The 61,267-nt window shown below is 46.4% G+C and overlaps 3 protein-coding genes and 1 long non-coding RNA gene across 4 annotated transcripts; all 4 read left to right on the top strand.

Annotated features, from left to right (window-relative positions):
• The first annotated feature begins 18,837 nt into the window (after positions 1 to 18,837).
• Positions 18,838 to 19,321, top strand: LOC129695171 (histone H2B-like). The gene has a single exon (XM_055631944.1). It carries the CDS (start codon positions 18,906 to 18,908, stop codon positions 19,308 to 19,310), a length of 405 nt encoding a protein of 134 aa, XP_055487919.1. The 5' UTR covers positions 18,838 to 18,905; the 3' UTR covers positions 19,311 to 19,321.
• A 951-nt stretch (positions 19,322 to 20,272) lies between these two features.
• On the top strand, positions 20,273 to 20,728 carry LOC129695172 (histone H2AX-like). Its single transcript, XM_055631945.1, has one exon. It carries the CDS (start codon positions 20,329 to 20,331, stop codon positions 20,707 to 20,709), a length of 381 nt encoding a protein of 126 aa, XP_055487920.1. The 5' UTR covers positions 20,273 to 20,328; the 3' UTR covers positions 20,710 to 20,728.
• A 10,648-nt stretch (positions 20,729 to 31,376) lies between these two features.
• On the top strand, positions 31,377 to 32,187 carry LOC129695169 (histone H4). The gene has a single exon (XM_055631943.1). It carries the CDS (start codon positions 31,434 to 31,436, stop codon positions 31,743 to 31,745), a length of 312 nt encoding a protein of 103 aa, XP_055487918.1. The 5' UTR covers positions 31,377 to 31,433; the 3' UTR covers positions 31,746 to 32,187.
• Positions 32,188 to 51,857: 19,670 nt separating this feature from the next.
• LOC129695170 (uncharacterized) lies at positions 51,858 to 54,342 on the top strand. Its single transcript, XR_008723121.1, has 2 exons — positions 51,858 to 52,215; positions 53,341 to 54,342. It is a non-coding gene; the product is annotated as an uncharacterized LOC129695170 (long non-coding RNA).
• Positions 54,343 to 61,267: the final 6,925 nt, after the last annotated feature.

Consider the following 61,267-nt stretch of genomic DNA (forward strand, 5'->3'; position numbering starts at 1 on the left):
ATCGGGGTCTTCTCTTCCTCCTTGCCGGGCAGTGAACAGTGAGTGTGTGTTAGTGCCTCACTCTACCGGCTCCCTCCCTCCCTCCCTCACTTTTACCATTCTCATCCTTGTGCAGCAACCCCTCCTTCACCCTCTCCCCTCACTCTGCCTGTAATCTCCTCCATTTCTAGTGACCCCCTGAAATCTCTGCTCGTTGATGTTGATGTTTCTGTTGTTCACAATGTCGGTGGTGTTGCATATGTATTGTGTTCAGATTTAGTCACCAAGGTGAATGAAAATGCCAGTAAAATGGAAAGAGTGCAGAGGAGATTTACATGGATGTTGTCTGAACCTGAAGTTATGGGGTGAGATTGGACAGGAACTTTATTCCTTAGATCGTGGAAATCTGAGAATTGGTCTTCGAGGTTTATAAAATTCTGAGGGACGTAGAGAGGGTGATCCCACATAGTCCTTTTGCCAGGGTATGGGAATCAGGAACTGGAGGGCATGGATTTGAGGTGAGACAGGAAAGATTTAATAGACACCCAAGGGCCATTGTTTTCACATGGAGGGTGATGGTATATGGAACGAGTTAACTGAGGAAATAGATCAGGCAGGCACGATCACAATATTTAAAGACATTTTAGGAGATTTAAGACATTAGGACATTTCCTATTTTAAGGAAGGACATTCTTGCTATTGAGGGAGTGCCACGTAGGTTCACAAGATTAATTCCTGGGATGGCGGGACTGTCATCTGATGAAAGAACTGAGCAACTGGGCTTGTATTCACTGGAATTTAGAAGGATTAGAGGGGATGTTATAGAAGCATATAAAATTATTAAGGGATTGGACAAGTTAGATGCAGGAAACATGTTCTCGATGTTGGAGGATTCCAGAACCAGGGGAACAGTTTAAGAATAAGGGGTAGGCCATTTTGAACTGAGATGAGGAAAAATCTTTTCGCACGGATAGTTGTGAATTTCTGGAATGTTGTGCCTCGGAAGGCAGTGGAGATCGATACACTGGATGCATTCAAAAGAGAGTTAGATGGAGCTCTTAGGGCTAGCAGAAAGAATCAAGGGGTATGGGGAGAAGGCAGGAACTGACTGTGGATGATCAGCCATGATCACATTGAATGGCAGTGCTGGCTCGAAGGGCCAAATGGCCTACTCCTCCATCTATTGTCTATGTATCTATATGTATTTGGATGTGTACATGGATGGGAATGGTTTAGAGGGATATCGGTCAAATAAGTGGAAATGGGATTTGCTTGGATGATATTCTTAATTAGCATGGTGAGTTGGGCCAAACGGCCTGTTTTCTAGTTGGATCAAGTCAAGTCATCACTTTTATTTCTATAGCACATTTAAAAAACAACTCTCGTTGACAAAAGTGCTTTACATTGGTGGGGTTACTAACGTTATACAACATTGGTTCATAGATTAAGTACATACATCAATACATACATAATACGCACTCCCTAAGAGGACATCAAGAAAGGCTTGAGAGTAAAGATGAGTTTTAAGTCTCGACTTAAAAAAGTCGATGGAGGGGGCAGTTCTGATGGGAAGAGGGATGCTGTTCCACAGTCTAGGAGCTGCAAAGGCGCGGTCACCCTGAGCTTATGCCTAGACCGCGGGATGTTCAGTAACCCCAAGTCGGCCGATCTGCGGGACCTGGGGGTGGTGTGGTGTGTAAGCAGTCTTTTGATGTAGGTGGGGGCAAGCCCGTTAAGGGCTTTCTAAACATAAAGAAGGATCTTGAAATTTATTCGGAACCGCACAGGGAGCCAGTGGAGAGAGGCCAGAATCGGGGTGATATGGTCCCTTTTTCGGATGCCCGTCAGGAGTCTCGCTGTGGCGTTTTGGACCAGTTGCAGGCAGGACAGGGAAGATTGGCTGATGCCATTGTAAAAGGGAGTTGCAGTATGTTGATCATTCTATACTATACTATCCTATACTCAACTCCTCTTGTTATGAAGGCCAACTAGGAAAATGGACAAGGGAGAGCAAGTGGACCTGCAGAGAGCATTTGATAAGGTCCCACATAGGAGATTAGAGGGCAAGAGGGGGTTGGGGGTAGAGTGCTGACATTGATAGAGCCGTGGTTGGAAGACAGGATGCAGAATAGTGATTAACGGGTCACTTTCAGAATGGAAGGCAGTGACTAGTGGGGTACCGCAAGGCTCGGTGCTGGGACCTCAGCTATTTACAATATACATAAATGATTTGGATGAAGGGATTCAAGGTAACATTAGCAAATTTGCGGATGACACAAAGCTGGGTGGCAGTGTGAACTGTGAGGAGGATGCTATGAGACTTAAGGGTGACTTGGACAGGTTGGGGAGTGGGCAGATGCATGGCAAATGAAGTTTAATGCGGATAAATGTGAGGCTATCCACTTTGGTAGCAAAAACAGGAAGGCAGATTACTATCTAAATGTCGTCAAGTTGGGAAAAGGGGAAGTACAACAGGATCTCAGGGTCCTTGTACATCAGTCTATGAAAGTAAGCATGCAGGTGCAGCAGGCAGTGAAGAAAGCGAATGGCATTTTGGCCTTTATAACAAGAGGAATCGAATATAGGAGCAAAGAGGTCCTTCTGCAGTTGTACAGAGCCCTAGTGAGACCACACCTGGAGTATTGTGTGCCGATTTGGTCCCCTAATTTGAGGAAGGACATTCTTGCTATTGAGGGAGTGCAGCGTAGGTTTACAAGGTTAATTCCCAGGATCGCGGGACTGCCATATGCTGAGAGAATGGAGCAGCTGGGCTTGTACACCCTGGAGTTTAGAAGGATGAGAGGGCATCTCATTGAAACATATAAGATTGTTAAGGGTTTGGACACGCTAGAGGCAGGAAACATGTTCCCGATGTTGGGGGAGTCCAGAACCAGGGGCCACAGTTTTAGAATAAGGAGTAGGCCATTTAGAACCGAGACGAGGAAACACTTTTTCTCACAAAGAGTTGTGAGTCTGTGGAATTCTCTGCCTCAGAGGGCGGTGGAGGCGGGTTCTCTGGATGCTTTCAAAAGAGAGCTAGATAGGGCTCTTAAAAATAGCGGAGTCAGGGGATATGGGGAGAAGGCAGGAACGGGGTACTGATTGGTGATGATCAGCCATGATCACATTGAATGGCGTTGCTGGCTCGAAGGGCCGAATGGGCTACTCGTGCACCTATTGTCTATTGTCTATAACATGCCATTAGCTTTCTTCATTGCCTGCTGTACCTGCATGCTTACTTTTAGTGAGTGATGAACAAGGACTTCCCCTTTTCCCGACGACACCATTCAGATAATAATCTCCCTTCCTGTTTTTGCAATCAAAATGGATAACCTCACATTTATGCACATTAAACTGCTTCTGCCATGCATCCGCCCACTCACCCAACCTGTCCAAGTCACCCTGCATCCTCATAGCATCCTCCTCACAGTTCACACTGCCACCCAGCTTTGTGTCATCTGCAAATTTGCTGATGTTACTTTGAATCCCTTCATCTAAATCATCGATGCATATTGTAAATAGCTGCAGACCCAGCATTTCCCCAGGTCAAATGTCTGGAATCAACGTTCAGAGTAAGGAGCAGGCATTTTTGACTGGTGCAAAATCTCCTCACTAGGAGTGCACTGATTTACCCCACAGAGATTGGTGAGGACTTGCATAGGAAGTGTCAGGGGCAATAACAACTTTAAAAAATACACTTGGACAGGTACATTGGTCAGGACAATTCAGAGTGATATGGACCAAATGCAGTAATAGAGCTGCTCCATGCCTTGGTGCCAAATCCGGCTCATATTCTAGCTTTGATTCCAGCAGAAGCTAAGATATTTTCTATTGTGGACCTGCAACATGCCTTCTTCTCATTACCTCTGGACAAGAACAGCCAGTATCTATTTGCCTTTACTCACAGGGGACAATGATATATGTGGACAAGACTACCGCAGGGATTTATTAATTCGCCTACCTTGTTTTCTCGATGTCTTCAAGAACAGTTAAGCACTTTGAGTTTTAAAAGGAAACCCACTTTAGTACAGTATGTGGACAATTTGCTGGTGGCTGATGTAGATCAGCAGAGCATCGTGAGGACACTGCTCAATTATTGAATCATCTGGCACATTTAGGATATGTGGTCTCTCAGTTCAAACTATTGATGGCTCAACAAAAGTAACGTTTCTCAGAGTAATAATTTAGGCTACGGAGAGAAGCTTAGAAAAGAGCAAACTGGAACCAATTTGCGAATTTCCTATTCCAAAAGAGGCGAAGCAAATGTTACAGTGGCTCGGTATGGTGAACTACTGCCGACCCTGGATCCCTAATAATTGTGCTGAAGGGCCTGTTTCTTTTATGATTCTTTGACTCTTTCAATCTTTACGACTGTCCACCTTGGGAGTGTGGAGCCTCTGTCACTGATGTCACTGGATGCCCAGCTCAATAGATCTTCTTCTTATCGAGTCCACACACAAGATTAGAAGTTGTTCAGGGGGAGGGGTCACTCGGGAGGGGACGGCGATGTTCCAGTGGAGGTTCGGCAGAGATTGCAGCGCCGGAGGTCCGGGATCGATCCTGGCTGCGGATGCCGAGAATGTTTTCCTCTTGTGACCTATGACCTGGGCATGTGCAGTCAGAATACCGAAATCACTTATAGTTGAAGGGAATCAAGGCTGGATGTGAGAAGTGAGAAGGATCTGAAGAGGATTCGCTGAAAGAGTGGGCAGGAACACCTTCATCAGCCGAGGCACTGTACAAGGATTGGGGCGCCATGTTACAGTTGTACTAATGGTCCGTTAGGCTACACTTGGAGTATTGTGTGCAGTGATGGTCATCACACCACAGAGAACATGTGATTAAGCTGGAGAGGGTGAAGAAAAGATTCACTAGGATGTTGCCTGCTTGGGATGGTTTGAGTTATCAGGAGAGATTGGACAGGCTGTATTCTATATCCTCTGGAGTAAAGGAGGCTGACATGACATGATAGAAGCATGTAAAATTATGAGGCATAAACAAACTAGATGGCCAGGATCTGCCTCCTATGGTAGGTCTAAACGTGCATCAGTTTAAAGTGAGAGAGAGGAGGATTAAATGAAACATTTTTCACATAAAGTTTAATTGGCATCTGGAATGAGCTGCCAGGGCGGAGCCAGAACTGTAACAACATTTCAGATGCATTTACAAAACGATACGATATAAATTTATTCATCCCAGGAAGGAAATTGATCTGCCACTAGTCATAGAATTATAAAATACTTGAAACATGAAATTAAAATTACGAGTGGAAATGATTGGGGATGTGCAGGTTGTCTACACAGTGGTACAGTGGTAGACCTACTGCTTTACAGCGCCAGAGACCTGGGTTCGATCCTAACTACGGGTACTTATCTGTACGCTGTTTGTTCGTTCTCCCCATTTCCTCCCACGCTCAAAAGATGTCCAACGTTGTAGGTTAATTGGTTTGATAAGAAGGTACAAAAAAATCCTTTGTGTGTTGGATCTCTGTTCCGTGTGGAATTGCTGGCCCGAATGGCCTGTTTCCGCGCTGTACCTCTAAACTAAACTAAATTGATGTACATGTTTGTCATGTCCATCAATGATCTGGATGATGGTGTGGTAAATTGGATTAGTAAGTATGCAGATGATACTAAGATAGGTGGTGTTGTGGTTAATGAAGTAGATTTTCAAAGTCTACAGAGAGATTTAGGCCATTTGGAAGAGTGGGCTGAAAGATGGCAGATGGAGTTTAATGCTGATAAGTAGTGGATGTTGTGTATATGGACTTCAGTAAGGCCTTTGACAAGGTTCCTCATGGAAGGTTGGTTAAGAAGGTTCAATGGTTGGGTATTAATGGTGGAGTAGCAAGATGGATTCAACAGTGGCTGAATGGGAGATGCCAGAGAGTAATGGTGGATGGTTGTTTGTCAGGTTGGAGGCCAGGTCCACTGTTGTTTGTCATGTACATCAATGATCTGGATGATGGTGTGGTAAATTGGATCAGTAAGTATGCAGATGATACTAAGATAGGTGGGGTTGCGGGTAATGAAGTAGAGTTTCAAAGTCTACAGAGAGATTTATGCCAGTTGGAAGAGTGGGCTGAAAGATGGCAGATGGAGTTTAATGCTGATAAGTGTGAGGTGCTACATCTTGGCAAGACAAATCAAAATAGGACGTACATGGTTAATGGTAGGGAATTGAAGAATGTAGGTAAACAGAGGGATCTGGGAATAACTGTGCACAGTTCCCTGAAAGTGGAATCTCATGTAGATATGGTGGTAAAGAAAGCTTTTGGTGTGCTGGCCTTTATAAATCAGAGCATTGAGTATAGAAGTTGGGATGTAATGTTAAAATTGTACAAGGCATTGGTGAGGCCAATTCTGGAGTTTGGTGTACAATTTTGGTCGCCTAATTATAGGAAGGATGTCAACAAAATAGAGAGAGTACAGAGGAGATTTACTAGAATGTTGCCTGGGTTTTGCACATAAGTTACAGAGAAAGGTTGAACAAGTTAGGGCTTTATTCTTTGGAGCGCAGAAGGTTAAGGGGGGACTTGATAGAGGTTTTTTAAATGATGAGAGTGATAGACAGTTGACGTGGAAAAGCTTTTCCCACTGAGAGTAGGGAAGATTCAAACAAGGGGACATGACTTGAGAATTAAGGGACTGAAGTTTAGGGGTCACATGAGGGGGAACTTCTTTACTCAGAGAGTGGTGGCTGTGTGGAATGAGCTTCCAGTGAAGGTGGTGGAGGCAGGTTCGTTTTTATCATTTAAAAATAAATTGGATAGTTATATGGACGGGAAGGGAATGGAAGGTTATGGTCTGAGCGCAGGTATATGGGACTAGGGGAGAATATGTGTTCGGCACGGACTAGAAGGGTCGAGATGGCCTGTTTCCGTGCTGTAATTGTTATATGGTTATAAGTGTGAGGTGCTACATCTTGGCCGGACAAATCAAAATTGGACGTACATGGTAAATGGTAGCGAATTGAGGAATGCAGATGAACAGAGGGATCTATGAATAACTGTGCATAGTTCCCTGAAGGTGGAATCTCATGTAGATAGGTGGTAAAGAAAGCTTTTGGTGTGCTGGCTTTTATAAATCAGAGCATTGAGTATAATCCTCCGCCATTTCCGCCACCTCCAACGTGACCCCACCACTCGCCACATCCTCCCATCTCCCCCTATGTCTGCCTTCCGCAAAGACCGCTCCCTCCGCAACTCCCTTGTCAATTCTTCCCTTCCCTCCCGTACCACCCCCTCCCCAGGCACTTTCCGTTGCAACCGCAAGAAATGTAACACCTGTCCCTTCACCTCCCCCCTAGACTCCATTCAAGGACCCAAGCAGTCGTTCCAGGTGCGACAAAGGTTCACCTGTATCCCCTCCAACCTCATCTACTGCATCCGCTGCTCTAGATGTCAGCTGATTTACATCGGGGAGACTAAGCGGAGGTTGGGCGATCATTTCGCCGAACACCTCCGCTCAGTCCGCAATAACCTACCTGAACTCCCGGTGGCTCAGCACCTTCCCATTCCCAATCCGACCTCTCTGTCCTGGGTCTCCTCCATTGCCAGAGTGAGCAACACCGGAAATTGGAGGAACAGCACCTCATGGGTTGCTTGCGTCCGGATGGCATGAACGTTTGAATTCTCCCAATTTTGCTAGCCCTTGCTGTCTCCTCCCCTTCCTTAACCCTCGAGCTGTCTCCTCCCATCCCCCCCGCCCTCAGGCTCCTCCTCCTCCCTTTTTCCTTCCTTCTCCCCCCCATCCCCCATCAGTCTGAAGAAGGGTTTCGGCCCGAAACGTCGCCTATTTCCTTCGCTCCATAGATGCTGCTGCACCCGCTGAGTTTCTCCAGCATTTTTGTGTACCATTGAGTATAGAAGTTGACGTGACTGGACGTGAATAAGTACATGGGATTGGGATATTACAGCTGCTGCAGAAATATAGTTAATGGAGGGTCAGGTTGGTAGCTTAATGTTCCAGGGTACCAGTGCGACAGGCGAGATGGAGCAGGAGAAAGAGAGGAGAGGTAGTTGAGTTTTTGATGAGGGGGAACATCACGCAGTTATCTAAAATGAAAGTATTGAGGATTAATGAATGGAGCATTGAAATATAGGGGTGATCTTGTTGGGAATTAGAGGAGCAAAGATACAGAATGATTGGAGAAAGTTGCAAGAATAACAAGGCTGTGAAGGGGATTTTCCGTTTCTGGATATAGACCAGGACAGCCATGGTACAAAGGGCTCAGATGGGGTCTGCAAAGCTTAACCTATTCTTGTTAAAACTATAGATGGGGAGGCACTTTAGTTCTATTTGTGTTGATACAGTTATGGTAAAATGCTGAACTGCTCCTCAAGCTAAAGTTATAAACTGCAACTAGACAAATGTTAACAGTATATGACAGAATCTTACACAAATGACAGGAGTATGTTGTTTGAGTATAAAGGAACGTCCAGCAAGTGAGATAGTGAGCGGTCAAGTTCTGAATATTCCTGTTGGTGTGAAGGGCAGGGCCAGCAGGAGGAGGGAGCTCTGGGTCACAGGGTATGGAGGCTCTGGTCAGAAAAAAGGAAGGTGTGTTCAGGTACAGCCAGCTGCTATCAAGTGATCCCTGGATATGTACAGGAGATGCAGAAGTATGCATGGGAAGGAATAAGGAGGTTAAAAATGGGGGAATGAGATGTCTTTGGCATAGAAGTTTAAGGAGAAAAATGGAAAAAGTAACTGGAGAGAATGTGGCTCCGTCAAAGACCAAAGTCTATGTGTGGAGCTGCAGGAGGTTTGCAAGGACCTTGGAGAGTATTTCTCCTCTGTTTTGAATATATATAAAAATACATAGATGCATAGAAAATAGGTGCAGGAATAGGCCATTCGGCCCTTCGAGCCTGCACCGCCAATCAATATGATCATGGCAGATCATCCAACTCAGTATCCTGTACCTGCCTTCAATCCATACCCCCTGATCCCTTTAGCCACAAGGGCCACATCTAACTCCCTCTTAAATATAGCCAATGAACTGGCCTCAACTACCCTCTGTGGCAGAGAGTTCCAGAGACTGACCACTCTCTGTGTGAAAAATGTTTTTCTCATCTCGGTCTTAAAGGATTTCCCCCTTATCCTTAAGCTGTGACCCCTTGTCCTGGACTTCCCCAACATCGGGAACAATCTTCCTGCATCTAGCCTGTCCAACCCCTTAGGAACTTTGTAAGTTTCTATAAGACCCCCCCTCAATCTCCTAAATTCTAGCGAGCAAAGCCGAGTCTATCCAGTCTTTCTTCATATGAAAGTCCTGCCATCCCAGGAATCAGTCTGGTGAACCTACTCTGCACTCCCTCTATGGTAATAATGTCCTTCCTCAGATTTGGAGACCAAAATTATATTCAATACTCCAGGTGTGGTCTCACCAAGACCCTGTACAACTGCAGTAGAATCTCCCTGCTCCTATACTCAAATCCTTTTGCTATAAAAGCTAACATACCATTTGCTTTCTTCACTGCCTGCAGCACCTGCATGCCTACTTTAAATGACTGGTGTACCATGACACCCAGGTCTCGTTGCATCTCCCCTTTTCCTAATCAGCCACCATTTAGATAATAGTCTGCTTTCCTGTGTTTTCCACCAAAGTGGATAACCTCACATTTATCCACATTATACTGCATCTGCCAAACATTTGCCCACTCACCCAGCCTATGCAAGTCACCTTGTAGTCTCCTAGCATCCTCCTCACAGCTAACACAGCCCCCCAGCTTAGTGTCATCCGCAATCATGGAGATGTTGCCTTCAATTCCCTCATCCAGATCATTAATATATTTTGTAAATAGCTGGGATCCCAGCACTGAGCCTTGCGGTACCCCACTAGTCACTGCCTGCCATTCTGAAAAAGACCCGTTTACTCTTACTCTTTGCTTCCTGTTTAATAATAATAATAATAAATTTTATTTGCGGGCGCCTTTCAAAGTCTCATGGACACCTTACAGAAAATTAACAAGAGAGAAAAAACATATAGTTGGAGTAAAATAAATAATAAGGACATCACCATTACACAAATTAAAGACAGAATTTGATCCAAAGACAAAAAATCAAAAACACAATGTGAAGAGAGAGCAGCAGCAGCAGCTAAAGCACGCCAGCGTCCACTCTCCCTTCCGACATCCATCTTGGACACAGACTAACATATTCACATTACACACAAAAAATCATCCCCCCACAATGGTTACCACTGTGGGGGAAGGCACAATGTCCAGTCCCCATCCCCAGTTCTCCCAAAGTCAGGCCTATTGCCTCTACGGAGGCCCGATGTCCCTGGCCGTTCTGGCCGGGTGCTGTTGCCCCGGCGTCGGGAGAGTCCTTTCAGCGGCTAGGCCACCTGGAACGGCCGCTTCCTAACTGGGGACCGCGGCTTCCGAAGCCGACAAGGCCGCACCGGTTTGGAGCTCCCAGGCTCCCGATGTTAAAGTCGGCGCCGCCCACTCCACTCCGCAGACCCGTAGCCTGGAGGTGTTGATCTCGGCGGTCACAGCTCACCGGAGCTCCAGCGCGTCGATCCAGCACTGCGACCCAGGCAACGCATTGCCCGCTCCACTCCGCGATAGCGCTCCAGCGCTGTGCCGTCACCGAAGCCGAGGTGCTTGGCGGTCCCCGCCAGGAAACGGCGCTCCACGCCCGCTGGTAGGCCGCGAGGACGGGTCGACGGGGCAGCCCGGAGAAAAAGCTGCCTCACCGACCAGGTAGGGACCTAGAAATATTATTACCTCCTACCCCCACATTAAAAAGACTATCTCACCCACAAACAGGGCACAGGACTAACTAAAACTGCCAGCCAGTTCTCTATCCACATCAATACTGTACTCCCAATATCGTGTGCTTTAAGTTTGTATACTAATCTCTTATGTGGGACCTTGTCGAAAACCTTCTGAAAGTCCAGATAGACCACATCCACTGGTTCTCCCCTATCCACTCTTACATCCTCGAAAAATTCTATAAGATTCGTCAGACATGATTTACCTTTCGTAAATCCATGCTGACTTTGTCCAATGATGTCACCACTTTCCAAATGTGCTGCTATCCCATCTTTAATAACTGACTCTAGCAGTTTCCCCACTACCGATGTTAGACTAACTGTGCTGTAATTCCCCGTTTTCTCTCTTCATCCCTTCTTAAAAATGGGGTTACGTTAGCTACCCTCCAGTCCTCAGGAACTACTCCAGAATCTAAAGAGTTTTGAAAAATTATCACTAATGCGTCCACTATTTCTGGAGCTACTTCCTTAAGTACTCTGGGATGCAGCCTATCTGGCCCTAGGGATTTATCGGCCTTTAATCCATTCAATTTACCCAACTCAACTTCCCGACTAACCTGGATTTTACTCAGTTCCTCCATCTCCTTTGATCCGCGATCCCCTGCTATTTCCGGAAGATTATTTATGTCTTCCTTAGTGAAGATGGAACAAAAGTAGTTATTCAATTGGTCCGCCATATCTTTGTTCTCCATGATCAATTCACCTGTTTCTGACTGCAAGGGACCTACATTTGTTTTAACTAATCTCTTTTCCTTCACATATCTATAAAAACTTTTGCAGTCAGTTTTTATGTTCCCTGCCAGTTTTCTTTCATAATCTATTTCTCCTCTCCTAATTAAGCCCATGAAGGTGACGGAACTTGAAGAATTAACGGGTAAGTCTTCAATATGGTAGAGCAGGTGCTGGATGTATGAAGCAGATCATTCTTTAAGGACTTTCAGAAAGAACTGCAGATGGTGGAAAAATCGGTAGACAAAAATGCTGGAGAAACAGCAGGTGAGGCAGCATCTATGGATCAAAGGAATAGGCGCCATTTCGGATCGGGACCCTTCTTCAGACTGATGATCAGCCATATTCAAGGATACTGTGCAAAGCTGGGGAAGAAATGACATGAACCCTAGCTGAGATTTATTGATCATGATTCCACACGGGTGAGGTACTGGGACACTGGATGTTGGTGTCAAGTTGGGAAAAAGAAGTACAACGGGATCTAGAGGTCCTTGTTCATTAGTCAATGAAAGTAAGCATGCAAGTAGAGCAGGCAGTGATGAAAGTGAATGGCATGTTGGCCTTCATAACAAGAGGAGTTGAGTATACGAGCTAAGAGGTCCTTCTGCAGTTGTATAGGGCCCTAGTAAGCTTTATGCGTGGGCCAGATATATTGTCAGTGCAGAGGGGCTTGGTGCAAGGACAAGTGTGCATCCAGAGTCAAGGTCTGGAATAGTACTAGGTGTGCAGTCAAAGCTGGGACAATGGGAGTGTTCAGCACTGGGAACCTAAGCAGGTAAGCAGATATGATCAGGGTAGAATAAGGGGCCAGGTGCAAGGCTGAACTCAGGGTCAGGAATGAGAGAAGGTATGCAACTGGAGTCAGGGTCAGGAGTAGTACCAGGTGTGCAGTGAGACCCAGGATGGTCAACTTGGGCCAAGTGCTTGATTATAATCTGATTTCCATACATGAATACACTAAGATCATTCATGTGCTGCACCTGTTGATCACAGCCTGGCTCTACTGTGGAATGTAATTAGGAATGTAATTTAGCCTAACCTTATTCATAGCTAATCCAACTTAAAGCATAAATATTGCATTCAAGTGTAGGTTAAAAGACTGGCTACAGTATGCACCAGATTGCACAATTTCAAGCTGAAAAATGCAAAAGCTCCATAACAATGGACGGGGGACACCCCCTCCCACAGTCTAACCCCATTTCCCCCCTGCCCCCACCTCCTCGGTGGCTACGCTCCCTCGGGCTTGGTCTCACAATTTCTCACTCCCAACTCTCACCCAATGTTTACAGCCCTGCTATGCATCAGAGTATAGAAGTGAGATTGACAAATTGACCAGATGGTACCAGCACAATCACCTGGCTCCAAATACCAGTAAAATCAAGGAACTGGTTGTGGACTTTGGAAGAGGAAGGATGAGGACCCACAATCCTATTTATATCAATGGGACGATCGTGGAGAGAGTAAAAAACTTCAAATTCCTGGGCATGCATATTTCCGAAGATCTTTCCTGGACCCAGCACACTAATGCAATTATAAAGAAGCACATCAGTGCCTCTACTCCATAGTCCTACTCTACTCTCTAATTTTAGATAGCCCTTGCAGTCTCCCTCCTTCCCCTCCCCCTTCCCAGCACAAAGTCTACTGTCTCCGCCCATTCCTTTCTTTGTCCCTACCTCGCCGCTCACCGACATTGGGCTGAAGAAGGGTCTCGACCCGAAACATCACCTATTCCTTCCCTCCATAGATGCTGCCTCACCTGCTGAGTTTCTCCAGCATTTTTTGATTTTTTGTCTACCTTCGATTTTTCCAGCATCTGCAGTTCTTTCTTAAACATTGGCGCCTCCACTTGCTGAGAAGTTTACGGAGATTTGGTGTCAAAGGGGATTGTTATGTCAAAGACCAGTGGAAATGGATTGGGAGCAACGGCTAGAGGGGGAAACGATCTGGTGTGTGGGACGCATTAAACAGTGAGGGAGTACGAGGTCGGAGTCAGCAGGTCCCTGTGAGATAAATAAGCAAATGTGCTGACCTTGGTCTAGTTCTGACTATCTCCATCCCTCCCTCACCCTAATTCTCCGACTAGTTGCACTGTTGTTCTGATCATTTTACTGATTTTATGCCTCCATGTCACCTTAGCTAACAATGCGCTGGGCCCGGGATATTAACACTGGTGGAACATCTCTAGAATTTCATGGAGCTTTATAGCACAGAAACTGGCTGCCTGGTTCACCTTGGCCATGGTGACCATGTCTGCATTCTGGGTCAGTTCCACTTGCCCACATTTGACCCTAGCTTCTAATCCCTTCCTATCCCAATGTTGGTCAAAATATTTCACCACACCATCCATCTTACGATGTTCTACAAACCATGCACCTGTAATCCGAGATCTCTGTTCTGCAACAACATTCTCCAATGTTCTACCATTTACTGTGCAAGTCCTACCCTGGATTTGCATATCAGTGTGCAACACCTCACATTTGTCAGAGTTAAATTATATTTGCAATTCCTTGCCCCACCAAACCCTGATCTAGATCAACAATGTTGGTGTCATCTGCAGATTTACTCACAATGTTACCTGTATTGTCATCCAAAACATTAATGTAGGTAACAACATTGAATTCTGCACCGACACCTGCAGCACAGCACTGATTACAAAATACAACCCTTCGGTTATCTTGTGGACCAGGGGTTCTCAACCTTTTTCGTCCCGTTTACCCCTTCAACTTTAATTGCACATAACAATGTTATTTCAGTTATTTATTAACAACTAATGGTGAACAACAATTGTATACCAGAACCAAACACAGTTAGTCAATGAGAAAAAATATGTACAAATGTAAATTTACCCCAGGTTGGGAACCCTTGCTGTGGACTCTTTCCAACAAGCCATATGTGATGAGGGTCCCACCCTCTCCCAACTAATGTACCCCCGTGGTGTAAATTTACCCCACCGTCTTCTGGGAACATTGCTCTTCTCGCCTCTTCTTTCCCCCAACAAGCCAATTGTGATGAGGGTCCCACCCTCTTTCCTTCCCGATTCAGGGTGCCCATTTAAAGACAGCTAAAAGCCGCAGTAACCAGCGCGTCAGGCAGCTTCTCTGGAGGGATAACATTTTGGGTCAAGACCCTTATCTCGCCGTCCTTGCGCTGGGTTTGACCGCACCGCCCTTTTTCCCCCCCAAAGTAAGAAAAAATCCCCAGAATTATTTATTTAAATCGGAGCACAATCAACGTTTCCACTTTGTTGGAAATCGCCCAAAATTCTGGCTCCGGCCGCTGGGGGAGAAACAAATGCGCCCAACCGCGCCTGCGCAGTTGGGGAAGCGACACACAATGGCGCCGTCTATCCGCGCGTGCGCAGTGGGCCCGGGCGGGATCAGACTGCCATTTGGATTTCACCCATTGAGCGTCTACTCCAGGTAAGTAATGGAATTGGGGGGGGTGCGGTGTCTGCCCGCCCGGTCCAACGTCTCCATCCGCGGCACCGGAGCCTCGCTATCGGCCAGCCTGGCGACTAGGAGACTGACCTCCCGTTGCCGGGCGGGAGCGGCTGTGACCTCAACACCAGACGCCGCTGCGGCGGGGCCCAAACCTTCTTCCGCCCGCGCCACCCCAGCTCATCCCACTCATCCCCGCCCAACAGTTGTAAAGTACTGTTAATTATGTTGCAGAGTGTTTGTGCTGTTATCTTGTGAAGTGTGAAGCCTTGTTCAAATTGTTTATAGTACCTGGAGAAATGTTTCTATTCATTTTGTAAACTGTCTTCCTGCTAGATCTTTCTGTCGAAACAATGTAATGGTGAATTTTGTGATTGGGTTCGGGAACTGTCAATAGCTATAATCTAATCAAGATTCAAGAGAGTTTATTGTCATGTGTCCCAGATAGGACAATTAAATTCTTGCTCGAACATCTTTCGAGCATGAAGGAGAGTTACATAGACCTGCTAGCATGTGTCGACAATGCTGCGAGTTTGAGTCGAGTGCAAACTCTTCTAAACTCGCAAATTAGGTCCCCGCAGTGGGACAGGCCCTTTAGTTGATCCAGTGCTGGACTCGGTGTTTTATTGACCACCAATCGAGGCCCATCTGGCCCGCCACCCGCTCAAGTACGCAGCCCGCACACCTCCCGCAGCTGGACTCCCTCTCTCTCTCTCCCTCCCACCCACCCCCCCCCCCCCCCCCCCCCCCCCCCCCTCCCCACCCTCCCCCCCCACCCCTGTCTCCCCCCCCCCCCTCTCTCCCCCCACCCCTCTCTCCCCCACCCCTGTCTCTCGGTCTCCTCCCCCCCCCTGTCTCTCTCCCCCCCACCCCCCCCTCTCTCTCTCCCCCCCCTCCTCTCCCCCCCCTCCTCTCTCTTCCCCTCCGCTCTCTCCCCACTCCTCTCTCTCCCCCCCCTCTCTCTCCTCTCCTCTCTTCTCCCTCTCTCCCCCCCTCCTCCTCCCTCTCTCTCCCCCTCCTGTCTCTCTCCCCCCTCCTCTCTCTCTCTCCCCCTCCTGTCTCTCCCCCCTCCCTCTCTCTCCCCCCCTCCTCTCTCTCTCTCCCCCCCTCCTCTCTTCCCCCCTCCTCTCTCTCCCCCCCCCTCCTCTCTCCCCCTCTCTCTCCTCTCCCTCTCTCCCCCCCCTCCCTCTCTCTCTCCCTCTCTCTCTACCCCCTCCCTCTCTCTCTCCCCCCTCTCCCTCTCTCTCTCTCCCCCTCCACCTCTCTCTCTCTCCCCCCCCCCCCCTCCTCTCTCCTCTCTCCTCTCTCTCCACTCTCTCCCCCTCTCCTCTCCTCCTCTCCCCCCCCCCCCTCCTCCCCTCCCTCCCCCTCCTCTCTCTCCTCTCTCTCTCTCTCTCTCCCCTCCCTCTCTCTCTTTCTCTCCTCCCCACCTCTCTCTCTACTCTCCTGTCTCTCTCCCCCCCCCCCGCTCTCTCTCTCTCTATCCCCCCCTCTCTCTCCCCCCCACCCTCTCTCTCTCTCTCTCTCTCTCTCTCTCTCTCTCTCTCTCTCTCTCTCTCTCTCACCCCCTCTCTCTCTCCCTCCTCTCTCTCCTTCTCTCCCCTCCCTGTTTTCACCCCTCCCTGTTCCTGCCCCTCCCTCCTCCTTCTCTCTCTGCCCTCACTATCTACCCCCCTCCCTCCCTCTCTAGACGCGCCTGTCAGTTGGGGGCTATGCGTCAGTAGACGGTGCGGTTATGGGGTAATAGGAGCAAATTAATATCATTAATATATTGACAAGGGGGGTAGTTAGCGCGTGTGCGGGGGTAGTTAGTGTGGGAGAGTGGTTAATGTGTATGACCCCCCCCCCCCCCCCCACAACTACACATTGGGGGACAGACCCAACGGGTCTGCACTTGGTCTAGTTCTCCTTAATTCTACCACAACCAAAGAAGAAGCTGCTAAAGCTATTGCCAACCTCTCAGATGCTCAGAAGCTGTACCTCATACAGAATCACTTTAAACTGGGTCCAACATACAAATATTGTGCCTTCTATAAGAATGGGTGCTGGCGAAGATTTAACCCTGACTGGTTACGAGCATACCCCTGGCATGTATATAGCGGCGGTCAGGTATCCCGTACCTGGATCCCCCTAGCCACAAGGGCCACATCTAACTCCCTCTTAAATATAGCCAATGAACTGGCCTCAACTACCCTCTGTGGCAGAGAGTTCCAGAGATTCACCACTCTCTGTGTGAAAAATGCTTTTCTCATCTTGGTCCTAAAGGATTTCGCCTCTAACCTTAAGCTATGACCCCCTTGTCCTGGACTTCCCCAACATTGGGAACAATCTTCCTGCATCTAGCCTGTCCAACCCCTTAAGAATTTTGTACGTTTCTATAAGATCCCCCTTCAATCTCCTAAATTCTAGCGAGTACAAACCGAGTCTATCTAATCTTTTTTCATATGAAAGTCCTAACATCCCAGGAATCAGTCTGGTGAACCTTCTCTGCACTCCCTCTATGGCAATAATGTCCTTCCTCAGATTTGGAGACCAAAACTGTACGCAATACTCAAGGTGTGGTCTCACCAACACCCTTTACAACTGCAGTAGAACCTCCCTGCTCCTCTACTCAAATCCTTTTGCTCTGAATGCTAACATACCATTCGCTCTCTTCACTGCCGGCTGCACCTGCATGCCTACTTTCAATGACTGGTGTACCATGACACCCAGGTCTCGTTGCATCTCCCCTTTTCCTAATCAGCCACCATTTAGATAATAGTCTGCTTTCCTGTTTTTGCCACCAAAGTGGATAACCTCACATTTATCCACATTATACTGCATCTGCCATGCATTTGCCCACTTACCCAGCCTATCCAAGTCACCATGCAGCCTCCTAGCATCCTCCTCACAGCTAACACTGCCCCCCAACAACAGGAAATCACTTGTCGTCAAGTCAAGGTAAGTCAAGTCTATTTGTCACATACACATACAAGATGTGCAGTAAAATGAAAGTGGCAATGCCTGCGGATTGTGCAAAACAACGGAACAGGTGCTCCTGAATGTATATTGACATTTACCACTACATCTACTAATGCAAGGGCATTCGTTGGCCTTGCCCTGTAAACCAACTCTGGTTCCGCAAATCCTGTCATGCCACCCCCCTTTTTGAAAAGCTTGGTACGGGCCTGATATATATAGGAGGCGTCTGAAAGGACAGTCGGGGTCCCTGGACATGCGCTGTGGTGAAATGATTCTGAAACCGATTTACCCGTCTTCATTTGCTCCCACGGTATTTGACAGTTTTGGCTTCTGGGACCTATCAGTGATGCTGAAGTGTTCGCCAACACTCTACACTATCTCCTCAATTAATCGAATCAACTATGATAAATGAAAATCTGAAGAATGCTCCCACCCGAAAACATCGTCTGTCCGTGGTGTGCGGTAGATTTGCTGTCTTACAGCGCCAGAGATATGGGATCGATCCTGACTACGGATCTTTGTACGTTCTCCCCGTGACCTGTGTGGGTTTTCTGTGGGTGCTCGGGTTACCTATCACATTGAAGACGTTCAGGTTGGTAGGTTAATTGGCTTGGTACAATTGTAAATTGTCCCCAGTGTGTAGGATAGTGCTCGTGTAGGGGGATCGCTGGTCGGCGAGTATTCGGTGGGCAGAAGGGCCTGTTTCCGCGCTGTGTCTCTAAAACTAAAGGATGACAAACGACAGCTTTCTGGGACCGGACAGGACACGAACAGTGAGTGAGAGCGGCTTCTGATTGGCGGAGCGAGCGATTATGATTAGATATCCAATCAGAGCGTTTACAGGAGAAGTGTCATTAAACATCTCACCGACCGTCCAATGACGATCCGCTCCTGCTCCATCCCTCATTAGCATAGGGTGACGTCACTGCCTATTTAATCCGCGCACCGAGCGGTTTCTGGTCACTTCTGTGCAAAGATCGTGTTTTGTTTTTGTGTTTGAAATCCACCGAGGAAATGCCTGATCCGCCGAAAACCAAAGATGCTGTAGGATCTTTGCCGAAAACAGCCGCCAAGAAGGGCGCAAAGAAAGCTTTGCCTAAATCCGCAGGTAAAGGGGGCAAGAAGCGCAGGAGGTCGAGGAAGGAGAGTTACTCCATCTACATCTACAAAGTGATGAAGCAGGTTCACCCGGATACCGGCATCTCCTCCAAGGCCATGGGCATCATGAACTCGTTCGTCAACGATATTTTCGAGCGTATCGCGGGCGAGGCTTCCCGCCTGGCGCATTATAACAAGCGGGCGACCATCAGCTCCCGAGAGATTCAGACCGCCGTGCGCCTGCTTCTTCCCGGGGAGCTGGCCAAGCACGCCGTGTCGGAAGGGACAAAGGCGGTGACCAAGTACACCAGTTCCAAATAAAGATCCACACATTGTTGAAAAAACACCCAAAACCCAACGGCTCTTATAAGAGCCACCCACATTTTCGCAGAAAGAGTTGTACTAATGTTTCGACATTGAATCGCAGCAGAATTGTTTCAGGATATTTCTGTTTGGCGAATTTATTTCACATTCTGTTTAGTGATTAAATTAAATTCCAATATACGCGGGATATTCCCGGTATCCATGTTGCGTTCCTGTCCATCAAACAGAAGTAAAACTCCTTTTCCTTCACGTCAGCTTGTCCCAATCATCATAAATTGTGCCCACGGCCAGTCGACTAGTGCTGCCGTTACTGTTTTATTTGCTGTGGGTATTGGGGTTTATGAACTCCTGTCTTCATCTCTGTAACTGTTCTGAATTGAATTTCTACTCGGCAATTCGTCCAGTTTTTCCAAGGAGGAACATTTCACACTGTCGCCCAAACTCCGACTTTTATAAACATGAACATATAAACAAGACTATAATCCGAGACCGTTTACATAGTGACCGATCGCTAATTGATGCCGATGGTCGATTTTTTTGTAATCGGTTACCGGCCCAAATAAATCGTAAATTAAATGTGTTGTGCTGTATTGCCCGGGGTTCAAGGTGGTCCACAATCAAGAGTATTTAATTGTCATATGTACCGTGAACGGAACAATGAAATTCTTACTCGCAGCAGTATAATTAACATCTTAACGCAATGTGCTTACATAGAAAATGATAATCAAAAAAGCAATGATTATGTGATGTAGCAAATTGTATTGACATACAGATTTATAGTTTGGCGGCTATTTCAAAGTTCGAGTTTTGGAGGGACTGGCAGTTATTTTCAGCGCTTTTCTGTTGTGGGTTTTGATTGGTAGATAAAACAGTTCTGTGATTGGGTTATTCTTCACACCAATGAGATCATGTCCTTTTTCACCAATCACCAGCGGTTCTCTGGATTCCTCAAACAGGTATAAGAAAGGCGAGTGTGTGATAATTTTCTCATTCTGCGTGTACAAAACATCAGGAGATGTCTGGACGAGGAAAAACCAGCGGCAAAGCTCGGGCCAAGGCCAAGTCTCGCTCGTCCCGGGCTGGACTGCAGTTCCCGGTCGGTCGTGTTCATAGGCACTTGAGGAAAGGCAACTATGCTCAGCGGGTGGGTGCAGGAGCCCCTGTCTATCTGGCTGCTGTGCTCGAGTATCTGACGGCTGAAATCCTCGAGCTGGCCGGCAACGCAGCCCGGGACAACAAGAAGAGCCGCATCATCCCCAGACATCTGCAGCTGGCCGTCCGCAACGACGAGGAGCTCAACAAGTTGCTGGGAGGGGTGACCATCGCTCAGGGCGGTGTGTTGCCCAATATCCAGGCCGTGTTGTTGCCCAAGAAAACCGGCGGAACGAACAAGTAAGCGAGAGAAACTCAACATAGTGACCCAAAGGCTCTTTTCAGAGCCACTCACCATGTCTGTGGAAGGGCTGATCATCGATTATGTTTAGTGCGGGACAAGTGTTCCTTGTCGTTGTCGAAAACCGACTGCACATTGAGTTGTCGACACGGTGGCGGAGCGGTAGACCAACTGCCTTACAGCGCCAGAGACCCTGGTTCGATCCTGACTACGGGCGCTTCCCTGTACACAATTTGTACGTTCTCCCCGTTTCCTCCCACACTCAAAAGACGTCCTGGGTTGTAGGTTAATTGGTTTGATATAAATGTTTAAAAATATGTTTTTCAAACACTTATCATTTGTAGGATAGTGTTCATGTGTGAGGATCGCTAGTCGGTGCGGACTCGCTGGTCCGAAGGGTCAGTTTCCGCGTTGTACCTCAAAACTAAACATGAAACAGCGGTTGGCTGATGCGGAAAGATACATTTAGGTAGATATTCCTCAGAACATTGGCAGCGACCTACAGTAAGAGATCCTCCTCGAAGCCAACTCCGTTTCCCTCTCACCTACAGAACAATTAATGCAGCAACACTAACATCGACTCAAAGTTTCTCTCCGAAAACAGCGACTAATATCCACCCTCGGGCAGAGCTGAATTCCTTTCAGTTTCAAGTCAAGTTTATTTGTCACATACACATACGAGATGTGCAGTGAAATGAAAAGTGGCAATGCTCCCGGATTGTGCAAAAAGACAAACAAACAACCAAACAAACTACAAACAGAATGTAACAGAATCACATATTATTTTACATATTAAATATTAATTTAGCAGTGGCGGCGCCTAACGGCAGCGGCTCGACTACAGTCTTTTTTTATTTTGGGGACTTTTAAATGTACGTCTTGAGTTAGTTTCTATTATTATTTTTAGCTCTGTATATGGGGGGGGGGGCTGTGGGGGAAATTTTGTAATCTTTCCTATGCGGGGACCTCAATCTTCTAAATTTCAGCGAGTACAAAGCCGTAGTCCTGTGCTTATCCAGTCTCTTTCCCTGACCGAAAATTTTAACTGACATATCCCAGTTCGGTTAGTGTGGTGAACACGCACTTTCTCCCTCTATGGCAAGAATGAAAACGGCAGATTTTGAGCTGAAATTTATGTGCTACTCCAGGGTGGACCGTGAGGCACCCTAAATTTAGGGGGCAAAACAAAAGGGAAAGTGGGTAATTACAAGAACTGGAGACTGAAGGTAGAAACCAATGAAGTGAACAGGCAGGTATTTGCCGTGGAGATTTAAAGATGGGCTTATATCGGGAATTATAGCGAGGGGCTCGGGGGGAATTTTATCAAAAGTAAGTTACAAATTGGTACTTTTGATGAATTCAGCGAGAAACGCTATAATTCCCGATATTTTGGACAGGGAAATCCACGGCAAATGTCTCCCTGTTCACTTCCGCTGTTTCTACCTTCAGTTTCGAGAATACCTTAGAGAGTAAGTTTTTTTTTGGCTGAAAATTTAGGACCGCTGTGAGACGGTCACCCCGACTAATACAGAAAGTTTCATTGTTTCCAATATTAACGGGTGGGAAGTATAAGTGTTTAAAGTGGACTAACATGCACCAAACCGAGATATGTCCTCCAGTTAAAATTTTTGGTCAAGTGAGGGGGGATTACAGAGGCATAGCTCATTTGCATTTGGTACAGGGCAGGGAACTTCCCTGTCGGGTCTCGGATCCTATCGAAAAGACTAACATCGTGGAGCCGGCGGCGACCTCCGGCCGGGACTAACCTGGAGGCTCCAGTTGCAGAGCCTGTGGAACTGACATCACGGAGCTGGCCAACTTCAGAGCGGGAAGAGCTGTGGTGGCGTGCGGGTGACATAGAATCAGGTGATGTAGAATCAGTATGGATATAACTGAGGAATTGTAAGGGTAAAAAGTCCCTGATGGGAGTTATCTACAGGCCCCCAAACAGTAAGCTGGATATAGGGTGCAAGTTGAATTGTGTTAAAATTGGCATGGAGCAAAGGTAATGCTACTGTTGTTATGGGTGATTTCAACATGCAGGTAGACTGGGAAAATCGGGTTCGTACTGGACTGCAACAAAGGGAGTTTGTGGAGACGGATTCTTAGAGCGGCTTCTACTAGAACCTGGGAGAAGGCAATTCTGGATTTAGTGTTGTGTAATGAACCGGATTTGATTGGAGAACACAAGGTAAACGAGCCATTAGGAGGTAGTGACCGTAATATGATAAGTTTTAATTTGAGAGGGAGAACCGAAAATCGGAAGTGTCAGTATTACAGTTGAGCAAAGGGAGCCATGGAGTAAAGAGGGACAAGCTGGCCAAAGTTGACTGGAAAAAGAACCTAACAGGATGACAGTGGAACAACGATGGCAGGTATTTCTGGGAACAATTCAGAAGGATCAGTTCATTCCAGAGAGGAAGAAAGAATCTGAGGGAATAAGAGGTGACCGTGGCTGACAAAGTAAGTCAAGGACAGTATAAATATAAAAGAGAAGAAGTACAATGTAGCAAAGATGAGCGGGAAGCAAGAGTATTGGGTAATGTTTAAAGAGCAACAGAAGATAACTAAAAAGCAATACGGGGAGAAAAGATGAGGTACGAAGGTAAGCTCGCCAGGAAATATAGGATAGTCAACTAGGTAGTAGGAAGGGGGCATGACATTTAATTAAGGGACTGAAGTTTAGGGGAAACAATGAGGTTAAACTTCTGGGTCCAGAGAAGATAGTGGTAGCTGTGTGGAATGAATTCCATGAAGGTGGTGGAGGCAACAAACATTTTTATCATTTAAAAATAAATTGGATAGTTATATGGATGAAAGAAGGAAGGGAATGGAGGAGTTATGGTCTAAATATAAAAGCGAAGAAACAATAGGGACTAGGGGAGTATTATGAATGTTAAAGGCACAGGACTAGATGGTCGAGACTGGCATCCTGAAGGTGGACTGACGCATTTGTGACTGATCAATTTTCATATAGTAAAAGGATCTTTAGGTATGTGAGGAGGAAAGAATTAGTTAAGACAACTGGGTCCCTTGCAGACAGAAACAGGTGAATTTATACTGGAGAACAGGGAAATGGCAGATGAGTTGAACATGGTACTTCACTAAGGAAGTCACAAACAATCTCCCAGATGTACTGGTGGCCAGAGGACCCAGGGTGGTGGATGAAATGAGGGAAATTCACATTAGGCAGCAAATGGTGTTGACTATGGGACTGGACTATTAGGCAGGACTGTTGACTATTAGGCAGAACTGATGGTACTGAAGGCTGATAAATCCCCACGGCCTGATGGTCTGCATCCCGTGGTACTTCAGTAAGTGGCTCTGGAAACCATGGATGCATTGGTGATCATTTTCAAATGTTCTGTAGATTCAGGATCAGTTCCTGTGGATTGGAGGGTAGCTAATGTTATCCCACTTTTGACGAAAGTAGGGAGAGAGAAAACAGGGAATTATAGACCAGTTAGCCTGACATCGATGGTGGGGAAGAAGCTGGAGTCAATTATAAATTATGACATAGAGGCACATTTGGATAGCATTAACATGACCACAGCTATTTACAATATACATTAATGATTTAGTAGATGAAGGGATTAAAAGTAACATTAGCAAATTAGCAGATGACACAAAGCTGGGTGGCAGTGTTAACTGAGGGGAGGATGCAGGTTGGGTGAGTGGGCGGATGCATGGCAGATGCAGTTTAATGTGGATAAATGTGAGGTTATCCACTTTGGTGGCAAGAACCCCACGAAGGCAGATTATTATCTGAATGATCTCAAGTTAGGAAAAGGGGAAGTACACCGAGATCTGGGTGTCCTTATTCAGCAGTCACTGAAAGTAAGCATGCAGGTACAGTAGGCAGTGAAGAAAGCTAATGGACTTCATAACAAGAGGAGTTGAGTATAGGAGCAAAGAGGTCCTTCTACAGTTGTACAGGGCCCTAGTGAGACCACACCTGGAGTATTGGTGCAGTTTTGGTCCCCAAATTTGAGGAAGGACATTCTTGGGAGAGCAGCGTAGGTTCACGAGGTTAATTCCCGGGATGGCGGGACTGTCATATGTTGAAAGAATGGAAGGACTGGGTTTGTATACACTGGAATTCAGAAGGATGAGAGGGCATCTTATTGAAACCTATAAGATTATTAAGGGATTGTACACGCTAGAGGCAGGAAACGTGTTCCCGATGTTGGGGGAGTCCAGAATCAGGGGCCACAGTTTAAAAATAAGGGGTAGGCCATTTAAAACAGAGATGAGGAAAAACCTTTTCAGCCAGAGAGTTGTGAATCTGTGTAATTCTCTACCTCAGAAGGCAGTGGAGGCCAATTCTCTGGATGCTTTCAAGAGAGAGTGAGATAGAACTCTTAAAGATAGCGGAGTCAAGGGGTATGGGGAGAAAGCAGGGAAGGGGTACTGATTGTGGATGATCAGCCATGATCACAGTCAATGTGGTGGCTCAAAGGGCCGAATGGCCTAGTCCTGCAACTATTGGCTATTGTGGGAGGGCAGCGCTGGATCTAGTATTGGGAAATAGGGAAAACTGGGAAGGGCAAGTTAATGAAGTGTGTGTGAAGTAGCCTGTTGGGACCAGTGACCACAGTTAGATTAGGTTTAAGATAGTTATGGATAGGGACGGAGAGGGTCCAAGTATTAAAATGCTCAACTGGGGTAAGGCCAACTTTGAGGGTATGAGAGAAGGTCTCGCTCAAGTTGACTGGAGCAGGTTGTTAGAGGGGAAAGGAAGATCGGCCAAGTGGGATGTTTTTAAAAGTGTACTGAAGAAAGCTCAGGATGTTTACGTCCCCGTTAGAGTGAAGGGCAAAGCAGACAAGTGTAAGGAAGCTTGGCTGACGAGGGAAATTGAGACGTTAGTCAAAAACACGAAGGATGCATGGGACAGGTATAGGCAGCTGGGATCAAGTGGATCCCTGGAGGAGTTTTGGGAACTAAGGAGTAAACTAAAAAAAAAAATCAGAAATGCAAAAAGGGGCCAGGAGATGGCTCTGGTGGTTAGCATTAAGGACAATCCCAAAAGATTTTATCAATACATAAGGGGGAAAAGGGCAACTAGAGGGAGAGTGAGACCTTGGGAATAAAAGTGGTCACCTCTGTGTGGAACCACAGGAAATGGGCAAGGTCCTAAAAGAGAAATTCTTCTCTGTATTTACCGAGGAGAAAGACAGTAGGACGGAGGAAATTGGAGCAGTCACTGGAAATGTCTAGAGCAGTCAGGGTTACTGTCGAAGAAGTACCGAAGATACTGTCGTGTTTGAAGGTAGACAAATCTCCAGGGCCTGATCTGATATATCCGAGGACATTGAGGGAAACTAGAGAGGAAATTGCTGGAGCCCTGGTTGAAATTTATGAGTCGTCCTTCAATACAGGACAGGTGCCGTAAGACCGGAGTGTGGAAAAATGTTGTGTCTCTTTTCAAGAAAAGGCTGCAGGGAAAATGCTGGGAACTATAGGCCGGTGAGCTGAACATCTGTAGTTGCTTAGTTACTGGAGAGTATTCTGACGGATAGGATATACAGGCATTTGGATGGGCAGGGGCTGATTAGGGATAGTAGACATGGTTTGTACCTGGGAGGTTATGTCTCTCAAATCTGATTGACATTTTTGAAGACATGACCAAAAAGTTTGATGAGGGCAGAGCAGTAGATGTTGTGTACATGGACTTCAGTAAGATGTTCGACAAGGTTCCATATGATAGGCTGCTCTGGAAGGTTAGATCGCATGTGATCCAAGGAGAGATAGCTGAATGGATAGCAAATTGGCTCATTGGAAGGAAGCAGAGGGTAATAGTGGAAGGTTGCTTCTCAGACTGGTTGCCTGTGGCGAGTGATGTGCCTCAGAATACGGTGCTGGCCCGTTGTTGTTTGTCATCTATGTCAAGGATTTGGATGAGAACATACACGGCAACATTAGCAAGTTTGCTGATGATACAAAAGTTAGTGGTTTTGCAGATAGTGAAGATGGTTGTGAACGATTGCAACAGGATCTGGATCGATTGGCCAGGAATGATGGATGGAATTTAATACAGAGAAGTGTGAGGTGTTGCATTTTGGGAAGTCGAACAAGGGCAGAACCTACACAGTAAATGGTAGGCCTCTGGGTGGTGTTGTAGAGCAGAGGGTTCTAGGAGTACAGGTGCATGATTCCTTGAAGGTCGAGTGGCAGGTAGATAAAGTGGTCAAAAAGGCTTTTTGCACTTTGGCCTTCATCAGTCAAAGTATGGAGTTGGGTGGTCATATTGCAGTTGTATAAGACGTAGGTGAGACTGCAATAAGAATATTGTGTTCAGTTCTGGGCACCATGTTATTGGAAAGATATTGTCAAGCTTGAAAGGGTTCAGAAAAGATTTACGAGGATGTTGCCCGGACTAGAGGGTGTGAGCTTTAGGGAGAGGTTGGGTGGGCTGGGCCTCTATTCCATGGATCGCAGGAGGATGAGAGGAAATCCTATAGCGCTATACAAAATCATGAGAGGAATAGATTGGGTAGATGCACAGAGTCTTTCGCCCAGAGTAGGGGAATCGAGGACCAGAGGACGTAGGTTCAAGGTGAAGGGGAAGATATTTAATGGGAATCCAAGAGGTAATTTTTTTCACACAGTGTATGTATGGAGCAAGCTGCCAGAGGAGGTAGTTGAGATTGGGACTATCCCTTCATTTAAGAAACAGTTAGACAGATACATGGATAGGACAGCTTTGGAGGGATATGGACCAAGCGCAGGCAAGTGGGACTAGTGTAGCTGGGACATTTTTGGCCGGTGTCGGCGAATTGGGCCAAAGGGCCTGTTTCCACAATGTATCACTCTATGACTATAATATTCCCTGCTCCCTCCCCGCAGACCAATATATAACACTCTGAAAATAAAAAAACAAAATGCAAAATCCAGAAATCTGAACTAAAAATAGAAAACCATAAAAAGATTCAGTGGGTCAGGCAGCATATTATGGAATCATTGTTAGTCAGTGTGGAAATAGGCCTTTCATCCCAACGTTCATGCTGACCAAGGGACTACCTGAGCGAGTCGCATTTGTGTACTCTTGGCCATTTCCTAACGATCTAGCTGTCCAAACGTGCTTTTGTTTTTCCCAAAAAGGACATTTCTACATTCAGAGCGACAGAAGGCTGCAGCCCAGAAAGGGGAACTTTGCCCTCCATGTCCATGTCCATCTCTTTTCCTCATCTATATTAATCCCATCTGCCTTCTTTAGGACTGTGGCCTATAGGACCTTCCTATTTAACTGTCTAATTGTCTCAAACACGGAGATGGCACCTGATTCCACCATCTCCTCTGGCAACATGATTCAAGTGTCAACCATCAAAACACAAGTCTGCTCTCTTGTTTTTAATACACATGGAAGGGGGAATAAATTTTGATGATCTCACCTATCAGTAGATATTACAGCCCTATATACTTTCATCTGGTTAATAATCAATCTCCTTCACTGCAGGGAAAACAAAACAAGAATCTGAAATGTTTTCTCACAACTGAATGTCTCCAGTCCAGGCAAGATGCTGGTGAATCACCTCTGCACTCACTCCAACCCAACCACATTCTTCCCATAGTGTGGTGACTAGAACGGTACACAATACTGCAGATGTGGATGAACTAGTGTTATGTAAAGTTGCAATATAACATACCATTACTTATATTCCTGCCCTAACCTCGGAAGGGAAGCATGCCACAGACCTTCTTCACCAGCCTATCTACTCAATGCAACTTTCATGGAACTGTGTACTTTACTCCATAGGTATGTTGACGCATCGAGGATAAAATATGCCAGATCTCTGCCCACTTACCTAACCTAGATACACTCCATTGTATCCTTAAGTCCCCTTCACGATGTACTTTACAACTTCTCTTTGCATCATCAATGTTCAGTAACCAAATATTCAGTCTTCAGAGCAGTCAGTGACATTACTTGTAAGAAGTTTGGGCCCAGTCCCTGATTGCTGTGACACACCACTAATGTCAGTGGCCAACCAGACAAGGATCAATTTACCGTATGTTCATTCTCTATCAGACAATCTTCGGTTCACACCAGCTTGTCATCTCCCAAATTTTCCATAAAACCTTTGATCTGAATCTAACCAAATGCCTAATGTATATCAAAAATGCTGGAGAAACTCAGCGGGTGAGGCAGCATCTATGGAGAGAAGGAATGGGCGACGTCTCGGGTCGAGACATTTCTTCAGACTAATGAAGTACATGACTTCATCAGTCTTCTTCAGACTGCCAGTACATGATCTATCATCTCTGTTTGCTTCGTTGTCACCTTTTCCTAGCTAACAATGATCTATTCTACAACTGCATGCACTTCTTTCTTGAACTGCATCTCACATCTTACCCTTCTTTATCTCTGTGTCTCCCTCTCTCCTGATTCCCAGACTTCCGCCCAGTTGCACTTACCCCCATCATCACCAAGTGCTTCGAGAGGCTGGTCCTGGCACACCTCAAAAGCTGCCTACCCCCCACACTGGATCCCTATCAGTTTGCCTACCGCAAGAACAGGAGTACGGTGGATGCCATCTCAACGGCACTTCACTCCGCCCTCTCCCACCTCGACAGCAGAGACACTTACGTAAGAATGCTGTTCATCGATTACAGCTCAGCATTCAACACCATTATACCATCTAAACTGATCACCAAACTCGGTAACCTGGGCATCGATCCCTCCCTCTGCAACTGGATATTGGACTTTCTAACCAACAGACCACAGTCTGTTAGGTTAGACAAGCACACCTCTTAAACCCTCACCCTGAACACTGGCGTTCCACAGGGCTGTGTGCTGAGCCCCCTCCTCTACTCCCTCTTCACCTATGACTGCACACCTGTACATGGTGCTAACACCATCATCAAGTATGCAGATGATACAACGGTGATTGGCCTCATCAGCAACAACGATGAGTCGGCCTACAGGGAGGAGGTCCAGCACTTAGCAGCATGGTGCGCTGACAACAACCTGGCCCTTAACTCCAAGAAGACCAAGGAGCTCATTGTGGACTTCAGGAAGTCCAGGGGCGGCACGCACACCCCCATCCATATTAACGGGACGGAGGTGGAACGTGTTTCTAGCTTCATGTTCCTGGGTGTTAACATCTCCGATGACCTCTCTTGGACCCACAATACCTCAACTCTGATCAAGAAGGCTCACCAGCGTCTCTTCTTCCTGAGGAGACTGAAGAAGGTCCATCTGTCTCCTCAGATCCTGGTGAACCTCTACCGCTGCCACCATCGAGAGCATCCTTGCCAACTGTATCACAGTATGGTTTGGCAACTGCTCTGTCTCCGACCGGAAGGCCTTGCAGAGGGTGGTGAAAATTGCCCAACGCATCATCGGTTCCTCGCTCCCCTCCATTGAGTCTGTCCAAAGCAAGCGTTGTCTGTGGAGGGCGCTCAGCATCGCCAAGGACTGCTCTCACCCCAACCATGGACTATTTACCCTCCTACCATCCAGGAGGCGCTACAGGTCTCTCCGTTGCCGGACCAGCAGGTCCAGGAACAGCTTCTTCCCGGCGGCTGTCACTCTACTCAACAACGTACCTCGGTGACTGCCAATCACCACCACCCCCCCCCCCCCCCGGACACTCCTCCCACAGGAAAAACACTATGGCTGTATATATGCTAATGTAAATATTTATTCAAATCATATGCTATGTCGCTCTTCCAGGGAGATGCTAAATGCATTTCGTTGTCTCTGTACTGTACACTGACAATGACAATTAAAGTTGAATCTGAATCTAAATCTGAAGAAGGATCACGACCTGAATCATCACCCATTCCTCTATCCAGAAATGCTGCCTGTCCCACTGAGTTACTTTGGCATTTTGTGTCCATCTTCATTGTTCACTTCCCTGAATTTCCCAGTTGACATCACTTTGTAGCGGCACCTAGTGGTGAAGCTGTGTATTCACAACCCTCGTCATTGGTCGGGACGGTCACGTGACCGGGGGTACGTTCGCCATGAAACAACCAGTCACTATGTTCTCCACTGTAAACCTGTAGAAGTTAAATCACGTATTTGTTGGCATTCTGGATTTCCCCAATCTTAGAAGTAGAAACGTTGATTCACTTTAGGTCTTTATTCTATGGAGCGCAGAAGGTTAAGGGGGGACTTGATAGAGGTATTTAAAATGATGAGAGGGATAGACAGAGTTGACGTGGACAAGCTTTTCCCATTGAGAGTAGGGAAGATTCAAACAAGAGGACATGACTTCAGAATTAAGGGACAGAAGTTTAGGGGTAACATGAGTGGGAACTTCTTTACTCAGAGAGTGGTAGCGGTGTGGAATGAGCTTCCAGTGGAAGTGGTGTCGGCAGGGTCATTGGTATCATTTAAAAATAAATTGGATAGGCATATGGATGAGAAGGGAATGGAGGGTTATGGTATGAGTGCAGGCAGGTGGGACTACGGGAAACAAGTTGTTCGACACGGACTTGTAGGGCCGAGATGGCCTGTTTCCGTGCTGTAATTGTTATATGGTTATAGTGCAATGTCATCGGCAACATCTAGGTCTGTGGGGCGTCTTCCTGTTGCAAAATACCGAGGGTGGAGCTGGAAGATGAGAGACGTCCCTCTTTCTGTCTGTCACTCTGATTCTGCCTTTTCCCCTCCTTCCTCTTTCTCTGCATTTCCCCGGCAGGTCGGGGCGCTGCGTATAAAAGAAGACAGCAACAGTCAGCTTGTCACTGAGCAGCGACTCGAGTAAAGCAGCATCATGTCTGGCAGAGGGAAAGGAGGCAAAGGATTAGGCAAAGGCGGAGCAAAGCGGCACCGCAAAGTGCTTCGCGATAACATCCAGGGCATCACCAAGCCAGCTATCCGCCGCCTGGCTCGGCGTGGTGGGGTCAAGCGGATCTCGGGTCTGATCTACGAGGAGACCCGCGGGGTGCTGAAGGTTTTCCTGGAGAATGTGATCAGGGACGCGGTCACCTACACCGAGCACGCCAAGCGCAAGACGGTCACTGCCATGGATGTGGTGTACGCTCTGAAACGACAGGGCCGCACTCTCTACGGCTTCGGCGGCTAAATAACTACCCCCTTTATTCCAACACAAAACAAAGGCTCTTCTAAGAGCCGCCCACAACCTCACAGAAAGAGCAGAGTCTAGGGAATTGGAGTAGATGCAGATTGGAATGTGTTTTATTAAACTAGTTATTCCACCACTGAACATAAGTTTTTAGCTTTTTCACCGCGGTCATTAGAATGCGAAGCCGACAGTAAAAGATCATACACAAGTCGATGTCAGTTTCCCTTTTACCGATATACCTCATGATTAATGCAGCAACAGGAGGGTCGACTCCAAACCGTTCCCTGGGTAACAGTCGCTTATTTCCAGTCACGAGCAGAGCTGAATTCCGTCTGCACCGGGATCCGGTCTGTAAATCCGCGCCGCATATTCAGTCATGATTTAAGCGAGAAGTTAAAGTGGATTTGATATTAAGTTGACAGAAACTGAATTCATTCAGAATCGTATATAAAATACATCCCTCGGTTCCCGGCTGGAATGAAATTGGCGGGCAATTTGAAATTCAACCCGCAACCAATGATACTGCAGTCCGTGCTGTCTGTTTGGCCGAGCTTCCCCCACCCCACCCGCCGGTCACAAATCTCTGTATTTCCCCCAGAGGAGCGCGCTTAAACCCCAGCTCTCCACCAAGAACAAACGGCTCTTTTAAGAGCCACTAACCGCCAGAAGAGCTGCGCCTTTCTGTCTAATCTCTTACACTAACGTTTTTTTCTGCGGGCTTTTATCTGAATTGATGCCGCAGTGACTGCTGCTGAGTGGAGTCTGACTTCAGTCATTCAAGTGTAACTGGTTTCGATGTAAATGCCAACACGGCTCATAATGGTGTGTACACGACCAGCCCCTGTTCGCTCTGCGCCCCCTTTTCTCACGCGCTCCGGGTTCAAGGACAACAAACGCCTTTATTACGCACTTTCCACGCGCGCACCTCAGTCGCTGATCAGTCCTTCCACAGACACTGAGTTACACCATCTCCATAATGATGAGGCCGGTTGGAGGGACAAAGGCGGCGACCACATACTCCAACTCCAAGTAACGACCCACACAGCGCTGACGCTGCTAACGGAAATCCTAATGGCTCTGCTCACGCACGGTCTCACTGAAAGTGTTGTGTTGATATTTGGACACCGCATTGATGCAACTGGTTCGATATTTCATTCGCAGGCGATAGTTCTCATTCTGTTTAATTTGATCAAATTAGCCGTCCAAACCACGGTATAATCCAAGACGGCGCTATGAGTATAGAATCCAAGACGGCGATATGAGTATAGAAGCTGGGATGTAATGTTAAAATTGTACAAGGCATTGGTGAGACCAAATCTGGAGTATGGCGTACAATTTTGGTCGCCCAATTATAGGAAGGATGTCAACAAAATAGAGAGAGTACAGAGGAGATTTACTAGAATGTTGCCTGGGTTTCAACAACTAAGTCACAGAGATAGGTTGAATAAGTTAGGTTTTTATTCTCTGGAGCGCAGAAGATTAAGGGGGGACTTGATAGAGGTCTTTAAAATGATGAGAGGGATAGACAGAGTTGATGTGGACAAGCTTTTCCCTTTGAGAATAGGGAAGATTCAAACAAGAGGACATGATTTCAGAATTAAGGGACAGAAGTTTAGGGGTAATATGAGGGTTAACTTCTTTACTCAGAGAGTGGTAGCGGTGTGGAATGAGCTTCCAGTGGAAGTGGTGGAGGCAGGTTCATTGGTATAATTTAAAAATAAATTGGATAGGCATATGGATGAGAAGGGAATGGAGGGTTATGGTATGAGTGCAGGCAGGTGGGACTAAGGGGAAAAAAAATTGTTTGGCACGGACTTGAAGGGCCGAGATGGCCTGTTTCCGTGCTGTAATTGTTATATGGTTATATGGCGCTCTGCATTGAAAGGGAAGCTTCACCCAACTTCCCCGTTAGTTTGTCTCAATCTTCATACACTTCTCTCAGTGATTCATCCCTTCAGATTGAATTAATTTAAACAAGATGCCTGTGCGTTGTTGCTGCTGCTGTTTTAATTGTGAAGTGACTGACTTTTAGTGACTGCAGTCTGTTGTTTTGAACGAGTGAGTCCGGTTTTCTATCCGAGAAACAAACTTTAAGAGGACACGTTGCTGCGACGGCTCCAAGAGTCATTAGACTATTGAGCTTTATGCAATGAGCGATCTCTAACAAGTTCTGTGGATCGCGTTTATCCCGATAGGTGAGCGGTTTAAAATAGTAAGAACGCATTCCTAGGAATCCCTCACCTTGGAACTAATTCACACTGGATGTGCATTGTAGGTAGTTCAACATAGAATAACTGGGGATGCGGGATACATTATCACACACAGATGTGTCGTCAATTTTTTTTTAAGTCTAAGGTATTGTTGAAAATATATTTTCTTTTTGTGCGGGCTTTTCAAATTTCACTTATTTTGGGGACTGTTATTTTCAGTATTATGTTTACATATTCTGTTGTGCTGCAGCAAGCAAGAATTCCATTGTCCTATCTGGAACACATGACAATAAAACTCTCGTGACTCGTGACAATAGGTGCAAGAGAAGGCCATTGGCCTTTTAGAGCCGTTACCGCCATTCAATGTGATCATGGCTGATCATCCCCAATCAGTACTCCGTTCCTGCCTTCTCCCCATATCCCCATGACTCCGCTATCTTTAATAGCTCTATCCAGCTCTCTCCTGAATGTATCCAGAGACGCTGTTGGCGTCTGGTCATTGGAGAAAGAGGCAGCTGTACGATTGGCCTAGTTCATATTACAAATCAGAAGAAGCGCTGCGCCACCAATGGTAAGCGTCCCATCGCATTCCCCCAGAAGTTACAAGAAGGGCGAGTGCAGGAGGATTTCCTCACAGAGTAATGGTGGATGGTTTTCAGAAATGGAAATGCATTTCGTTGTCTCTAATGCATTTCGTTGTCTCTGTACTGTACACTGACAATGACAATTAAACTTGAATCTGAATCTGAATCTGAATCTGGTTGTTTGTCAGGTTGGAGACCAGTGACGAGTGGGGGGTGTCACAGGGATCTGTGTTGGGTCCACTGTTGTTTGTCATGTACATCAATGATCTGGATGATGGTGTGGTAAATTGGATTAGTAGGTATGCAGATGATACTAAGATAGGTGGGGTTGCGGGTAATGAAGTAGAGTTTCAAAGTCTACAGAGAGATTTATGCCAGTTGGAAGAGTGGGCTGAAAGATGGCAGATGGCGTTTAATGCTGATAAGTGTGAGGTGCTACATCTTGGCAGGACAAATCAAAATAGGACGTACATGGTAAATGGTAGGGAATTGAAGAATGTAGGTGAACAGAGGGATCTGGGAATAACTGTGCACACTTCCCTGAAAGTGGAATCTCATGTAGATAGGGTGGTAAAGAAAGCTTTTGGTGTTCTGGCCTTTATAAATCAGAGCATTGAGTATAGAAGTTGGGATGTAATGTTAAAATTGTACAAGGCATTGGTGAGGCCAATTCTGGAGTATGGTGTACAATTTTGGTCGCCTAATTATAGGAAGGATGTCAACAAAATAGAGAGAGTACAGAGGAGATTTACTAGAATGTTGCCTGGGTTTCAGCAACTAAGTTACAGAGAAAGGTTGAACAAGTTAGGGCTTTATTCTTTGGAGCGCAGAAGGTTAAGGGGGGACTTGATAGAGGTTTTTAAAATGATGAGAGGGATAGACAGAGTTGACGTGGAAAAGCTTTTCCCACTGAGAGTAGGGAAGATTCAAACAAGGGGACATGACTTGAGAATTAAGGGACTGAAGTTTAGGGGTAACATGAGGGGGAACTTCTTTACTCAGAGAGTGGTAGTTGTGTGGAATGAGCTTCCAGTGAAGGTGGTGGAGGCAGGTTCGTTTTTATCATTTAAAAATAAATTGGATAGTTATATGGATGGGAAGGGAATGGAGGGTTATGGTCTGAGCGCAGGTATATGGGACTAGGGGAGATTATGTGTTCGGCACGGACTAGAAGGGTCGAGATGGCCTGTTTCCGTGCTGTAATTGTTATATGGTTATTCTTTGTGCCATTTATCCCCGAACAGCTCCGTCACAGAGGACTCTGGGATTTACGGACTGTTCCCAGGGACACATTCAGAGACTGACATCGAGTGCTGCTGGAAGGTCATCAACTCTGAAAGACGCTGTTGTCCACCACCCTGCAGAGTGAGATGTCCGTCAGGGAATGTTGCCGACTTGCCCGCTGCAGACTGAAGGAGTACGTGCTGAGGGACTCACTGAAGCTCGATGCAGCCAACGCCAAGGCTCTGTGGGGGAGGACCACAGTCTAGGGTCCTTCCGCTGCTGGACATGGGGGGCACGTATGGTGAAGACACCTCTCAAAATAAGGGAAGGTATCCCACGCCAGGGGGCCACATGAGTGGCACGGTTGGGGGACAAGTTTGAGAAATGTAAAGACTGTATTGAACAATTTGTATAGGGAGGTTTCACGGCATTCGGGTCACGACCAATGACCCTTACTGTCGTTACACTACTCCAAATGGATTACACGTGATGAACTGCAGGTAGGCACTTACCATTGTTTCCAGCGTAGCGGGCCCATTAAAACCCACTGAAATTGTCAATTTATGCGCTGTAAATAATTATGGAAATCGGGATAAGCGTGTGAGACATTTAGCCTACTTCACAATTCCAAAAGTGAGGAAAAATGACAGTAGATAGAAGCGAGAGCTGAAGGGACAACAACAGCCAGAGTGCTTGGCGAACATTGGCCGTTTGCTCACTGCAGTTCATCAACTAAGGCATTATTTGTGTTTTTTCTTGATTCTTTTGGCATCTAAAAAGTTTCAGAAGTGATAAATCTGGCTGTAAATTTTTTTAAATCGCCCATGGTTCCCAAGTGGGTTTTTAAATACAATAAAAAAGGCATCTGAAGAAAAATTTACAGCCAGATGTATCGCTTCTGAGAATTTTTAGATACCAAAGGAATCAAGAAAAAACACAAATACTGCCTTACTTGATGAAATGCAGTGAGCAAACGTGATAATTCCCAATGTTTACCAAGCAGTTTAGCTGCTGTAGTCCCTTCATTTCGCTTCACGTTTGGAATTCTAAAGTTGGGTACATGTCTCTCACACTTACCCCGACTCCCACAATTTTTTTCAGCGCAAAAATTCAACATTTTGCCGGTTTTTAACAGATAGGAAAGTACGCGTTTCTAGCATTAATAACATATACCGGAAGTGACGGATGTCTTCCAGTTGGATTTAGCGGCTCCGTGCGTCGAGCCCTATGACCCACTGACCTTACGTGCAACCCCCTATAGCCTCCGAAAATGTCGGATGAATTTTTTTGACATGAGTTTAGACACCACTCCGCAACAGTACAACCAATGTAACGAAATGTTCATTTACAGGAACATATTGACTGTTGCAGGATGAAATATAATTAGTTGAAAATCTCATTGGCCCCATTTAACCTTTAATAAATTATAATTAGTCACATCTCGTGGTCACTGCTCCCTCTGTGAGGTTGTGGGCGGCTCTTAGAAGAGCCTTTGTTTTGTGTTGGAATAAAGGGGGTAGTTATTTAGCCGCCGAACCCGTAGAGAGTGCGGCCCTGTCGTTTCAGAGCGTACACCACATCCATGGCAGTGACCGTCTTGCGCTTGGTGTGCTCGGTGTAGGTGACCGCATCCCTGATCACATTCTCCAGGAAAACCTTCAACACCCCACGGGTCTCCTCGTAGATCAGACCCGAGATCCGCTTGAGTCGTACGGCAGATAGCTGGCTTGGTGATGCCCGGGCACACAATCTCCCTGATGTACTAGTGGTAAGAGGATCTAGGTTGACGGAGGAACTGAAGGAAATTCACATTAGACTGGAAATGGTGTTGGGTAGACTGAAGGCAGATAAATCCTGATGGTCTGCATCCCAGGGCTTGATGGTCTGCATCCCAGGGTACTTAAGGAAGTGGCTCTAGAAATTGTAGACGTATTTTCCAATGTTCTGTAGATTCAGGATAAGTTCCTGTGGATTGGAGGGGAGCTAATGTTATCCCTTATTTTAAGAAGGGCGAGAGAGAGAAAACAGGGAATTATAGACCAGTTAGCCTGACATCGGTGGTGAAGATGCCAGAGTCAAATATAAAAGATGAAATAGCGGCACAATTGGATAAGAGTTGCAGGATCAGTCCGAGTCAGCATGGATTTACGATGGGGAAATCATGCTTGACTAATCTTCTGGAATTTTTTGAGGATGTAACTAGGAAAATGGACAAGGGAGAGTCAGTGATGTAGTGTACCTGGACTTTCAGAAAGCATTTGATAAGGTCCCACATAGGAGATTAGTGGGCAAAATGAGAGCACATGATATTGGGGGTAGGGTGCAGGCATGGATAGAAAATTGGTTGGCAGACGGGAAACAAAGAGTAGGGATTGACGGGTCCCTTTCAGAACAGCAGGCAGTGACTAGTGGGGTACCGCAAGGCTCGGTGCTGGGACTGCAGCTATTTAAAATATACATTAATGATTTAGATGAGGGATTAAAAGCAAAATTAGCAAATTTGCAGATGACACAAAGCTGGTTGGCAGTGTGAACTGTGAAGAGGGTGCTATGAGGATGTAGAGTGACTTGGACAGATTGGGTGAGTGGGCAGATGCAGTTTAATGTGGATAAATGTGAGGTTATCCACTTTGGTGGCAAAAACGGGAAGGCAGATTTTATCTAAATGGAGTCAAGTTGGGAAAAGGGGATGTACAACAGGATCTGGGGGGGTCCTTGTTCATGTCAATAAAAGCATGCAGGTACAGCAGGCTGTGAAGAAAGCTAATGGCATGTTGGCCTTCGTATCAAAAGGAGTTGAGTATAGGAACAAAGAGGTCCTTGCAGCGCAGGTTCACAAGGTTAATTCCCGGGATGGCGGGACTGTCATATGTTGATAGAATGGAGTGTCTGGCTTGTATACTCTGGAATTAAGGATGAGACGGGATCTTATTCAAACCTATAAGATTATTAATGGTTTGGACACGCTAAAGGCATGAAATATGTTCCCGATGTTGGGGGAGTCCAGAACCAGTGGACACAGTTTAAGAATAAGGGGTTGGACAGGCTAGATGCAGGAAGATTGTTCCTGATGTTGGGGAAGTCCAGAACAAGGGGTCACAGTTTAAGGATAAGGGGGAAATCTTTTAGGACCGAGATGAGGAAAACATTTTTCACAGAGAGTGGTGAATCTCTGGAATTCTCTGCCACAGAAGGTAGTTGAGGCCAGTTCATTGGCTATATTTAAGAGGGAGTTAGATGTGGCCCTTGTGGCTAAAGGGATCAGGGGGTATGGAGAGAAGGCAGGTACAGGATACTAAGTTGGATGATCAGCCATGATCATATTGAATGGCGGTGCAGGCTCGAAGGGCCGAATAGCCTACTCCTGCACCTATTTTCTATGTTAATAAGGGGCAAGCCATTTGGAACGGAGATGAGGAAAAACTTTTTCATACAGAGAGTATTGAGTCTGTGGAATTCTCTGACTCAGAGGGTGGTGGAGGCTGGCTCTCTCGATGCTTTCAAGAAAGAGCTGGACAGAGCTCTTAAAGATAATGGAGTCAAGGGTATGGGGAGAAGGCAGGAATGGGGTACTGATTGTGGATGATCAGCCATGATCACATTAGGCCATTTGGCTCGAGGGGCCAAATGGCCTACTGCTGCACCTGCTGTCTATGTCTATTGCCCTGGATGTTATCGCAACGCAATTTCCGGTGCCGCTTTGCTCCGCGTTTGCCCTGTCCTTTGCCTCCTTTCCCGCTGCTAGACAAGATGCTGCTTTACTCGAGTCGATGCTCAGTGACAATCTAACTGTTGTTGTCTCCTTTTATACGCAGCGCCCCGACCTGCCAGGGAAATGCAGAGAAAGAGGCGAGGAGGGGAAAAGGGAGAATCAGAGTGACAGACAGAAAGAGGGACGCCTCTCATTTTCAAGCTCCGCACTTGGTTTTCTGCAACTGCCCATTCTCAACCATCAATCAACAATAGAATTTAAATTTAGCTCCCCCGCTAATCCCTGTGTTGAATTGGTCGAAATAAGGGCCTGCAGATGCTGGTTCAGACACAAGATGAGATGTTGGTTCACACAAAGTGCTGGAGTAACCAGCATCTCAGGATAAAAGGGACAGGTGATGTTTTTGCTCGGGAGGCTTCTTCAGCCTGAAATTGTGGAGGGGGAGTGGGGAAATTGAGGGTGGGGTGGGGAGGGTGTGGAAAGTTGGAGGCGAGAATAGACCGGGTCAAATCAGGGCCGGCAACAATTTACCTTTCCGTCTGGACATTGGAGGAACAGCACCTGATGTTTAGCTTGTGAAGCGGTATGAACGGTGATTCTCTGTGTTTAAATGACTTCTACCAACACTCTCCTCCCTCTCCCTCTGCCCCCATCACCCATTAGTCGTTTAACCAGATCCACTGTTTGCCCCATTGTATCCCTCTTGGGATAGCACCATCATTGGCCACAAGTTTGCTACAAGATCTAGAGCACTTGGGAAGGTGGGACAAGGAATGACAGATGGAATTTAACTCTGACAAATAAGAAATGTTGCATTTTGGTCTATGAAGGATCAGGGGTAGGATTTATAAAAGTGCATCAAGGAGAATCTTTGTTTCAGTACATTAATAGTCTCACTGGGGATGGGGCAATGCTGGACCCAATCCCAGGCAATGAGGCTGGGCAAGTGGATAAAGTGTCGGTGTGCAATCACTTTTGGGATAGTGAGAGCAACTCAAAGTTTCAAAGTAGTTATGGAAAAAAGAGAAGTATTTACTGGAACTTAAGTGTCTGAATTGGAGAAAGGACCATTTCATGATCATTACAAAGAACCTGGCAAATGTGGATGGGGAGATGTGACTTGCAGGGAAATGTACATGTACAGGGAAGTTGGAGTTATTTCAGAGTTCATGTCCAACGTACTCCATTAGGGCAGAAAGTCCAGGGATTCCTGAATCTCGAGGGATGTTGAGGGATTGATTAAATAAATTAAGAAAAGCAGTAAAGAGAGATGTGGTTCACATGGACATCAAACAACCTTTGGCAAAGTCCCACGCAGAGACTGCTGGGGGGAGAAGGTGGTAGTTGTGAAATAAATTCAGGAGGGTAAGAGGAATCAGGAAAATTCGTGGCAGCTCAGATCAAGGAAAATCTCAGGAAGATTGCTAAATAGATTAAGAGCAAAAGTGTTACCAAGGAAAGTCTGGCAGTGTGGGTTTTCTGTGGGATTTCGGTTTCCTCCCACTCTCCAAAGACGTACAGGTATGTAGGCTATTGGCTTGTCTTGGTGTAAGTATAAATTGTCCCTCGTGTGTGTGGGATACTGTTAATGTGCGGGGATTGCTGGTCGGTGTAGACTCGGTGGGCTGAAGGGTCTGTTTCCACACTGTATCTCCAAACTAAACTAAACAAACACGATGCCAAGTTTAATAGTAAGATTAAACGAGAACTTACCAGTTTGGAGTTTGATCTGCATTTTATGAGGAGTTACGATGAGGGATTACGTGAATAAGCCCGCCAGGACGCATGCGTGTCATTCTTCAAAGCAGCGGTGTGAAATCACAGATAACTGTAATGACTAAACATAGTAAGATTAGAGAAGAGGTACCAGTTAAGTATATGATCAGGGTGGGAGCGGAGGGCATGTAATCCCTCATCGTAACTCCTCATAAAATACAGATCAAACTTCAAACTGGTAAGTTCTCGTTTATTCTTACTATTTTACTTCGGAGTCACGTGAGTGACTACGTGAAGATTTTAAAGCTCTGTGATTTCATGCCGTGGAACGAGTCCATGCATCACATCTGCCTTGACTGTTGGGAGGAATTGTGTTAACATAATTTGGACATGAATTCGATATTGAAATCATAATTTTTTTTAACACAAGTTTATAACCCCTTTATATGGGTTTAAATTAATTCACAGAACTTAAAATTGTTTCTGCAAACGTTCCAGGTTTCATTACTGGTTTATTACAAAATAATTGGAATGTTTTCCCCTCCAGACCATCCTGCTGCCTTGAGGATTTGGTCCATTGGTACATCCAACTGTATCGCTGCCAATGTAGCTGCAGCCCTGGTTGAAAGATTTTTAAAATTTTAGTATCCACCCCAGCCTGTGTTAGCAACTGTTTCAGCCATCTTGAGATGGTCTGGACCGTCACTCTTGGTGTGGTTGCTAGTGGCTGACCAAAATGTGCCTTTTCATTGCCTCTTAAGATATTCGTTTTGTTCTGTTCCTGTTCGGTTGAAAGGAAACAGTAAAAATTGGAAAGAGCCCTGGTTTTCAAGGGAAATTGGACATCTTGTTCGGAAATGAGGGAGATCTACAATAATTATAGGCAGCATGAAGTAAATGAGGTGCTTGAGGAGTATAAGGAATGTAAAAAGAATCTTAAGGAAGAAATTAGAAAAGCTAAAAGAAGATATGAGGTTGCTTTGGCAAGTAAGGTGAAAGTCAATCCAAAGGGTTTCTACAGCTATATTAATAGCAAAAGGATAAGGAGGGATAAAATTGGTCCATTGGAGAGACAGAGTGGACAGCTATCTGCAGAGCCAAAAGAGATGGGGGAGATATTGAACAATTTTTTTTTCTTCGGTATTCACCAAGGAGAAGGATATTGAATTATGTGAGGTAAGGGAAACAAGTAGAGTAGCTATGGAAACTATGAGGATCAAAGAAGAGGAAGTACTGACACTTTTGAAAAATATAAAAGTGGATAAGTCTCCAGGTCCTGACAGGATATTCCCTAGGAAATCGAGGGAAGTTAGTGTAGAAATAGCCGGGGCTATGACAGAAATATTTCAAATAATAATAATAATAATAATTTTATTTATAGAGCACTTTAAAAACAAACATAGCTGCAACAAAGTGCTGTACATCACTAATCATTGACAAAAAAGTTAATACACACCAAAAATAACAATCAAAAGAAATAGTAGGAAAAGACATGTAAAATAAAGAAACATCAAAAACACCACAAACAGAAGCAAAGCCTCAGACATGGTCAAAAGCCAGGGAGTACAAATGCGTTTTAACACTGGATTTGAAGATGGACAGTGAGGGGGCCTGTCTGATGTGCAGCGGCAGGGTGTTCCAGAGTGCCGGAGCAGCAACAGAGAAGGCTCTATCCCCTCTGAGCCTCCGACTAGACCTCGGTACCTCCAGGAGCAGCTGACCAGCTGACCTGAGGGACCGGGCAGGAGTGTATGGGTGGAGCAGCTCAGAGAGGTAAGGCGGGGCGAGCCCATTCAGAGATTTAAAAACAAATAACAGTAACTTAAAATGAACCCGAAAGTGCACCGGGAGCCAGTGTAGGGGGGCCAGAATTGGCGATATGTGCTCCCTCTTTCGAGTCCCTGTTAAAAGGCGAGCAGCAGCATTCTGAACCAACTGGAGACGAGCCAGTGAAGAACGAGCAACACCAAAATAGAGCGCGTTACAGTAATCCAGCCTAGATGTAATAAAGGCATGGATTACTGTCTCAAAATGCTGCCGCTCGAGAATGGGCTTCACCTTCGCCAGCTTCCTTAGGTGAAAGAAGCTGGACTTAACCACCGCGCATATTTAGCGATCTAATTTAAAGTCACTGTCCATCCTAAAACCCAGGTTCACAACTGTTGGCTTCACGTACCTTGACAATGGACCTAAATCAACAAATGGAGGTTCACGGCAGCCATTGGGATCAAATAAAATCACCTCTGTCTTCTTTTCATTAAATCCAAGAAAGTTTAGGGCCAACCAGGACATAATGTCATCAAAACAAGACAGAAGCGATTTTACAGAAAAGGCATCTTCCCCCCTCAGCGGCAAATAAAGCTGGGTATCATCTGCATAACAGTGGAAGGAGATGCCATGCTTTCTAAGGATGGAACCCAGAGGAAGTATGTACAGCGAGAAAAGCAGGGGCCCCAGAATCGAACCCTGTGGAACCCCATATGACAGGGGAGCGGAAGAGGATTTCTAATGTCATTAGAAACGGGAATAGTCCCCGAGGATTGGCGTACTGCGCATGTTGTTCCATTGTTTAAAAAGGGTTCTAAGAGTAAACCTAGCAATTATAGACCTGTTAGTTTGACTTCAGTGGTGGGCAAATTAATGGAAAAGATACTTAGAGACAATATATATAAGCATCTAGATAAACAGGGTCTGATTAGGAACAGTCAACATGGATTTGTGCCTGGAAGGTCATGTTTGACTAATCTTCTTGAATTTTTTGAAGAGGTTACTAGGGAAATTGACGAGGGTAAAGCAGTGGATGTTGTCTATATGGACTTTAGTAAGGCCTTTGACAAGGTTCCTCATGGAAGGTTGGTTAAGAAGGTTCAACTGTTGGGTATAAATGCAGGAATAGCAAGATGGATTCAACAGTAGCTGAATGGGAGAAGCCAGAGGGTAATGGTGGATGGCTGTTTATCGGGTTGGAGGCAGGTGACTAGTGGGGTGCCTCAGGGATCTGTGTTGGGTCCTTTGTTGTTTGTCATGTACATCAATGATCTGGATGAAGGTGTGGTAAATTGGATTAGTAAGTATGCAGATGATACCAAGATAGAGGGTGTTGTGGATAATGAAGAGGATTTCCAAAGTCTACAGATGATTTAGGTAATTTGGGAAAATGGGCTGAAAGATTGCAGATGGAGTTTAATGCTGATAAATGTGAGGTGCTACACCTTGGCAGGACAAATCAAAATAGGACGTACATGGTAAATGGTAGGGAATTGAAGAATACAGTTGAACAGAGGGATCTGGGTATAACCGTGCATAGTTCCTTGAAGGTGCAATCTCATATAGATAGGGTGGTAAAGAAAGCTTTTGGTATGCTAGCCTTTATAAATCAGAGCATTGAGTATAGAAGCTGGGATGTAATGTTAAAATTGTACAAGGCATTGGTGAGGCCAAATCTGGAGTATGGTGTACAATTTTGGTCGCCAAATTATAGGAAGGATGTCAACAAAATAGAGAGAGTACAGAGGAGATTTACTAGAATGTTGCCTGGGTTTCAACAACTAAGTTACAGAGATAGGTTGAATAAGTTAGGTCTTTATTCTCTGGAGCGCAGAAGGTTAAGGGGGGACCTGATAGAGGTCTTTAAAATGATGAGAGGGATAGACAGAGTTGATGTGGACAAGCTTTTCCCTTTGAGAATAGGGAAGATTCAAACAAGAGGACATGACTTCAGAATTAAGGGACAGAAGTTTAGGGGTAATATGAGGGGGAACTTCTTTACGCAGAGAGTGGTGGCGGTGTGGAATGAGCTCCCAGTGGAAGTGGTGGAGGCAGGTTCATTGGTATCATTTAAAAATAAATTGGATAGGCATATGGATGAGAAGGGAATGGAGGGTTATGGTACGAGTGCAGGCAGGTGGGACTAAGGGGAAAAAAATTTGTTCGGCATGGACTTGCAGGGCCGAGATGGCCTGTTTCCGTGCTGTAATTGTTATATGGTTATATGGTTATATGGTTTTCTCCATGTATAACGACAGGTGTTTTATTATACACAGACAGTCATCTGTTGGGTATGTATATTGAGGCCTGCTGATCCCTTTTCTGTTCTGCTTACTATCTCATGAATATGAAACGTAATATTTTCTGTTGAGAAAGTCATGTTGTCCAGTCTAGTTTTTGCAGTGACTGTATCCTGTGCTGTGACCAATACCATTAGCATGACTGTTTTAATGTCAGTCTGTGTAGGGACAGAACTGTTGCTGGAGACCAATTCCTGAGCATCTTCAGGATTATTCTCACATCCCATATATGGGAGTATCTGGTTCCCTTCATAGGTTTTGTACCAGTGGGTGAGTCCCAACAGTGTAATGGTCTGTCCCCTGCCATAGGTAAGTCGATAGGGCACTTCTGGCTGACTCCGCGGTCCTCCCCAGCCAGCTTCACTAGCAGCATTCGTGGACACTCCATTGTCCAGCTTCCCCTCCTGTGGAAAAAAACAAGCGCGGGGAAACATTAGTTTTTTGCTTCCCTCTCCCGCCCGGCCGGGCCCGGTGCGGGAGCGAGTCGGGAACGAAAGTCGGGCACAGCTGTTCCCATTACGGGAGTTTAGCGTGCCTTTAGGCTGCTGCTGCTGTTGCCCGCAACTCCACGGTTCTCCCCGCCATCTTTCCCGCAGCCTTCATGGATCCGGTCCATGTTTCCACCTAAAGGTGAGTGGAAAGGAACGCAGAGTCTTCTTACCTGCTGTTCCCGACTTTCAAATTCTGGAACGCAGAGTTTCCTTACCTGCAGTTCCTGGTTTTCAAATGTTGCCGCTAGAGGAACGTCGTTCCCCCTTGCTGTGACTTGTTGCAATGCGTGTAGCGATATGACACGCATGCGTCCTGGCGGGCTTCTTCACGTAGTCACTCACATGACTCCGAAGTAAAATTAATACCCTCTGCCTGCATGTGATTCATATCCCTCTATATCCATGTGTCTATCCAAAGCCTCTTAAATGCCACTATTCTATCTGCCAGCACATTCCAGACAGCACACATTCCAGGCATCCTGCCCCCCTGTGTAAATCAGTGGTCACACACATCTCTTTTAAACTTTGTGTCTCAAACCCAAAAGCTAAGCCATCTCGTTTTTGACAATTTCAGCCAGAGAAAAAGGATCAGACTATCCACACTATATATGCCCCTCCTAATTTTATCTACTTCTACCTCAGGCTCCAGTGAAAACAATCCAATTTTATGCAACCTTGCCTTATAGCAAATGCCGTATAATCCAGGCAACATTCTGTTAAACTTATTCTGCACCCTCTCCAACATTCCTGTAATGGACAATACACCAAGGCTGCAACTTGGCTTCCTGACCCTTACGCAATACACCGACTGACAAAGTACATTTTACTTCGGAGTCACGTGAGTGACTACGTGAAGAAGACCCCGTCCGTGCGCATGCGCGTCATATTGTCGTTCACATGGCAGATGCACCGGTCTGACAAGCATGTCGCCTGCTTGCCAGCGGTAAGTTAAACTAAGAAGGTAAGGTTTTTATTTCATACCTTTTCTTAGATTTCGTGCAGGAACCTCTTTTATAGAGGTTTCCTGCCGGTACTTCGCGATGCTGACGAGGGAACCAGTATAGCTGGTAAGTCGGGTCTGCAATTTTTAATGTTTTAAGAAATTGCTGATTTGCAGTGCCAGAGACCCGGGTAATTACGGGTACTTTTTAAATTAAAGAGTTATTCTCAGAGGAGTGGATTCCTCTGGAGGCTCCGTTTAAAGAACGGATAGCCCTATTGCCGTGAGGGTTCCCCTCCGGTAATAGAGATAGATGTGGGGTTCCCCGATATGGCGAGGTAAAACCCATTAGATGGTCAGCCCCAGTACCGGCAGGGTTCCCCTCCGGTAAAATATACAGATGCTGGAGTTCCTAGGGTAGGGAAATCCAGTAGCAATATGGTTTCCAGACTACAGTGGTCCCCAGGATATGGGTTCAAAACTAAACCTCAAAGGTCAGCATTAGTGCTGGGAGGGTTCCCCTCCAGTAAGTTATAAAAATCTTTTCAGGTTGGTTAGGAGAATAATAATGGAGAAGATACTCCATCTAGACACACTAGGAAGTGTGTCAGCATGGCTGCACCTTTGGAACAGGGCTGCTTCTTTGAATGCCTAGTCTATGGCAGCGTGGGCCTATGTGAGAGCCCGCACCAGCAGCGCCTTGGAACAGAGCTGCTTCATGCCTAGTATGGCAGCGTGGGCCTATGGGAGAGCCCGGGCCGGCAGCACCTTGGAACAGGGCTGTTTGACGCCTAGTACTATGGTAGAGCCCGCACCAGCAGCACCTTGGAACAGGGCTGCTTGAAGCTTAGTCTATGGCAGCGTGGGCCTATGGGAGAGCTAGTGCCAGCAGCACCTTGAGATAGGGCTGTTTGATGCCTAGTCTATGGCAGTGCAGGCCTATAGGAGTGCCCACGCCAGCAGCACCTTGAGATAGGGCTGCTTAAAAATGCATGCATAGTCTATGGCAGCGCAGTCCTATGGGAGAGCCAGCGCCAGCAGCATCTTTGGACAGGGCTGTTTCATTGTTGATGCCTAGGCTAAAGACAGCGTTGGCCTATAGGAGAGCCAGCACCAGCAGCGCCTTATAACAGGGCTGCTTTAAATGCATGCTTATTCTATGGTGGTTAGGCTTATGTTAGAGCCAGCACCAGCAGCTGTTTTATGTTTCCCTCTAGGGGAAGGAGCAAGGGTTTATGGAAAAGCCCGTGCCAGTAGCACCTTGTAATAGGGCTACTTAATGTGTTTCTTGTATAGAGCAGGGAGCATGCCGGGTCAGTACAAATCTGATGCAGAGTTTGATGTTGAGCTATGGAGCATATCCAAGGGACAGGGCATGTGTCTAAAGTACCATGCCTGGCACAAAGGTTGCCATCCAACACATGCAGTGAACACCGCTCAGGCATTAAAGACAGCCGCTAAATCTACTATTCAGGTAAAACCCATTTAACAGGGAAAACCAGGAGGACAAAGCACAAGCTGTTGGACCAGTCAAGGTCAACAACGGGCAAAATCTCATTTGCATCAGCAGTAAGCGCTTCACTGAAGCTAGAGGCAGCATTAATGTAGCCAGAAGCTCCATATATTCTGCAACTAAAGAACACTTACAAGTTGGTAAGATTTATACTTGATTGCACAATTCACGAATGATTAAAATATAATCATCTCCTTAGATGCATCTAACCATGTAAAGCAGGTTGGAATTGGGCCAGAATTGTGTTTAAGGCAGGCTCATTATTATGGCCAGGATTGCCTTCAAAACAGGCCTGGTAAAATGGCCAGAGTTGTTTGCAACGCAGGTCGGGGCTAGAGACAGTCTCGAAAATTGGGCCAGATGTAAGGAGTGGCCGGGTCATTATGAAAAATGGCTAATTAACAACTGATTTTATAAGGTGTTCCCATTTACAGGGATCGTTTGGAGTCTCAGCCTATTTAAGAGGTTGGTCTCTTCTATACAGTTAAAATCAGTTGACCAAATAGACTGGTTGGTCATTGGAATTTAGCTTTAGCTATTAATTGGCCTATGACGCAGCTCTGGGAAACATATTCAAGTTATAGAAATCTGTAATAGCCCTGTGGTTAGTATCAGCTGCTAGTCATTAGACTAATTGGCAATATATAGCTGTGATTCAGCTGTGCAAGTGGGAAAATTGACATCATGTTAAATGGCAAATTCTAAAAGTGCCATGTAAATCATGGTTAATATACTGACACTATTACTGCTGTTGCTGCTGATAAATTACCACTTGCATCTATGGCCACAAGTGAGGATTAAAACTCCCTATTTAAATATAGCCAATGTACTGGCCTCAACTACCCTCTGTGGCAGAGAGTTCCAGAGATTCACCACTCTCTGTGTGAAAAAAGTTCTCCTCATCTCGTTTTTAAAGGATTTCCCCCTTATCCTTAAGCTGTGACCCCTTGTCCTGGACTTCCCCAACATCGGGAACAATCTTCCTGCATCTAGTTTGGATGTGGACCCCTTAAGAATTTTATAATTTTTGAGCTATTTGTATCCCCTATCAATAGATCCTAAATTCGATAGAGAGTGATGAGCAAATAAGTCTATTCTGCGCCTTTCAATTTCAGGTTGATACACTATGATCCTGGCATATGTTGGTCCCATGGGTGCAATCAAGTCTGGTGAACCTGTGTTCTTAACTAATTTCATTTGCCAGGTGTCTATGGCAAGTACAGTCATGACAACACAGATGGGTATTGGACCAAATTGATGATTATGTTCAATGGAACACCGTATACTGATATGTTGCTGTCATGCTTATTTACAGGTTGGGAAAAAAATAAAAAAATATGTGGCATAAGAATGGCAAAAAATACATTCTCGCTACAAGGAGGAGGAAATGGTTTATTTTCTTCCATTTTGCCTGGCCAGTCGGGTCTTCAAGTAAAGTCATCAAGATCCCGCTTTAGATTTCCTACTGTCTGATTGGTCTATGCAGCTTAAATTCCCAATTGTCGGGGATAATAAGACAACCTTATAAGAGGCTATGGCTAGGGAAATCAGCCGTTGCATGTTAAAATCAATTTATGCTCTGCAGTACCTGAATTAGACTGCCCTACGGCTGGAGTTGGCACACTTACCCAAGTATGGGTTCACTCCAAAGTGCTGATATAGCACCAAAAAATAGTACATTTCTTTGCAGGAAATGGGAAGTGTTGTTTAATGATAATCTTCCATTTAAAATGGTACAGGTGCACAACCTTTTATCCGAAAGCCTTGGGACCAGACACTTGTCGGATTTCGGACATTTTCGGATTTCAGAATGGAAGATTTTTAGCGTAGATTAGGAAGGTAGCGCGGGAGGCTTGAAAAGTCTGGAGCAGCTGCCTCCTCCCCGGAGACCGAGAGAATCATTGTAAATCATTGCATAAATGTTAGTCAGTTAGTTTGGAGGGATTTTATGTGGTGGTGGTGGAGTGGGGGTGAAGAGGGAAACTTTAATTCTTAGTCCCCTACCTGGTCGGCGACTCCCAACATCGCGGAGCTGGGGGCTCCGTCCGACCGCGGGCGGTGCCGGTTGGAGCTCCGACCCTGACAACTCTGCCCCTAGCTGCGCGGCGCTCCAAATCCAGCGGCGCCCGCGGCCGGACGCCCGCAGCCCCAGCTCCGCGAATGTTGGGAGTCGGCGGCCACAACGCTCCGAAGCTTACCGCACGGCAACCCGGTAAGGCATTGCCGGCTCCCCGCTGGTATCCCAGTGCTGCGACGCCGCCGACTCCCAACATTCGCGGAGCTGGGGCTGCGGGCGTCCGGCCGCGGTGGATTTGGAGCGCCTCGCAGCCAGGGGTAGAGTTGCCGGGGTCGGAGCTACAACCGGCGCCGCCCGCAGCCCCAGCGCTGCGGAGCTTACTGCACGGCGACCCGGTAAGGCATTGACCGCTCCCCGCCTCTCCGACCAGGTAGGGGACTAAGAATAAAGTAAAGTTTACCCCTTCACCCCCCCTTCACATAAAAGCCCTCCAAACTAACTGACTAACATTTAAGCAATGATTTACAGATGTTTAAGTGTCTCCCCGGTCTCCGGGGAGGAGGCAGCCGCTACAGTAGTACAGACCTGGGTTGACCGTGGGTCGTTTCGGGTCAAGTTTGGCGCCAAACGCGAGCTTTGGTGTGCAGACGACATCCTGGAAAAAATGGCCGTTTTCGGAGTTTTTCGGTTTCCGGAACTCCGGATAAAAGGTTGTGCACCTGTACAGACTATAGACGTCTTGGAGTTTATTGTTAATTGGTCTTTTGACAATAATTTAAGTGATAAGGCCATTAATTGTGTTAATGTTTCCCATCATATTTCCCATTGTTCCCGATGTTGGAGAAGTTTGTTCCCGATGTTGGGAAAGTCCAGAACAAGGGGTCACAGTTTAAGGATAAGGGGGAAATCTTTTAGGACCGAGATGAGGAAAACTTTTTTCACACAGAGAGTGGTGAATCTGTGGAATTCTCTCCCGCAGAAGGCAGTTGAGGCCAGTTCATTGGCTATATTTAAGAGGGAGTTAGATGTGGCCCTTGTGGCTAAAGGGATCAGGGGGTATGGAGAGAAGGCAGGGACAGGATACTGAGTTGGATGATCAGCCATGATCATATTGAATGGCGGTGCAGGCTCGAAGGGCCGAATGGCCTACTCCTGCACCTATTTTCTATGTTTCTATCATATTTACTGTAGCAAATGGGACTTACTCTGTTGGTTCAACTCGGATATCAAGTTTGTAAAGATATCTTTAACAAAAAGTTCCCAGGACAACAACAAGACAGTAAGGGATACTGAAACTGTTAACACTGTTTCATAAGAGGGCTCCAGTTACATGCTTAGTCTGGCCGGCTCTCATAAGGTAGTTATCCTACTGGCACAGGGAGCGCAACAGGTGCTGTTGCTACATATTGCGAAGGTACAGGATGATTACATCTGTAAATAAAATATAATATTTTATGTTTATAATTACTTCAGCACAGCAGAAGGGGTGTCAAGTCTGAAAATAGTTCAAGGCATACCCAGGGACCTTTGGCTATATGAGGGCACACATATACAACTATATGTTAAGGTTACCAAGAGTTTTAAGGCTCTGAACTTGCTATGCTTGTTATTAAAAAAAAAGAGAGAAAAACCGTACCCGGTCAGATGATGTCCAGGGATAAAACGGGTTCATCTATGCAGGAGTAGATACTGATTTCAGACCTCACTGCACCAGGGCTGCTGCAACATCAGCAGCAAGGGTTGTTTACGTTCCGTTGGATCACATCCTAACAGCTGGAGCATGGTAAAAAATGAATAGGTTTGTTTTTTCCAAACATTTATAATAACCTAATGCCAGACCAAAGGTTGGCAACTCTATTTACATACTTTATTTATAGAACCACCCGGGAGGTGTTACTATGATTATTACTTCATTAACAGCATCAGCATGTTTTAAATTAATGTCATGACTGTATGCATTATGAAGGCTTACCCTCATTGTCATAAAGCAGTTGTGGTTGTGTAGTGTTTAAGAGGGAACTGCAGATGCTGGAGAATCGAAGGTTACACAGAAAAGCTGGGAGAAACTCAGCGGGTGCAGCAGCATCTATGGAGCGAAGGAAAATAGGCAACGTTTCGGGCCGAAACCCTTCTTCAGACTGATAGGGGTGTGGGGGTCAGGGGTGGGGACAAGAAAGGGAAAAGGAGGAGTAGCCAGAAGGCTGGAGGGTGGGAGGAGACAGCAGGGGAGCTGAGGAAGGGGAGGAGACAGCAAGGACTAACAGAATTGGGAGAATTCGATGTTCATGCCCCGGGGGTGTAGACTCCCCAAACGGAATATGAGGTGCTGTTCCTCCAATTTCCGGTGCTGCTCGCTGTGGCCATGGAGGAGACCCAGGACAGAGAGGTCGGAGGGGGAGTGGGAGGGGGAGTTGAAGTGCTGAGCCACCGGGAGGTCAGCTTGGTTATTGCGGACCGAGCGGAGGTGTTCGGCGAAACGATCGCCCAACCTCCGCTTGGTCTCACCGATATAGATCTGCTGGCATCTAGAGCAGCGGACGCAATAGATGAGGTTGGGAGAGATGCAGGTAAACCTCTGTCGCACCTGGAACGACTGCTTGGGTCCTTGAACGGAGTCGAGGGGGGAGGCAAAGGGACAAGTGTTTTTTGCATCTCCCCAATGCCGCAAGGGGAAAGTGCCCGGGGAGGGGGTGGACCGAGAGGGAAGGGAAGAATTGACAAGGGCGTTAAGGAGGGAGCGGTCTTTGCGGAAAGCAGATATGGGGGGAGATGGGAAGATGTGGCGAGTAGTGGGGTCACGTTGGAGGTGGCGAAACTGACGGAGGATTATTTTTTGTATGTGACGGCTGGTGGGGTGAAAGGTGAGGACTAGGGGGACTCGGCCCTTGTTGCCAGTGCGGGGATGGGGAGAGAGAGCAGTGTTGCGGGGTATGGAAGAGACCCTGGTGCGAGCCTCATTTATGGTGGAGGAGGGGAACCCCCGTTCCCTGAATAGTGAGGACATTTCAGATGTCCTGGTGTGGAACGCCTCATCCGTGGAGCAGATGCGGCGTAGACGGAGGAATTGGGAGTAGGGGATGGAGTCCTTACAGGAAGCAGGGTGGGAAGAAGTGTAGTCCAGGTTGTGTAGACTCGTTTCTCACGGCATGAAAATCAGAGAGCTTTGAAATCTTCACGTAGTCACTCACGTGACTCCGAAGTAAAATAGTAAGATTAAACAAGCTTACCAGTTTGAAGTTTGATCTTTATTTTATGAGGAGGTACGATGAGGGACTACGTGAAGAAGACCCCGTCCGTGCGCATGCGCATCAATCTTCAAAGCAGCGGTGTGAAATCACAGACAATAATTACTGAAGCATAATAGTAAGATACGTGAGACAAACATAACTTCCAGCTGATCTTTATGAGGGTGGGAGCAGAGGGCCCGTAGTCCCTCATCGTAAGATGATGTAATTATCTCATTAAATGCCATCCTTACCACACTCTTTACTTGTGATCCCACTTTTAAGTTGCTGTAGTAGACCCCAAAATCCCCCTACACGTCAATATTGTTGAGAATCCGGACATTAACTATATACTTTCCCCTTACATTAGACCTTCCAAAGTGCAACTCCTTTCATTTGCTCCAATCAAACACCATCTCCCATTTCTCATTCCATTTCTGAGGCTGATCTGTATCCTGTTGTATACTTTCACAACCTTCTTCACTGACCGTAACTTCACCAATTTTGGGGTTGTCAACGAACTTACAAACCAACAGTTCTACATTTACGCGCTGTGCTGGATGAACTCAACACGTATATGCTGCATTTATGGAGGGAATGTTTCAGGTTGGGATTGGAGCAAGGGAATTAAGGTATTTACACTCAAGAAAAGACCAAGTAATAATTCCTGCAGCACACCACTGGTCAGAGTCCTCCAATCTGTAAAGGGAAGGGACATGACATTGACACAGGTGGAGGAGAGCATAGATTTCAGAGGGCCAGAAGAGTGGAGGAGGTTACAGAAATGGTGAGGGCAAAGAAGGGATTTGAACACGAGGATGGCATTGTTAAACCTGAGGCAGGGACTGGTGGAGTAAGGTACAAACACACACTCACTGTTCACTCACCGACAATCAAGAAGAGAAGGCCCCGATGTCTATGGTGGAGGAGCGCTCATGTCCACAAGATTCCACTAGTCAGGTCCCAGATCCACATGGGATGGCACGTTCGATGCAATCGTCATCTTGTTCATCCCTAAGGGTCAGTCTACAAACCACAAGAGAAGCCGTGAGATCACATCTCATTCTTCTAAACTTTAGCAGTACAGACCAACCCCAGTTCAGTTCAGTCCTTAACCTCAGCTTCCATTTTTTAGATGGGAAGAAAATAAAATCTGTAGATGCTGGAAGTCCAAGATAAACATAACACATGCTGGGAGTTCTCAGCAGCCCAGGCAGTGACTGCGGAGATAGAAACAGAGCTGAGACCTGGAACCAAAACTCTGCTGTTCTCCCCGTAGGTGCTGACCGACCCGCCTAATGTTTCCAAAATGTTCTACTTTTATTTCTCAGTGGGAGTGCCTGTCGACCATTCTTAGACTTAACCGGTTGCAGGGAGCAGTTTCTCTGCATCGACCGTTTCAGTTCAGTCAAGTCAATACTTCCCCTTCCCATCCCACGACCCCTGGTCCCAGGACGTGGAATAAACCTCATGGTCCTGCATCCTCGTGCCGAAGATCAGGACCAGGGCCCACACTTCCATCCTGGGACAGCTGCGGCCCGACCCATGTTTTACCTCAATGATAACTCAAGGTAAAGGAGCCATCAGGAGGTAGTGACCATAATATGATACGTTTTAATCTACAATTTGAGAGGGAGAACGGAATATCGGATGTGTCAGGGTCTTTAGGGATGTGAAAGAGGTAAAAATTAGTTAAGACCAAAGTTGGACCCTTGAAGACTGAAAAAGGTGATTTTTTTTATGGGGAACATGGAAATGGCAGACGGGTTGAACAGGTACTTTGGATCTGTCTTCACTAAGGAAGACACAAACAATCTCCCTGACGTACTTGTGGCCAAAGGATCTAGGGTGAGGGAGGAACTGAAGGAAATTTAGGAAATGGTGTTGGGTAGACTGATGCGACTGAAGGCTGATAAATCCCCTGGGCCTGATGGGCTGCATCCCAGAGTATTTAAGGAAGTAGCTCTAGAAATTGTGGAAGCATTGGTGATCATTTTCCAATTATAGACCAGTTAGCCTGACATCGGTGGTGGGGATGATGCTGGCGTCAATTATAAAAGATGAAATAGTGGCACATTTGGATAGCAATAGCAGGATCGGTCCGAGTCAGCATGGATTTACGAAAGGGGAAATCATGCTTGACTAATCTTCTGGAATTTTTTGAGGATGTTACTAGGAAAATGGACATGGAAGAGCTAGTGAATGTGGTGTACCTGGACTCTCAGAAAGCATGATAAGGTCCCACATAACCTGAGATTAGTGGGCAAAATTAGAGTACATGGTATTGGGGGTAGGGTATTGAGATGAATAGAAAATTGGTTTGCAGACATAAGCAAAGAGTAGGGATCAACGGGTCCCTTTCAGAATGGCAGGCAGTGACTAGTGGGGTACCGCAAGGCTCGGTGCTGGGACATCAGCTATTTACAATATACATTAATGATTTAGATGAAGGGATTAAAACCAACATTAGCAAATTTGCAGATGACAGAAAGCTGGGTGGCAGTGTGAATTGTGAAGAGGATGCTATGAGGAGGCAGGGTGAGTTGGACAGTTTGGGTGAGTGGGCAGATGCACAGCAGATGCAATTTAATGTGGATAAATGTGAGGTTATCCACTTTGGTAGCAGAAACAGGAAGGCAGATTATTATCTGAATGGTGTCAAGTTGGGAAAAGGGGAAGTACAAGGGGACATCTGGGGATCCTTGATCATCAGTCATTGAAAGTTAGCATGCAGGTGCTGCAGGCAGTGAAGAAAGCGAGTGGCATGTTGGCCTTCATCCAAGAGGAGTTGAGTATAGGAGCAAAGTAGTCCTTCTCAAATAATTTAAAGATTTAGAAGTTACAAAATGGATTCTGCTGTAGATTTAGAAGTTAGAAAATGAATGCCTAACCTTTCTCCTACTACACTAGCGACATTACAGCACAATAACATGAATGTTTTGCCCTTCTATTGCACAAGCGAGATGTTCAGACAAATTATTTCCCTCTGCTCTATAGATTGCAATGTACAAACAATTAATCAACAAGGTAAAAAAAACAAGAGTGCTTGAATTTGCAAAAAATAGCACCTTCAGCATAACCATATATGGGTTAACCTTTCCTCTATTGGAAGAACCTGTCAATCTTCTGATTTTATCCATGTATGGACAAGGCAAGAGGCTGTACAATGCTATGTAAAATAATGAATTGCTGATTATTAGGGTGTAAATATATCTGAGTGAACATTACCTCTGTGTGTGTGGAGAGAAACTCTGTAGTGTGTATTTTACATACTGTGAGAGTTGACTCCCACATCCGCCTGGCGAAGTAAAGTCGTTATTGTATTACTAACTTTTGTGTTGTTATCTGTTATAATCAAAAATAACTTTAACAATTCTGCAGTTGTACAGGGCCCTAGTGAGACCACACCTGGAGTACTGTGTGCAGTTTTGGTCTCCAAATTTGAGGAAGGACATTCTTGCCATTGAAGCAGTGCAGCGTAGGTTCACAAGGTTAATTCCCGGATGGCGGGACCGTCATATATTGATATAATGGAGCGGCTGGGCTTGTACACTCTGGAATTTAGAAGGATGAGACCTCCTCTCCCCCTACCATCTTAATTAATTATCTTAATTAAACATCAATGATTATTAAGGGATTGGACACGCTAGAGGAAGGAAACATGTTCCCGATGTTGGGATAGGCCAGAACCAGGGGCCACAGTTTAAGAATAAGGGGCATGCCATTCAGAATGGAGATGAGGAAAAACGTTTTTACACAGAGAGTTGTGAATCTGTGGAATTCTCTGCCTCAGAAGGCAGCGGAAGCCAATTCTCTGGAGGCTTTCAAAGAGAGAGTTAGATAGAGCTCTTAAAGATAACGGAGTCAAGGGATATGGGGAGAAGGCAGGACAGGGGTACTGATTATGGATGATCAGCCATGATCACAGTGAATATCGTCTGGCTCGAAGGGCCGAATGGCCTACTCCTGCACCTATTGTCTGTTGTCTATTGTCCAATTTGGCTCCAGTCCCCTCGCAGCTCTTCTCTTCTCCTGCGTGCTAATGTCCAGGCTCCATCCGCCCCTTCTCACCCTTGCTCCCTTCAGTGCGGCCCCGGGACAAGCTGGACCCGCGCTTGGGCACCGAGGACACGGGGCCCCCGGTCGTTCAAACACCTCCGGCCTGGGGGAACTCTCGTCCACCCCCGGCCCCAGGCTGGTCCTCTTCTGTGGGCCTCGCCATCGGTTGCCGAGGGAACGACGTCAGCGATGCTGCAAGATCTTCGTGACGTCAGATCGCAATTGGCTGGGTGAGGTCGTCTCGCGTTACGTGACAGGCGCGGCCGCAGTCCGGGCGAGAGCGTAATTTAGAATATTGTGATATACTTTAGAACTGTATTGTATCGAATGCTTATTAATTGAATGTTTGTATTTTATATTGCAGTGTGTTTTGCATGATAGGTATTAATAATAATAATAATACATTTTATTTATGGGCGCCTTTCAAGAGTCTCAAGGCCACCTTACAAAAATTTAGCAAGTAGAGGAAAAACATGTAAGCGGAATGAAATAAATAGTAGAGACATGACTAGTACACAAATTAAAGACAGAATTCAATTCAAAACACAATATGAGGCAATTCAAGCACAGATGAAAAGGGAGGGGGACGTGGGGCTAAGGATAGGCAGAGGTGAAGAGATGGGTCTTGAGGCGGGACTGGAAGATGGTGAGGGACAAGGAATTGCGGATCAGTTGGGGGAGGGAGTTCCAGAGCCTGGGAGCTGCCCTGGAGAAGGCTCTGTCCCCAAAACTGCGGAGGTTGGACTTGTGGATGGAGAGGAGTCCGGCTAATGTGGATCTGAGGGACCGCGAGGGTTGGTAGGGGGAGAGGAGGTCAGTGAGATATGGGGGGGGCCAGATGGTGGAGGGCTTTGTAGGTGAGGACCAGGATTTTGTAGGTGATCCGATGGGAGATGGGAAGCCAGTGAAGTTGTTTGAGGACTGGAGTGATGTGATGCCAGGATTTGGTGTGGGTGATGAGTCGGGCGGCTGCGTTCTGGACCAGTTGGAGTCGGTTGATGTAGGTGGAGCTGATGCCAAGGATAAGTGAGTTGCAGTAGTCCAGTCGGGAGGAGATGAAGGCATGGATGAGTCTTTCAGCAGCGGGCGGTGTGAGAGAGGGTCTGAGTTTGGCGATGTTGCGGAGGTGAAAGAAAGAGGTTTTAATGACATGGCGGATGTGAGGCTCAAGGGAGAGGGTGGAATCAAAGATCACGCCAAGGTTGCGGGCCTGGGGAGATGGGGTGACAGTGGTGCTGTCTATGGTGAGAGTGGGGTTATTGATTTTGCTGAGTGTGGATTTGGAGCCTATGAGGAGGAATTCTGTTTTATCGCTGTTGAGTTTGAGGAAGTTATGTTGCATCCAGGTTTTTATAGATGACAAACAGGAGTTGATATGGGAGAGGGGGGGGGGGGGGTTGTGAGGGGATTTGGTGCCGAGGTTGATCTGGGTGTCATCGGCGTAACAGTGGAAGTCCAGGTTGAAGTGGCAGAGTATCTGACCAAGGGGGAGGATGTAGATGATGAAGAGGATGGGGCCGAGTATGGAGCCTTGGGGAACGCCTTGAGTGACTGTGGCTGTAGCAGAGGTGGGGTTATGGAGAGAGATGAAGTGGGATCTGTTGGAAAGGTAGGAACGGAGCCAGCTGAGTGCAGAACCTTCAATGAATGCCGAGGTCTTTGAGTCTGGTGAGCAGGATGTTATGGTTCACTGTATCGAAGGCTGCGCTCAGGTCGAGGACGATGAGGATGTTGAGGGAACCAGTGTCAGCAGAGGTGAGGAGGTCGTTGAGGACTTGAGGAGAGCAGTTTCTGTGCTATGGAGGGGGCGAAAGCCAGATTGGAGGGGTTCAAATAGGTTATACGAAAGGAGGTGGGAATGAAGTTGTGACGCAACGATACGCTCCAGGGTTTTTGAAAGAAAGGGGAGGTTTGAGATTGGGCGGTAGTTAATGAGAGAGGAGGGATCAAGACCAGGTTTCTTTAAGATTGGTGTGACAGCAGCAGTTTTGAAAGCAGAGGGACAATTCCTTGGGACAATGAGGAGTTGAAGAGATTAGTGAGGTAGGGGCAGAGAACGGGGAGGCAGGACTTCAGCAGGGGAGTGGGCAGAGGGTCGAGGGAGCAGGCAGTGGATTTGGAAGCGCTGATGAGTTTGGAGATTTCAGTAGGGGTGACCAGGTCAAACTGGGAGAGGAAGCAATGTGGAGGAGGGGTAAGGAGGTCAGTGGAGATGTTGAAAGGAGGGGCCTTGGTAGGTGGTGGAGTAGATGCTGGGGAGTCGGGTACAGGGGATAAAGATCGATAGATGGTGCTGATTTTATCAGCATAAAAGTGGAGGAATGAGTTGCAGAGATCTGGAGTAGAGGTAGGGAGAGTGTTGGCTCGAGGCTTGAGGAGGTTGCCCACTGTGGAGAAGAGGGTTCTGTGGTTTTAGAAACATAGAAATTAGGTGCAGGAGTAGGCCATACAGCCCTTCGAGCCTGCACCGCCATTCAATATGATCATGGCTGATCATCCAACTCAGTATCCCGTACCTGCCTTCTCTCCATACCCCCTGATCCCCTTAGCCACAAGGGCCACATCTAACTCCCTCTTAAATATAGCCAATGAACTGGCCTCAACTACCCTCTGTGGCAGAGAGTTCCAGAGTTTTGGCAGGGTTCGGTGAATATGGAGGAGAGGTAGGAAGATTTTGTAGCAATGAGGGCATCTTTGTAATCAGTGAGGTGGAGTTTGTAAGCTTCATGGTGGACTGTGAGAGATGATTTATTTGTGAGTTGTTCAAGTTGGCGACCAGTCTGTTTCAGCTTAAGAAGTGCAGGTGTATACCAGGGTGAAGATGTGTTGAAAGTTACGGTTCTTGTTTTGAGGGGGGCCAGAATGTTAAGGGAGGTAGACAAGGTGGAGTTGAGATGGTTTGTGAGATCATCAGGTGAGATATGGGTTGAGTCCAGGGGGAGAGTGGTGAAGAGCAGGTCAGAGAGATGGTGGGGATCGACGGATTTTAGATTACGGAAGGTGATTTCTCGGAGGAAGCAGGGGCGAGGTGTTGGAAAAGGGATGGTGAACAGTATAAGCTTATGATCAGAGAGTATTAGTAGTATTATTTCTTGTTTACATGTGATTTTGCTTGCGTGTTGTAACCTTATCTGCTTTTGTTTGACAATAGACAAGGTGCAGGAGTAGGCCATTCAGCCATTCGAGCCAGCACCACCATTCAATGTGATCATGGCTGATCATCCCCAATCAGTACCCCATTCCTGCCTTCTCCCCATATCCCCTGACTCCGCTATCTTTAAGAGCCCTATGTAGCTCTCTCTTGAAAGCATCCAGAGAACCTGCCTCCACCGCCCTCTGAGGCAGAGAATTCCACAGACTCACCACTCTCTGTGAGAAAAAATGTTTCCTCGTCTCCGTTCTAAATGGCTTACTCCTTATTCTTAAACTGTTTGGATTGAAGTGTGTAAGTGTAGGAGATTTGCTGCTGAAGTGTGTTTGATTGTTCCGTTGAGAAGGTGGTCCCCACTTTGAGCTGAGAGTGTTTACCGATTTAAAAGCTTGTGTGATTTCTGTGTGTGAGATTTGCGTGAAAGATTCTTCGGTACCCGGTTGAAAGGAGATAGATTGATTGTGCGAGAGACATACTGGTGCGTTGAAGAACTTTTGGCCATTGTTTTGTGAGCGAACTTGTTCAGTCATGTGTTAAATTTGTAAAATTTTGGGAGTGAAGTGTGAATAGCTTGAGCTATTGTTCCATTGTAAGTTGGTTAGCTTGGTTTGGGA

Source organism: Leucoraja erinacea, unplaced genomic scaffold (assembly GCF_028641065.1).
Source record: "Leucoraja erinacea ecotype New England unplaced genomic scaffold, Leri_hhj_1 Leri_971S, whole genome shotgun sequence".
In the NCBI taxonomy this organism is placed as follows: Eukaryota; Metazoa; Chordata; class Chondrichthyes; order Rajiformes; family Rajidae; genus Leucoraja; species Leucoraja erinaceus.

Excerpts from the sequence above, each read along its gene's own strand:
- LOC129695171 (XM_055631944.1), top strand. The coding sequence starts at position 18,906 with ATGCCTGATCCGCCGAAAACCAAAGATGCTGTAGGATCTTTGCCGAAA.
- LOC129695172 (XM_055631945.1), top strand. The coding sequence starts at position 20,329 with ATGTCTGGACGAGGAAAAACCAGCGGCAAAGCTCGGGCCAAGGCCAAG.
- LOC129695169 (XM_055631943.1), top strand. The coding sequence starts at position 31,434 with ATGTCTGGCAGAGGGAAAGGAGGCAAAGGATTAGGCAAAGGCGGAGCA.